The sequence below is a fragment of the Empidonax traillii genome, unplaced genomic scaffold (genome assembly GCF_003031625.1).
Source record: "Empidonax traillii isolate 1590-97213 ecotype Southwest subspecies unplaced genomic scaffold, ASM303162v1 scaffold254:size1037790, whole genome shotgun sequence".
NCBI lineage: Eukaryota > Metazoa > Chordata > Aves > Passeriformes > Tyrannidae > Empidonax > Empidonax traillii.
Genome location: NW_020955447.1, coordinates 916,345 through 986,486, shown reverse-complemented (window position 1 = coordinate 986,486; position 70,142 = coordinate 916,345). Strand labels below are relative to the sequence as shown.

Here is a 70,142-nt window from a genome sequence, read left to right as displayed (position 1 = left end):
AGTTTGAATGTTCTTATTTTATTCCTTGCTTTCATAACTGTGCAAACAGAAGCTCCAAAACATTAACCAGACTGCAGCTCAGAAGTGTGGGGCTCTCAGAGTGTTTTTTTGCTCCACTGGAAATCACAGAGTGCCAGCACAGTCCTCATGAAATATCTCATGTGTCTTTCAGAAACTTTCAAACTTATCCCATTTTAACCCAACTTCTTCAGAAAAAAAAACAAGGGTTTTGGACATCCACGGAAACTTCAGTCTCCTCTTTCTTCCAATAATTAAATTAATGGCTGCCTTGCTTTTTTCTAATTTTCTGGTGTCATCTAAGTTGGAAGTAGGAAAAGATAATCCCTGTGTAGCAGCCTGGATTTGTCTGAGAGTTAGGAGGGTGCAGAGAATAAGTGCATCTGTGAAACTGAACTCAAGAACTGAGGTAAGGAGGAGAATAGCTGAGAGCAGCAATGGGGAGAGAGATGGTGAGTTTTCACGATCAGCCTGGGAAAACACAGATACTATAGAACAAACACCTAAACTGGTGACTGCAGGAAGGAAGAAATGAAACAGGAGCAGGGAAACAACTTCTTAATAAAGATCGTGCTATCATCAAAAATGGCTATGTTGATCTGTGGGAATTATCAATTTGTTAACACTGTTGTATCTGGCAGTCTATGAATAAATGGCCAGAGCTGCCACAAAAGTGCAGGTTTTCCTTCCCTACTGAGTTGGACTCATTAAACTTGAGGCTTTCTCTGTACGGTATAAGTTGCTATTTATTTCAGCTTTAAAAAGCAAAGCACTGGGATTCATTTCAGCTGATGTCCTTATGAATAGCTGCAGCGCAGCCACAGCTCTGTATGTGAATTAGTTCCCCAAGGACTCCATTACAGTCAGTGAAGAGACGTAATCACTGTCAGGGCATCATTCTTCTCATCCTAAACAGAAAACTAAAATGAGTCATGAATTGGCTCCCTGAAGTACCAATGTCTCTTGGCACACTTCTGGAACAGAACAGCCATTACCCACCCAAGAGCATCTCTCCAGCTAAAGAGCTTTCAGCCACCACTACCAGCCTGTCTCAGGGCTGGCAAAGGGGCACAGTTGCTTTCATTTGTGCTCAAGGAGTGCAGAAGTTGCTCTTGCTCTTGGTGGTGTAGCAGATGGGGAGGTTCTGAGAAAGGCAGAATGCTTGTAATAATGTGGGACTTCCCTGAATTTCCCAGTTCAGGATACGAATAATCCATTTTTTCATCATCATATTTAATTTTTCACCTGACACCTCTTTGTTTTTCTATGCATCTGTTGCAGATATGTCCCACAGTATTTGGAAAGTGCAATGAAACAGGTAAGAAATGGCTTTAGAAATACAACACTGAGCAACTGCACCACCTTGTGTTAAACTTTTTAAAGGGCCTCCACAGGGAAAAGAAAAATATCTGTCAATTTTTCTATATAAATGCATTATTAAAAAATTGAGAAAATAGAAACTATGAAAGAAGTATAAAAATGACAGAAAGAAGAATCATCTTGTCTGTTGCTACCTGGAGAGTATAATCCCATCTGTCTCAAAAGTAGCTGCAAAATTTGAAAGATTGATGAATTAGGGGAAAACAATAAAAGAAGGAAAAACAAATGCGGACACCACTGGAACAGATTTTGAGTCTTTGCAATAACGCTTTCATCTGCTTAGAAGAAGCTTCTTCCTGCTGTGCAGAACTGTAAGTAAGTAAGCTCATGAGAGCACTTGCCCTTCTTTGGAATTAATGAACTTCCTATGAGTGAACTTTTCACACTGTACTAAGCACACAGGGAGGCTGAACTTTGCATTATTGACAGTGATGGCTCTGTGTAATAAAGGAGGACGTAACTCTGCAGACGTTTTCAGATATAAGCTGGCTGTTTTGTCAAATGTAGAATGCCTTCAAGGACAATGTCATCCAATAAAGTTTCCAATTTTTGCATTATTATTTCTGTTTAGTGTCCTCCATGTTTCTGAATTTTTTGCACCACTGTGACACAGTGCTCTGGCTAACTTTACATTTCTGTACCTGCTGCTGCTGCCTCCAGTAAAGAACTGTTTCTGGTTTTACCCTCTCAGGACAAGACCTACTTAACCTTGAAGCAGGTTCAGATGCAATGTTTTGAAACTCCTGATGAGCAGGACCTTCAAATGCAAGAAGAATTATTTTCAAAAACAATCAAAGCAAAAATGAACACAGTGACATGTTCACATTCCCCACGGTCTCCATGGAAATTATGGTACAAGCTGTCAAACAGAAAATGCCTTTAAGAGCTATAAGGCTGATTACTACAATTGCATCAATCCCCCACTCCGATCCTTTACATTTTGGAGCTCTCACTGAATTTAAGCCTGGAATACAAAGCTTGGTTTTGTTTTGTTTTGTTTTTTAATTTCACATATGGACACCAGCCAAATATCTGGGGGCTGTTATTTTGATGCTCAGATGTGTATTGTGCTGTTTAGCAGATGGATTTTCTTTATAATCAGCACACACCCAAACATTTCCTCTCCATATGGTAATGCAAAAAATCCTAAACCAACTGTTAATAATTACCTCATTTATTGCTCATTTTGAAAGACACTAGCTATCATGCCAAAAAACATTGCATGAGACCCAAAGAAAAGCCCTTCCCTTGCTGACAACTTAAGTTTTTAGATGTCAAACCCCAAAAGAAAGATTTTTGAAAAGCCCAAAGAAAGAGAGTGAAAAACTCCTGTGAAAAATCCAAGGAATGTGTATCTCCCATTCTATGGAGGATATAATTTTCGCCACTTGTGCAAATGTTGTATAATGAGAGTTGCTTTATATTATTTTTAGTATTGGATTCACCCATTCCTTTCTTAAACCCCTTAGGTGTACAGTTCTTAATCACAGCATAATACTACCTTTCTCTGTGTTTTGTTTTATAACTCATTTTTCTCCCAGTTTTATGTCACACTGGATGATCCGTATTTTGACAATTGTTAACATCTGACATCTTGATTTTGTTTTCTTAAGGAGAAGGAGTATCATTAATGTTTGTGCTGTTACCTAAAAATCTGTGTACATTAATGTTTAATATTTATTTTAATTTACATTGAGCAAGCAGTAATACTTGAAAACTTTCCTTTGTTTCATGAAATCTCAAGGCTTCATTTCTACAAGTATTTCAAGGTGTGAAAAATGCTCTTCAGTCACAAAATTATTTTGAAACCAAATTGATGTCTTCTACACTTGTGTGCTCTTGTCCTAACAACTGCTTTTAAGGGGGAGAATTCTGGCCTCTCACTCATAATTACTACTGGCTTGTATTCAACAAATGAGCAATAACAGTTCTTAATCAACTCCTTTTTCAACCAGCAGCAGTGATCACTGAGGAGAGAAATGCTAGGAAATTCTTCAGGAATACATCTGGAGTAGATCAAGGGGTGCAATGAAGCACAGGGCAGATGACCCCACACCCATGGAGATGAAGGGTTTAAGTCCACAATACTAAATTCAGTAGTGTGGGGGTCCACAAGCAAGAGCACATAGGCAGGATAACTTTGCCACACAGTGAAAATCATCTCCCTGATTGCATTTAGCATTGCCTTGCCCTCAGTTTCATCTCAAACTTTCCACTGCTTTGGGTATGTTTTACTGTCCCTTGTTCCTAGCAAGTCTATTTATTTGTATGAAGACTCCCTGTTACCTACCCATTTTCTGCAGAAAGCATTTCCACAATTAATCTAGTTCCACCAGTACCCAAAATACAGATTTCAAGTTGAAAAGGAACAATTAATTATCTGGTTTGACCACATGTGGAGAATGTGTGACATTTTACCCAGTTTCTTGTGTTAAGACAACTCACTTTGAACAGAACCTCTAGCAGGTTCCGCTGCTTTTAACTTCATTTCACCAAAGTGCAGTTTTCAAGACCTATTTCTGGACTTCACTCTACTGGACTTTAGTTACTCTCCTCTTTTATTAGGCAGTCCTGTAGAAGTGCATGAGAGGCAGCACTAACATTACCTGAGGATGGATGCACTTGTAATTAGAGTGCATATAATTCTGTCTGCTTCTCAGTTTTTAAGTATAGCATACAGAAAACTACTGGTCGCAAACAGCTAAATTATTCACATTTCCTTCTAATTGTTCCAGAAAAAACTAAATGCAAGCTCTATTTAAAACAAAACCACACAATACCAACGAAAAAATTACAACTGAAAGTAAAATCCTTTATTGAAAGAAATGTGCTGAAGAGGCTTCTATATTTCTTATTTGGATCTACATTTGGCAGATAAACTTATTCATTCCAACTGCTAATTAATAATAAAATCTCAGTAAGGATCTCTCACACAAACCATGCCTCAAGCATAGTAATGACATTTCAGTGTCTTCCATTTACAGCCCACAGCAATGTTACTTGACCCAGTCCATCCCTGTTCCAGCTCTCCCTGCCCAGGAATCTGGCAAGATGGAAAGATGAACAGGTTCAGCAGTCAGTGAAAGTTCTTCCTGACATAGCCCTGGCATGTGATGGGTGTAGTGGAAAAGAAGAATTGAACTATTTGATGGTTATGCTTCTTATACCCCTTCCAACCCCAAAGCTCTTCATCTTCACTGGAGGTAGATTTGGGCCATATTAACTTGAAAGAAGAAAAAATTACTGAGTACCACCCATACTATGAAGGTACAGAGGCCAGTCTAAGACTGTTTTGGGCACATTAACTTTTTATTGCTTTTTTTTTAATTTTTTAATCTTAATTATGAATTAAAGAAAATATATTATCCAAACACACATACACAAGTTCAATGCACTTCTAATCAGAGTTCCCTTAGCAGTGGATTAAGATTTTTTTCTAATTTCACTTAATTTCATTTTTATGTCACTCCTTTCCATTCAATTTCATTTAAAATACTTCCTGATCATCTTGTAATACTTTCTCTTGAAGCTGAGAAAAATTATTCACCAGATTTAGGATATTCTGCTAATAACACATCATCATTCCTGACTTCAAAGGATTTAAGAGCTTTAAAAATTTCTGGCTGCTTATCACAGCAGGGTACAAAACTCTCTGGAAGGAGACCATCAGCTTCTCTGGGGACAGATTAGCAGGGGAAGTTATAACCCTAACCACATGTTAGTGGACTTCTTGTTGGCCTTTTTTTCCTCCTATAGCTATGTGAATCTGTGCAAGCAGAGATATAAAGAGGCAGCTAGGTTTTTTCTTTCTCAGCAATTACATAGAACACTTGTATTCCATGCTTATAAACTAATAACCTGTGAATAGTTTTGATGAATTGCAACAAAATAATGTGATTTTGACCTCTGTATCAGGAGTGTTGACAGGGGCACAACTCCTACCTTTGCACTGTTCACATGTGGCCATGCAAGCAGGTGTCAGCAAATGCTGAGGAATACATCTATCTCACTTAATGGGGCAGGGTGCAGTGACTCCACGACCAGTTTTACAATCAGGAGAACCAAACAGTGAATTTATCACCTCAGATATGATCCTGTACAAATGACTTGGGCCACAGTCTGTAGTCTCTGCACAATACCACACTATCAGATGGATGCCCTAGCTTGGGTTAGAACTATTCGCAGTTTCTTTCCACAGACCTCCTTTGCTCCATGTAAATGAGGCTGGAATCAAGACATGGCATATTATGAATATGATAAGAAGCTTAAAAACTCTGGGAACATCTGGATAGCAGAGCTGTCCAACAGCCACAAGTTTTCCTCCAGGTGGGCTAGAAAGAAAGTACCTGCGTTTTACCAGATGCTTGTTGAAACCAACACATTACTAGAATGTTTCCATTGGAAAAGCTGTTGGTTTTTTAAATAAAATTTTTTTCAACAAACATTTTCTGACTGCTTCTGATAGTTACCTGCTCCTGTCAATGTACTGCCCAGACTTCTGCTTCTTCAAGCCCCTCTCCTTCCCATGCCTGTCTGTAGCCCAGGGTATTCAATATCCTTGAAGCTCATTTTCTCACTCCCAGCTAGTTCCTGATGCACAGACAGTGTCTTTGTAATGCCTGGCCTCTCTTTGGTTCTCTCCTTTTAAGGTGCCACCACCTTAAAAGGCAACCACTATTCAGTGTGCAAGCAACATCCCTAGCATGCCTAGTCATCCTTCCATAACTACTGTTAACTGCCAAGATCCCACCTTCCTCTGTAAGAAACCTGTCTTTTTAGTTCTTTACAGCCATATTACTTCTGAGATTCCTACTTTGGCTCAATTTTGAGTGCTCCACAATCTCTACAGTTGCCTTTTCTGGAAGCACTTCTATCTATCCCAGAGGCAGTGCTTACTCACGACTTTCTAAAGTAAGCAACTTGTTTTTCTGTCCTCCTTGTGCCACCAAGCTAGCCTTATATATAGATATGGCTTAGTTCCTGATTTCCACCAGTCACTATCACCACATCTGCCCATTCCTACCTTCCTTCCTGCACCCCAGAAAAGCCCCTTATATAGTACAACTGCTGCTCTCCAGCACTTCACTGGAAGTCTCCTACCTCAGACCTGTTGCCAACCCCTCAAACACAGTAGAGGATGCTAAGTGATTTCAAATAATGAAGAAGGGCTAGGATAACTTTTGGGGGGTGTGTTTTGACCTAGAGCAGAAAATTTTTAATTCTCTTCATCTGAGCTGCTTCCCTCTCCCAGGCCCACAGTGGTGAGAGATCATTTGGGGAATCTGGTGAGTCCTTCAGACTGACATATGTGTAAGTCTGTGAGATGGCAGCAGCTGTCTGCAGATTATAGAGATGCCAGTAATAGCAGGCAAACTCACCAGGTCCATGTACCTGAGACATGAGTAGACTCTGTGTGACTTCTGCTTACTCCAAAGGAGCAGGGCTGGAGTGCTGACTCCTGTGTCCCACAAAAGCAGGGGAATACCACAGTGCTCTGAAAGCTGTAGGGAAGGTTTTGTCAGGAAATGCTGGGTCATCATCACTTTTCATGAGAATTCTCTTCCTCCACCAAAACAGACACATGTAATTTTTGTTGGGCAAAGTTTCCCAGCTTCAGAATGAAACTTTTAATGGGAAGAAAGAGAGTATCCCACCCCAAACAGAATATAACTATCCAAGGTACAGAGTCTAGAATAAGGATATGGGGGAGATCAGAAAGAAAGGAGTTTAACATGCCTGTCCTATAATCCAGGTGTGGGGGGAGCACTGCATAGCAATGTAATAATTATTTTGGAAAGTTCTGAGGGCTTTGTTTTTTCTCAAGGCAGAATGGAAAGGTTCAAATTTGAAGCACACAACAGCTAAAAATAAACACACTGGGAAAAGCTACAAAGGTGTAGGTAGAGGTGTAATGTTTGTAAAACACTGTAATCAAAATATTTTAGCAGTAGCATTTGCAGACAATTCACTTTAAAGCTGCTATATGTGGCACCCATATAGACTGCATTCCTTCCACACTTTCAGATCCTATTCCTCTTGGTATGCTCACCCTAAAACCCTCTGGAATCTGATCCCTAACCCGAACCTGAAAAGCCAGGAGGTTGCCTGACATCTTTGCGCCATCTACTGTCTTCCACGGATCTTAGGAGTCAAATCAGGCTTTTTTTTTTTTTTTTAAATCACACAGAGCACTGATTAGATGTTTTTACAGAAACACTGATTATAATTTTATTGTTTTGTTCCTTGGAGGTAATAGTTGCTCAGAATTCCGGCTCACTTTTTTCCTTTATCTTTTTTTCTCCCTACCATTATCACAGTCAGACTGACCTCCAACAGGTCACAACCTATTCAGGATTTCTCCAAATTATTTCCACCCCTTTATTAAGTCATCTCCTTTTGGTTTTAAAATGTTCTAATACTTAATTACCTCAGCTTCAAGAAAGATGCCCTGTTTCTAATAACTTTTATCCCCAAATAAAGTATGGTTTTTCTTCTGAGATGGAAAGGGGTCTTTTAAGAAGCCAGCACAATGAAAAGATAACATTGTCTTTACACAAAGAGAACCTACAGAGTAGTTCTTTCATTCCCAGGATACTTCCTGGATGTGAAACAATATATAATTAAGCACCTTCCTCAGAGCCAAAGAAAGGACCAGTGTCTAAAAATGTCACCTCCAGCTGCTGGATACCAAATGCTTTGTGAGAGAAAGGTCCTTGCCCGAAGGCTGAAGATGTTCAGCTGAAAGCTTCTTCTGAGCACACTCAATAACCAGAAAAAGGAAGCCTGAGGCTGTCAAAACCATTACTTTTCCAGATATGCCAGCTTAATAATTACCTAAGATACTGGATATTAAGTTGATTTGGCCACAACAGTAACAAATTTACCTTTAAAACTACAGCCTACTTATTAAGATAAGTTTGAATTCATATACTTGATACTACAAAAAAAAAAAATAGCTTATGTTCGGCTTGTTGCTTCTGATGGAAGAGTGAAAAAAAAAAAAAAAAAAAAGAGGGGAAGCTGTTACTGAGGTTTCATGTAACGAAAATCAGCCATTAGTACAGCCATAGGGGAGAGAGCAAAAGTGCAGCTAGCTGAAATACATTTCTGACAGTAACTAATACTGGATGCTAAGGGAAATAATAATGGAGCAGAGTCAGAGAGCATTCATTTCCCCTGTTTATACACCCATTCTTCAACAATCAGCAGCTGCGAGTTCCTGAGCTGATGGATGTACTCCAAATACATTTAACAGCCACCAGTGGACCAATACTTCATGATTTTTCCTAATCTTCTTTTGTCTAGCTATGTGAACTTTAGTCTCCACAGCATCCTGTAGCAATAACTTCCTCAACTGAACTTAGTGTGGTGCAAAAAGGATTTTTCTTGTACTGCTTCTGCTCTATCACAAGTGTGATATTTCCCCCTATAATTATAACATTATGACTCTATAAAGACTTCTAGGCAAAAAGGTAACTAGAAAATCAATTTCTTATTGTAAAACCATAAAGCAAAGAATCCTTTGAAAATACTATATATGGCTTTTAGAAACTGCTTTTTTAAAAGGGAAAAGCTAATTCCATTTTCCCTGATAAATTACATTTATCATGAGTTTGCAAGTCTGAAGGATCACATGAGGAACATGCTATCAGAAGTTCATGACTAAAGAGATAAAATACACCAAAACCCCTTTCTCCCTGGGTTTACCATATGCTGCTCAGCCTCAAGGTGAAAACTAATTTGCATGTCTTAAGTACAAGTAGGTGTGGGTTCACTTGATGAATTCATAGCAGAGATGAAAACCTTACCTTAAAATTATGTGTGCTCTAATGCTTTTTAGACATTAGCACTCTTTAACGTTCTATGCACAACCTACTAACTGCATTTTATCACCAACATACACACATATATGCATACAAATATAATACAATTAGATTTTTCCTTTTAATTTGGAAATTGTGAAACTAATTTAAATGGAAGAACATTCAATGTCCACTACTACAAATGAAAGTCGATCAGCTTAAGGTAAAGAGGGAAAATGCTGTTTTCCTAAAAACTTATCTTGAATATTTCCAAAGTTTTTCTTGCTATTGTTATCCATTATTTGGGATTAAATATTTTAAATGCTGGTCTCTTACACTTGAACACAACACAGAAATTTTAGTAAATTTTTGTACAAAAAACCAACACAGTATTTTTTAGCAACAATAATTAATGGTACAAAATTGTCTTACTGGTGTCTAAAAGGAACTGGACAGATTTCTGATCTACAATTTGCACAGTTCAAAAAAATTATGTCTCAACACACTAGTGGTGAAAAACATTTGATGAAACATATTTTATTAGAATATGATGTTTCTGGCAAAACAATCTTGCAGGATCTTGTAATTTTTTAATAAAAGTAGTTATATATAAAAGATGTACATCACATCAAATTCAAAATAGAGTATTTGGGATTGAATCTTTTTTGGAACATTATTCTGACTTCCTCCTTTACTACCGTTTAAACTTACTGACTAACCTAACATAACCTAACCTATCATGTGAAATATTTTACATTTTAAGAAGAAGCTTAATTCTACCACTTCCTACCTTTAGACTGTTTAATTTTCCAGCTTTATTCAGGTAATATATATCAAATTATGGCTACAAATGGTGTTTTAGTATAGTTTAATACAGTCTATTTGGTTTTTCACTCCTGACAGAATTTACTTTGCCCTGTCACTTGATAAAGGTTGGCAACTCCAGCTTTTTGGCCACTTAGCATTCCCCAGACGTGGTGCAGTCTGGTGCTGTGCCATTAGATGTCACTCTGGACCATACAAAAGAAGATCAAAGCATGAACTAGCATCTTCCCATCTGCAAACAATAACCCCAGTTTCAAAACACGGAGATACTTCTTCCAAGACTGCATCTTACCCACCTGCCCTCTCCAGTATGTGCACCCTGGCCTCCACCACTACATTCCTCTGTGGCTGCTGGCTGTGCTGACAAAACAGCACACACTGGAAAGCAGGTCAGGTACCACACAGTAAAAACTCAGTCCTGTCCTCCTCTTGTTTCAGGAAGGAACAATTTCCAAGGTCTGCAGCACCACGAAGAAACACAGCTGTGGGGTGTCTCTGGGAGGGCCAGTGTATGGTATCTGAGCTTAGTGCAAATAAGGCAGCAAATGAGATGTCTGGTGAGTTGGATCTGAAGTCAACTGACTAAACACTATTGATGCACTGTTTCTTATGGGCTCTACTTCCCTTGGTCTTTTTGGTTGCTTGATCGGTTGGTTGGTTGGTTAGTCTGCAGTTTTCCCTTGACTGAGTTGTTCTCAGTGAAGCATTTCATCAGTTTGTTGCAGCTCCCCCAGGGGTGACTGATGGTAACTTTGATCTCTGGGGAAGCAACAGCAGTGGCAAGGTGAGGCACTCCTACATTTGTCAGGTGGATTCTGTTGATGCTGAACTCCTGAGGGGAAAAAAACCCTACATATTGACATCTTGCGGCAGCGGGATCACAGTCTAACTGCACTTATGGTATTTGTTACATTCCCAACCTCCCAGGCTACGGCATCATAGCATTTTATACATAAAACTGCAAGGAGCAGAGCTGCCATGTCAAAACAGGACAAATTTTAAAAGTCCCCAGAGTTCCTGTTGACATGACTGTATTGCACACAACAGCTGCGGAGTTTTGGGTGCATCCTCGAATTTCAGCCAAAGGGAAAAGCACTGCTTGGAATAAAACTTTTGCCCATTGCCACATCATTCCACTAATTCTAAGCAGCTCATAAACAGCCAAAAGTGGGGCGTCTTTGAAGTACCTTGTAATCTAATCATATTTATGTCATTTTAGGCAGAGCACCTCATATGTCGCAGCAAGACAGGTACGGATTACTTTAAAAGGAAATTTTAAAAAGGATTGTAAAACTCCACCAGTTATTAAATGTTCTATTAAAGGTTCTGCTTTCCAATGGCAGAGGCATTATACTGTCCTAGAAACCATGATGCATACTCACACACGAGTGGAAAGCCAAAAGAACAGGGGTTGTGGATATAAGCTCTGATAGCCATGTATGCAAAATTCACTTTGAATAGAGTGAGAGGCACAGCACTGTCCGACTGAGAGCTCATGTACCAGAAATTACAGCCTTCATTGGAGAACTTAGCCCAGAAACCAGTTACACAGAGAAGAAACTCTTATTCCTCCTCCAGAGACGAGGATCCAGAGCTTCTGGAGTCATATCACATGGCTGTGCTGTTTTAGGGGGTTCCCAGTACAAGTAAGACAGACAAAGTGACAAGCCTGAACACAAACACCAAGGATGCATGAGTGCTGCAAAAATTACCAAAGTGTTCCAAGTCCAGCCTGGTGTGTAAATATTGACCTGATATCAGCATGAGGTGAGGAATGTTCTTTGGGTAAGAGTAAAGCATTTCAAACTGAGGTGGCAGGAAACCAATACCTTTCAACTTTTGAAGGCCACCATCACCTTCCCCATTACCAGGGGCAAGCTGCTGCTCTGAAAGCTGGAAAAAGGAATTGCTGATTTTGCAACGCAATTGTTCTCCTGAAAACCTCCTATAGGATTCACATGGTGTTCTTGAAGGCTCTGACGGTTATTCTGAGATGGCTTCTTCTCAGCCTGCAAGACAGTAAAGCGTGTCTTTTTGTCCCACCTTCATTTTCTTCAGCATTGTGAGAAAAGGAAATAAGCATTTTCTCCCTCACTACACTCTCCTGAGTCTCAACTTCTTTTCTCATTTTCCCACTCTCATCAAGGGACAAACAGAAACATATCCTGAATCTCCATCATAGGAGAGTAAAGCAGTAGATAGTAAATCCTGCCATCTCCACTGTGTTTCACCTTACGTGGTGGAGAGACAATGCCTCCTTCAACCTCCAGAGGACTAAAAAGACAAAGACTTCCTTTTGATACCTTAATTTGATGTCCTGAGAGGGTTGGATTACTGTCTTCTACCCAGGACAGAACTGCAACAGAATATGCCAATTAGCAAATAGAAAAAGCAAATCTTTCTTTCTGAATTTTCTCTACAAAGAGCTTTACAGTATTTTCACAAGAATTCACTTGCTGGAAAGGAGATTTGAGCATCTAATTTAAAACATCCTGTTCCATGAAGATGAAATATTTCTTTGGGTTTCCACATGTGTTTGTCCTTAAACTGTACTCCAGCTGGTGCATCAGTGTTATTTTACAGGTATTAAAAACATTCAGTCTGGTAGCTGTTAGCTAAGGTTTCACACTCTTGATAACAGAGAGCAGATGTTCTTCATGGTAGCAATGAGGATAGCAGCTGCCTCTGTTTTGGAAGAGAGAATGAAGAACTTGATCCACACTAGTGTTTTGAGAGAGTTGATCTTAGGGCTTCTGGCATACCTAGCAAGGTTTAAAGAAAACACTAAAATCTCACTTAAGGTCAGAAGACGACAGGAAAAAAAGTATATACCTTGCTGCTAACGTGGGTCTGGACACTAATTTTGCCTTTGCAAAACAAATTCTGGGTAAGGATTTATGCCATGCATCTACTCTTTTGATAAACAGCTAATGAAAAACTATATACAGAAGGAAAGAGGAATCTGGGAAGCAGGAATCGAAACAATCTCATGGATAATTTCAGCTCAAAGAAAAGAGTCCGTTCTACTGATTCTACTTTACTCAAGCCACTGCAGAAGGCAGGCATGGATGTGAGAGAGCTATGGTGTCTCTCAGGCAGGGTTGCACAATGCTCTCAGAGGACGCTCAAAGCATGGCATGGGGCCATGAGCTAGCACTGCAATTACAAACTAGCTGTGCCAGAGCAGTGCTAGGGCACAAAGGAGCTCAGTGACTCCAACACAAAGAAAACTCACACAGTCCTGCTAGGACCTGAAAAAGTATCTGTGGGCACATACTGCACTAATGTAGCAGCTGGCTCCAGATCTCCAAAACAGCAGTGCCCCCATCTTTAGTAGGAACAGAAATACAGCAGCCTTTTCTGAGAGTGAAGAATCTCAGACCTGAGAAGCGAAGAATGAATGTGCAGATAGAAGAAGGACAAGTCACCAAATCCAAACTTAAGCTGAATAATTTTCGGAGGCTCGCTTAATCTCTTAAGTGACTTCAGATTTCCTCTGTTTCTCTCCATGTCATTCAGGATTTCTGATAGCATTACTGATAATTTTTTTTCTACAACTGTTCTTAAATATCTACCTATGGAAAAACTTCCAAAGAGATACTGCAACTTTATACTCCTTCTCCCAGCTCCAGGTTAAATTAATACAGTGGGGCAGGCAATCAGGCAAAGCTTTGACTGAGATCTAGAAAAGCCTGCCCCTCGCTGACCTAAAAGTCATGATTGTGGTAGTGTCAGTGCTATATTTTTCTGGTTCTCACGCCAATACATTTGGCAATAACTGTGTACCAGTACATCATGGCCTACAGAGTTTTACAAATGTAACAATTACAAAAGCCCCCATGTGAGGAGTAAATGCTCCTCTGAAATTCATTTGCCAACTCTTTGGCACTGGTATTTGAGAGAACACATGCCCATAACACCAAAGCACAATTACCACAGCCAGCAGCAGCAATTCCCACGGTTGTGCTGCACCCACTCCCAAGGGCAGCATGTTTGTTGTCCAAAAACCCTACTATCAGGTGTATTGGGTTTATGTGCCAAGCTTTTGGAGTTTGAGGGGACTATATAAGTGGCTTCTCTGAGAAGCTTGAAGCTCCCAGCCAACCAGCAGTAGGACAAGAGGGCACAGTCTTAAAACTCTTGCCAGGGGAAGTTTAGGTTGGATTTTAGGAAGAAATTTTTTACAAAGAGAGTAATCCAACATTGGAATGGGCTGCCCAGGGAGGTGGTGGATTCACCATCCTTGGAGGTTTTAGTTGAGACTGCATGTGGCACTTAGTGCCATGGTCTAGTAACCATGGCATTGTTGGATCAAGGGTTGGACTTGAAGATCTCGGAGGTCTTTTCCAAGCTGGTTGATTCTACAATTCCCCTATATCCGACACAGCCAATGCCAACCTCCAAGACAGACACACCACTGGTGAAGTCTGAGTAAATCAGAGACTGTAGTTAACACCCCTGTAACAACATATTTAAGAAGGTGAAAAAAAGCACTGTGCAGGCGTAATTGCAGACAGAAAAGTGAGGAATGAAAATATGTGACGCAAACAACTGTGCAGACACCAAGGTCAGTGCAGAAGGAGGGAGAGGAGGTGATCCAGGCACCAGAGCAGAGATTTTCATGCATCCCATGGTCCAGACCACGATGAGGCAGGCTGCTCCTCTGAAGCCCATGGAGGTCCATGGTGGAGCACAGACCCATCTACAGCTAGTGAAGGAGCCCGAAAGAAGGCTGTGACCCTATCAGAAGCCCATGCTGATGCAGGCTCCTACCAGGAGCCGTGGCATCATGGGGCACCCACAGCCTGTCCCTGAAGGACCATAGAAAGGGACCAATGCTGGAGCAGTTAATAAAGAACTGCAGCAAATGGGAAGGACACACTTTGGAGAAGTTCACAGAACTGTCTCCTGTGGAAGGGACTCCACGCTGGAGCAGAGGAAAGACTTCTCTTCCTGAGGAGGAAGCAGTGGCAGAAACACCTCATGAACTGACCATTAACCACCATTCCCCATCTCCCTGAGCTGCTGGGGGGAGAGCAGGAGAATCAGGACTAAGAGAATCACCTCTTACTCTGTTCACCTGGGACAGAGTGAGGGACAAGGGAAACATAGTTTTTAAGATTTATTTTACTTCTCATTATCCTAATATGATTTTGACTGGTAATAAATTAATTTCCTCAATTTGAGCCTGTTTCAATCATAACAGTAAGTGGTGAGTGATCTCTCCCTGTCCTTATCCCAACTCATGAGCGTTTCATTATATCTTTTTCTCCCCTGTCCAGATAAGGAGGTGAGTGATGGAGAGGCTTTGGTGGGCACTGGCACCCAGACAGGGTAAAACCAGCACATCAGGAGACTGTTTTACATCCAGTAGGTCAAGCTCAGACCAAACTTAATTTTTCAAGCTGGATTTTGGTATGCTCAAAGTGGACCTGTCTCAAAAACGTTAGTAGATAGATAATTTCTATGTAGGGAGTAAAGAGGCATTACCACACGAAATTTTCTAGCAGTGCCATGACTGAAATACACTCTAGTATAACTTGTTCTTCTCCAGAAATTAGAGAATTTCTCTACTGTCTCAATCTTGATGCCAGTTTAACCCAGCACACTCTTGACATAGGCCTCTGTCAATTCCATAAGCTCCTCTGCTCCTGTCTATCAAGGAAATTCGCTCCATCTGAGGTTGAGTACAAGAACATTCAGCAAGAAGTGAGACTCAAGGTGCTTATTTTATAGGGAGAGTACCTTGTATCACTGTAGCCAAAAGAACAGTATTACAAGTAAGAAAGGCCTTGAGTGCTCATGTTCTTGCATTAGAAAGATGTGGAAAGAGAATGAGACCATGTGAGCTTCCTATGGTGAAGGATGAGATATTACATATGGCAGTATATACAGAACATAGTTATGTATTTCACATAATACCAAAACATCTCATGTCCAATTAACTGTATGGTTTTTTTTGCAGTCAAATTAGGATTAAGGGTTACTTGGACATGGGTTGCTTATATAAACTTATAACACTTTAAGTGATTTTAAGAACCCAGTATTTTATTAATAAATTAAAAAATTCTAGTTACAATTTCCTGTTCCCTATGTTTCCCAGGTATAGCAACGTACTTTGCAATCAGACTAGTCTAATAAAAACTACAATTAAGAATGTAACCAAGGAATCTTCATAGGCACTTGACAAATTTGCTGAAGAGGAAGAAGTTTTAGAGAAGGTGACATGGCAAAGTCAGGCCATATACAATATATACGTGTGTTTACATGTGTCTGTTCACAGCCTATTGTGAAAAAATTGTGAACAGAAACATTAAACAAAGCACAAACTCTCCAGCCCCAGTGTCAGAGGAATGAGAGATCAGATATGCATCTCCCACTCATCTGCCCCATCCTGGAATGTGCAATATATGCTTTAGCCCATCCCATGGCTGAGCATGCAGTCAGTGTCTCAGCGTGCTTCTAAGTTTTCCATTTGTTTTTCCATAGCTCACTAATGACCTACAACTGCCTGATCATCACCTTGCTACAAAGAAGATGATGAATTCAGCAGACTCAACATGCAAATGGAAAAGCATACAAAACACTAAATGTTGGTACCAATATGTAACTGGAGTTTTGCAAACCTGCTGGTGTTGCATAACATGCTGAAAATATAGTGTTAGAAAATAAGCACCATCTTCCTGCCAGCACAGATCTTCTTCTGCAATACGCCTAAGAGCAAAGAAATCATTGTCTGTAAAGTAATTCAATTTTATTCAGTAGCTAGTGTAATTAACCTTTACAGGAAAGAAAGAAGTGAAAAAGAAACAACTTTTAGTTTGACACTGCTCTTTTTAGACAGGACAATATGAAGCAAAGGCTTTACTGATGAGAAAACTTTGCCATCATATTGCTCCACAGATGCATTTAGCAATACTGCAGCGGTGTAACGTACAACAGTAAATTTTGTCAGTTTATAATACTAAAGCAATCTGTACTATGGTTTTCTCACTGACCTAGCTATGGGGCCCAGACAGGTCCCAGTTTTAGGAAACGGAGACACAATTGAAGCTCTGTGATTAATTCTTTCAGGGTAGACTCAGCAGGAAAGCACACTCCCTGAGGCATGTTTTGTGTGTATCTGCTCCTTCTTATACACAGAAGCAAAGCAATGACTGAAACACAGGATACAGTGTATGGGTTTTCATACACATCCGCTGTAGTAAATGAAAAAGGATTTAACATTATCAGAAAAAAGGAATTTGATAAGGCTTCTCCCATCTCAGATGTTGCTGACACTGATGTGCTTCTGCGGGGATACACACATCAAAACTTTCTGTGACAGGTCATTTAAGCGAAAACATTTCCCAGTCACCCCAGATTTCTTATACACCGTCATATAAACCTTCTTAGCTCACAAAACTCACAAAAATATTCTCACTAACCATTCAGATCAGTGGTCAAAACTGGATCCGTCCCACTCTATCCTTCCTAGAAAAAAGAATGCATTTTAAAGCATGCCAAATAAAATCACAGTCCTCACAAGCCAGCAAGTTTTTTATTTGATTTTCTTCTTCGAGTGAAAGAATCCAAAAGGAGCAGGCCTATGAGCATCCAGAAAGTTAAGGGTACATTATCTGAATGCATTCAATGCCTGTTAGTCAATAAAAGTACATTACCATGCCATCCTCTGCATTGCAGTCTAACCTCCACTACCTGCACAGATCTCCAATGCAAATAAATACGAACACCAGCTAAATCCGCATGCTGTGAAACTGTAAGAGGAATTCCTCTTTCCTTCCTAAGCTAACTACTTTTAACAAAAGATGTTTAGTTCTGAATGCTCCGCAGCCGCAGAATTTGCAGATGTATTTTCAAGATTAAATGTAAAGGGTCTTTAGGCTTCACTTTAGCAAGGTATTAAAGCCTATGTGGAACTTTGAGAATAGAATTAGTGTTTTTGACTTTAGTGGGACCACTCACCTATTTAGAGTTAGGTGAGTGTTTACATATCTTACTGAATAGGTGCCCTGGGGCTTTCTAACCTTATGTCCTGAAAACTTTTGCCATCCTTAACTAAGCGAGTTGATACAGCGCTATGAAAGGACCCTTTTTCTCCCTCTTTTTTCTGGCATTGTGTTTTGTTCTCATTGGAAAAAAACTACTTGAGGGCTGGTTTTTTTTTTTTTTTTTTTTTCCACTAACTAAACTCTAAGTCACATCTGTCCAGAAAAAAAGATAGTGCGCTTCCTTTATAAGGCCTCAGAGTTAATCAGTGGAATCCTGCATTAGGGTAGGAGGAATAGCTTATACTCTGGAACTGCACACTGGCATGTAGCTGTTTCTGTTGAAAACAAAGTCCTTTTTTGAGGAAGTAGGCTCAGACCTCACACATACCAGGAATTGCTTTGTTTTTCAGAGAAGTGTAGAACTTCGAAAACTGAAATATCACAGTGTTACACACACAAACACACAAAGAATGGTGAAAAGACAAATCCACATGTAAATGTTGGGTAAGAATAGGATGTGAAATGTACAATGTGAAACAAAGCAATGGAACAAAAATTCTTCAATTAGTGTAACTTAGGCTCTGATGGATTAATTCCTTATTAATGCTGGACAAGTGAAAGAAGAAAATTATGATCTTTTGGACTACAAGGAAAATAAAAATGATAAATTATTAAATTAACCAAATAACAGAGATTGTCATTCAAAATATTTTTAGAGGATAGCTGTGAAATCCAAAAAATATTTCCAATATTAGCAGAAAAGTACACAAGTATAAACAACTGCCTGTGTAAGAATGAGAGCAGACCTTGGAATGAGGGATTACAAGTCACCCGGTGTAATCTGGCATACAAACACAAAAAGGTGGCTGCTTGGATATGCAAAAATGATCACCGATATTGAAAAGCTGTTGAAGGGAACAAAGTAAAAGGAAAGCAATAATGAAGACCAAGAACCAAACTGAGAGAGAGTGTCTCCAACTGTATTGTAATGTTGATGGAATTCACATTTAATATTAATGATCAAGAAGAAAATTTTAAACAAGATTATAATGAAATCTCCATATGATGTGAACTTGCTAAACATTACGAATTATGAGGGCAGAAAAATATTGTTGCAGAGCCAACATGAATAAGGAGGACTGGAAGAAAGTGAAGTTTTCTGGGAAAAAAATACAAGCTACAATTGGTGGGAGGAAATATGAATTTTCATCAGGATGACAATGAGTATGACCAATAGGTGTAAAAGAAGGTATCTCCTGACGTGGAGAAATAACCATTATTCTCCTTGGCTTCTGATGTAACAGCATGAGGCAGAATGCGTCCTGGGTTTGTGGGCCTGATTTCAGGCAGGCATTTACCTGCAAACTGTTCTTAGCTGAGGCAGAAAAGGGCAATCAGCACCGAGTGAGCACAATCCAGTGCAAGGCTACAAGCCACATTAGAGGAGAGCTGGACAAAGTAAGCCAAGCCCACCGGGGCAGAATGGCCATGCCTCCATTTCCTCTTTGCCCAGCCCAAGCAGCCAGCCTGGTTCCTTCCATCAGAACAGAGAAGTTTTGAAGTGATGGGATAGAACTGTTGCCCCTCTTGGCAATAAGTTAGTGATAGCTCCTCTTCAAAAACTGCCTTACTTTTATCATTGTGGGACAGCCTTCTGGTCCAGCTCCTCCCTTTCCTTTAGAACTCTTTGCATCACATGGCAGAAACACATAGCATCAACATTTGGCATCTTATTCTTAGGGATGCCAAAACTGAATGTTTCCTTTATTTCCAAAGGGCCTTACACTAACTCTGTGTCCCTGAACACGTGCAGCAACTCTCTAAGTGCTGGCTCCAGCGCACACACCCGTGTGCTCCCTGGACACCTTTAGTTACATTTCAAGTGATTTCCTTGTGCTTCAACTTCTTCCCTGCTAATTAGGAGGCAAGCTTTTATAGCCATATCAAATTGTGTCATTTTTTTCCTGTTTTCTATTAGGCTCCCACATCTGCCTTTTTTTCCGAATACTGATACCCTTGACTGTTTTCCGGCTTAAGTCTTGGACCTTGGTCCCCAGACTCATCCTGGCTACTGTGTGCCACCCCTTCTGCCTACCTGGATTTCTGGTCCCCTCCATTCCTGCATATTCTGTGCTTCTTGAGGTCCCCATCTGTGCAACACTTGCCTGTCTATGCACAGATTTATGTATAGACACATATTTTTACATGATTCAAAATATGGACTTTGAATTACAAAGATTTCAGTTGGAGGGTATAAACTGGAGAGAGACAAGAATAAGCACTTTCATACTAGGCTTGTGACAGTCCTCAGCAAAGTGTCCTCCCTCCTCCCTCCCCTGCAACGCCCATCACTGATTCTCCTGTGACACTCCCAGGACAATCTGCAACCCTGTGAAAAATAAACAGAAATAAGCACAAAAACAGATGGACATCTCTTAATCCCTCACAGCTGAAGACAGGATTTTATTCATGTTTTTAGAAGATTTCTCCTTCTAAAAGACTCCCATCACCTCAAATCTGGGTTTGTAGAAGAGGCTGTATTTGTGAGAGCTGTGCTCTCTCTTCCTTTTCCCTATCCATTACCATGTAAGCTATAGTTCAAAATGTCATTTTTTTAAATTCAAAAGATATTCTCTGAACTCTACAAAGACTCATTCCCACCAGTGATTTGCTTCTTTCTAATTAAATAATCCTCAAGACATCAGATCTTAAGAAGAATATTTTCAAAGGCAGCTGTTCTGCTAATTAGACAAAATGCCTGGATGATGGCAATTTACTTAGAGTCACCTCACAGAGGGACACACACACACACTACTATGCATTCTCTGGCAAACAGCGCTAGCACAGAATCAACACTATTCTGTGCAGGCAATATAAGGGCTTAGTACATTTTCAGTATATTCTTAATGGTTGAACTTAACATTTTCAAGAACTGTCAGGCTTGTGTTAGACTTGACTCAGTCCACAGATGACTACATCCACATGTTCTGCATCCTCCAGCTAACCTTCTGAGCTCAGAAGACCCTCTCAGGCAGTGTCTCTGCATGAGACTCTCAGCAGGATTGATGGTAATAAGCTTGTAGAGTAGAACAACAGGTCAACACAGAGGACAGGGAGGCTGGTTGGCAAAGTAAGGATGCTGGTGCATGCACTACATTTCTGTCATATCAAGAGATCCTTTCTCACCTACTGCCACACATGCCAATGTCAATACAGTCTAAAGACACAACTAAAATAAAGGCTGAAGCCTGTGCAGGGAGACCTTATATCCCAACACAAGTTAATGTTACCAAAAACACCCCGTGAATTATTTTTCACAACAAAACATAAGCAAATGTGGGAAATAAACTGCAATTTAGCTCTTGAAGTTGTCCGGTATACCAAAGTATTTTGTGTACTCTGGACTTCATCCAAAGCAAACATTCAACTACTTTTCTTTTAACATATCTGGAGGTCAATAAATATTGTCCTTCTCCTAACAGTAGTCTCACACAAACTGGCTAATATGCATCCAAAAAATATGGGTAAAGTAATTTCTGTGGTCACATGAATGATCTGGCTTCACTTTCAAGTCCTACCACAGATTTCCTCTTTGACTCTGTGCAAAAGAGTTAACCTCTTTTTACATCTCCATCTGCCAAAGAGGGTAAATAACACCTGCCTCCTTTCTGCTAGTTTATGAGGCTCTGAGGGCATGTCTCTACCACAGGTGCAGGCACACCCAAGCTGGCTCCATATGAGAAGGATTAATTGTGTTCCTCATTTTTCTAGAGATTCAAATTAGAATACCGAGTATTCAATTTACCAAAGTGCTGAGTGCTCAGAACTACAACTGAAGTTAAAGAGAACTCTGTTTGGAACAATAATTTGGATATATATTAACTGTATAATAGTAAGTACACAGAAAAATCAGGCCAAAGGCATCTCCAGTGGAGACTCAAAATGAACAAGCCCTTCTGAAAGGAAATTCAATGCCTCAGGTCCTCCCTTATTAAATAAAATCAGCTTTATATTTTTTGGGATGTTGTAATGACATCATTCACTCATACTGTAAGGTACTTAATAGCTAGAATGCTAAGTATAGTTTTAAAAAGCAAAAAAATTCTATCTGCAATGCACAATTTAAGTGATCTGCAGTAAATAAGACATGGATTGGAGAGTGAGGACAGAGGGCATTGAGTAGTATCTTTCATTCTATATGCTTATAGAATCATAAAATGGAATCATAGAATCAACTGGGTTGGAAAAGACGTCCAAGATCATCAAGTCCCACCCTTGATCCAACACTGCTGTGGTTATTAGGCCACGGCACTCAGTGTCACATCCAGTTTCATCTTAAAAACCTCCAGGGACAGTGAATACATCCCCTCGCTGGGCAGCGCATTCCAATGACTGATTACTCTCTCTGTAAAAAATTTCTTCCTAATATCCAACCCAAACTTCCCCTGGTGTGCTCTCTTGTCCTACTCTTAGTTGCCTGGGAGAAGAGACCGACCCCCACCTGGCTACAACCTCCTCTCAGGTAGTTGTAGAATGATGAGGTCTCCCCTGAGCCTCTTCTTCTCCAGGCTAAACAACTCCAGCTTCCTCACCCTGTCCTCACAGGACTTGTGCTGGAGTCCCTTTACCTCGTTGCTCTTCTCTGGACCTGCTCCAGCACCTTGAAATCGTTCCTGAACCGAGGGGCACAGAACTGGACACAGTACACCAGGTGTGGCCTCACCAGTGCTGAGTACAGGGGAAGAACCACTTCCCTGCTCCTGCTGGCCACACTGTTCCTGTATTGAGGAACAGACCCACGACACAACACTGTGCAATTATATACCACAAATCAGAACATAAAATAAGGTTATGTAAACAAATTGGTTTATTTTCTACTGTTTTGTTTTCTGATTTTGCAACCATTTTGTTCCTTCAATACAGCTTTTTTGTAAAATTTCGTTTACCTCAGGATCTGCAGGAGGAAAACAGAAATCTTATTCCAATTCTTGCATAAACCCAGAGCAATGTTTTAGAAATTAATGGAAAAAGGGTAACGTAAATGAAAAGTCAAACCTTTTAGCTCCTGAAAAGTGCAAGCAATGTTTAGGCATTTGAATGTAGTGTGCTAAAGCCAGGCAGGAAAATAAGGTGCTACCTATAGACTGCTCACTTTTTTTAAGTAATTCTTAAAGTCTAGTGAAACTTTACAGAGTATCAATATTGAACATTCTTATCTATAAGTCATTAAGAACAGCAATTTCCTAAATCCCTACCATGCAACTTTCACTTTTACTACCACCCCTCCCCCACATAATCTCATGGTTTTAAATCTGGGGGCGACTCACACCTTTTATTATTTTCCCCAGAAATCAGATAACACAGGTTATTTGTTGAGTTATCTGAAAAGATTAAGTGACATCATAACAGTTCTACGGAAGTAAGGAGTACAACAGAGGGGACAATAAGGAAGCTGATTAGAATAATGATACTGCTGTGATACAGCCCATTTGGGATTTAATGTATGAAAAGATAAAATGATGAAAGAAGAGGAAGAACAAAGAGCAATGGATAATAGTTCCCTGAAAGTGAAAGAGAGGGAAAAAAGAAAAATATATGACCTTATAATATCTATCTCCTACCAAGTATATACTAAATGGTAGTTGTGTTAGTGACTCTTATTTGGTTGTGTTAGAACATGGTTTGAATAAAACAAGGAACTGCGCTGTATGTCTGTTTTAACAAGTGCCAAGCCAAGCGATTTACAAAAACGCTTCACTCCTCATACCTGCAGTGGCATTTTGCAAGATTCTTACCACATGCCATACAGTGACGGTTGTTTGGTTCTTCATCACCCTCCATCTGAGAGGTGGTAGAATTTCATGCTGGTTTTTGTCAGCACCTTCAAGAGCATCTTGGTGTTGAACTCAGTTTTTCTTTCCATCTTGTAAATGAATAGTTCAGTTGTCCTGACACTGAGGCATTGCTCTGCACAGAAAGTTCCATGAGATGAATGGGAAGGAAGAAGAGTAGACATATATTCATTAAAGAAAACAAACAAACAAACAGAACAAACAAACAAAAACCCATGTCTTAGGTGATGTCATACAGGTCATACCTCACCATACCTCACACACTTTAACTAAGCACTGTATGACCATCAGTCATTCCTGGTCCATCTGCAGATGGAGACAACCATGAATAGTTGTACACAACATGTCAGAACAAGGCCTCTCTAGACCCCCTCTGACATAGCTCAACTTTGCAAAGTAAACATCATTCTCAAATCTTCAAGCTACACGAAAACTGTTGAAAGTGACATTATGAAAGCAAGGCTCCGACTGAGATTACCAAATAAAGCACAGGACCTGGTGAACAAACACAGGAATAATTTGCCTCTCTGTCCCCCTCCAAGAGCTGGATTTGACATGACTATAGTGCTTTTAACGTTCCTAAAGCTAGAGACTACTATAGGGAAGGTTAGCCTAGCTGCAGTGCTCAGTGGTGGCCACAGCCACCCACACGTGGTGTTCAGAAGAGGCTCCTTGAAGAACAGATGACAGAGCAGTTGGTTCCCGCTCACCCAACTCATGTATCCCAGCACAAAGTCAAGTACATTCAACTCAAGTATGGTAGCTTTTAAAGAAATGCCACAGAGTGAACAGAACATAACCACAGACAGGTGGGCTGTGCATGTGCTTATTGCCTCACGGAGAATCATACACCTTTCCTGAAATTATGTAAATCAGGAGTGTGGTTCACAGTTATCCTGGGATCTGTAGGATCCAAATGATTCCTATTTCAGTGCAGGCAGCAGAAAAATTAAGTCTCCTGTAGCATGATCACCATTAGGCTCTTGGTATCAGGGCTTCTTCTCTCCCACTGCATCACTACAGGCTACACATTCTGGTTTTGCTGCCTGCTAACCAACTACCTCTGAAGAAGCTGCAGCTGCCTGTCTTGGGAGCTTTAAATGCTGACATTTCTTGGAAGCAACAGCACTGTGTCCTTGAATTTCTATGGTTGTGTTTTCACGTCCCATTTAAAACAAATCCTAAGCCCTTCATATTACCTTGGTGCAGGGGAGGGGGCTGAGCCATACCTTGACCTCAAGACAGGACTCTGCCTTGCTTCCAAAGTGGAAATCAACAATTCAGCACATGACAGCGAACTTGTGCAGTGAGATCCCAGTTGGATCGTTTCCTGGAGAGCAAGGTAAGGAGTGCCAGTGCTGTGCCTGCGCCTAGCCAGGAGCACCACCAGCCAGGAGGGGAAGCGGTGGAGTTACAAACGCCACGTTTTTGTGAGGAAAGCCTTGTTATACCTGAGAGTTCACAGCACCATACGCTCGCGTCATTTCCATTTGCACAAGGCTGCAGCACGACTCTGGGCTCAGCTCCGATCTCCGCAGCATCCCCGGGGCTTGCTGCTGGCCGGGACCGGAGCTCTCGCTCCAGCACTGAGTGCTAGCCCCCCAGGACCTGACTCTGCCCGGAGAGGCCGGCCACTCCCCCCCGCTTCGCCCCCGGGGAGGGGGAAGAGGCGAGAGCAGTCCCCCAGCCAGGGGCAGGACCGAGGCAGGCGGGAGCCGCCCCCTGCTCGGGGCGGGGGCATCGCTGGGCACTCTCCCGCATATACACCCGAGAGGTGGACCCGGCATTGCCTGGAGCTGCAGCCTCTACTCTTCGCTCCCGCCCTCCCTCTCTCCCTCCCCTGTCCCCACCTCTTCTCCAAAACCGCAGGAGCCGCTGCAGCACCGGTTCACTCGCTCGGGTGCCGGCAGCGGGGCGCTCAGACCCCGCCGCAGGCACGGCCCGGGGCGGGAGCAGCCCCGCCGCCTCCCCGCTGCCCCACTGCCATGGCCGGAGCCGCGGCCCAACGCTGACGATGCTGCTGGGCGCCCCGCGGCCGGGCGGCTGGGATCGCGGCCGGGTGGGCGAGAGGCTGCAGGCGGCCCTGGCCGGCCTCCAGGAGCTCCAGGTGCTGCGGGAGAAGCAGCGGGAGCTGGTGCGGGCCGCCCTGGCCATGCCGCAGCGGCCGGCGGCGGGCGGAGAAGAGCAGCCCCTGTCCACCCACAGCAAGGAGCACCGTCTGGAGGCCACCCTCTCCGCCCTGAAGGAGCAGCTGGTAAGGGACAGTGCAGCACAGGACGCGCCGCTGCCCCGCTACGCGGCTCCGTGAGTGCAGCCGCGGTGCTGCGGGCGAGCGGAGGGGAGCGCTGCCGGACACCCGGCCCCGCCTCGGGAGCCGCCGGCGCCGTGACGGGACCGGGAGCGGGCGGACGCTGCAGTCGCGGACCCTGCGCTGCCCCCGCCCGCCGCGGCTCCCCCTGCGGGCAGGTGCGAGTCGCGGTAGCAGCCCCGCTGTAGCAGGCGGGGCTCACCTGGGCGGCCCGAAACGGGCAGCGCTGGTAGCGGGCTCCGTGCCGGGAGGAGCGCCGGGGAGAAGTTGTTAACCCGGCACTGCTCGTTCGCCGGAGCCGAGGAGTGGGCGATGATTAACTTCAGCAGCGCAGCGCTCGGCTCTCAGTGGCAGGAGCCGTTTGCATAGGAGATCAAAAGGCTGACGGAGGGAGATACACATGCACGGGCTCAGCGCCCAGGGGTTCGGGTGGGCGTGTGCCCGAACACCTATGTGTGCCCGAACACCTATGTGTGCCCGCGCGGGTGTGCGCCCGTGGGAGTCGATCTGCCAGGAAAGGCTTCATGAGCCAGGAGCACTTTGTTCTTTCCACGCGTTGCGTGATCAAAAGGGAAGAATAACTGAATGCCAGGCCTTGTATTTAAAGTGTTACACTGGCAGCTTGCGCAGCTTTTTTTGTGAAACTGAAAAAAAACCCTCAATTGAAGCTGAAACGAGTTTCATAGGTGAGCCAACAATCAAAGGGTAAAAGGGCGTTAATCTCTAGTGTGGGCAATTACACACTTCAGTAAACTCAGACTTAATTCAGAATTTTTTCCTTCCCTATACCGGTGCAAGACTCGGCCATCAGTTATCAATCAGGTGTGAAAACAGCATGGTTATTCGCTCCCCATAGGCAGCTTTATCAGGAAGCATCTCAGAATAAAACTGGCTTTAACCTTCAGGGAACTCTAGCCACCACTCTGTGAAAACAGCAGCAGGCATATCTTGATTAAGAAGACACAGTACAAGTGGACGGTCAGCCACTGGAGTACCTGTCATTGATAGATAATTTTAAGTAATAGCTCTACATTTTTTTTTTTTTTTTTGACTAAACAAAAGAATTCAAGGCATTTATTGCCTGTCTGGGGCTACTGGGGTAACAGAATCAGCCAATGACCTCTGACTGTAGTGATTGTATTTTTTTCATTTCAGCTGTTGTGCTTTCATTACTCATTTGTTTATATATTTTTCAAATAAAATATTAAAACAGAAGGTTGGCTTTTCAAGACCTTACTGCCACCTCACAAAGCTTTCCAAGCATATGGGAGAAACTAGCCGTTAATATAGAAGGAAAAAACAGCCTTTAATTGCTTCTCTTAGAAGGGAGCCGGGTGGACAAGAGTAACTCTGTATGCCTCTGGAGAGGGATGGATTTCACCAGTAGGTGCCAGTGCAATTATGGGAAACGTGTCTCTTGGGGTGTGTAGAAGGGAAGTGTTCATAAAGCTTGAGAGGGATGACTACATAAATTCAGAGATAGGTTCTTCAGCAAAAATGCAATTGTGTGAATGCTTAAAGTAGTGATACAAAGCTCTTCTGATTGACCTATAGCTCTGGAAGCTTTTCAGACTTACTGTTCAGGAGTACCTGTTACCTTTATTGGTTTTTCCCCCTGCAAACTTCAGATACATATTTGAGTAGAGGTGCATACCTCAAAGTTGCCTAATAAGAAAGTACACCCAGTTGAAAACAGGCCCATTAGAAGTAGTTCACAGGTCCTAGGATCTCAGTGGCCACAGGCTCAAAACTTTCTTGGTGACTCATAAGCAGTGTATTGCACTCAAAACCCATGAAAATTCCATTCATGATCGCAGGAAATTGGATTATAACTAAAAACAACAGAAAATGCAAAGCACAGCATTGCTCAAGGGGCGGTATGTCTTCATTGTTGTTGATGGCCCATGGATGATAGTATATGATTGCTCCTCTGTAAGCTTTCAGACTGAGAAACTCATTAACAATGTAAATGTAGCTTTGCCAGTGCAGTGTATCTTGATCCAAATTTCAAGGAGGGCTGTAGCTCTGGGCTTTAGCATGATCATGGTTTAATTCATTAAAAGTTTGGTCCTTGCAACATAAAATGGGGAAGCTGTGTTAGGTGGAGCCGGCTCAGGGCATCTCAGTGATGGAAAGAAGGCAGATAAAAAGTCAAGCCAGGCTTCTCCTATAATGGTAGGGTAAGAAACAGAAGAGCAGAGTCAGTACCCTCTAGGACTCAAGTCCCAGTAGTGGAAATGAGTGGAACAAAGCCATCAAGTGCCATGAGGACCAGGTGTAGATGCAATTCTAGAGTCCCAATCTTTTCCTCAGCAGCATTTTCCAGAGACAGGCAGCAGCTGCCCTACATTCTAACGGCCTACACTCTGATGTAGGCAGTCTGCTGCCCCTAATAGTCACGTCCTTTGTTGCCCCAGCAAGTGGCTCTTTTTGGTGGCCAGGGTCTCTTCTGGCAGCTGCAAATTACTACAGTGCCAGCAGGGTCAACTCTGTAGTAGAAGAGGAGCAGAGTTAAGTGATGCTGTTCACTATCAGAGATCCCAAAGCTATTAAACTTCTCTTAGTCAAACAGTATCATGGTGATACAGAGGAAAAAAAAGAGATTCAAATTCAGACTAATGCAAAGAAATAAATCTATGACCACTGTCCAAGTAGGTGGATATCAAAGACTACAATAGCCAGTATTTTCTCAACTCTTTTCTCAGAGGACATGTTTATAAACCTTTTATTATTTGATTGGAATCTGATGATTTTGTTTTTGCAAGCTCTCAGATGATTTATGGTGTTGTAAAAATGTGAGAAGGGACACATTATACTGAAGAGAAAAAAACAAACACTTCGTACCCTGCATTTTACACTGATTTTTTTTCCCCTCTAGATAATTTTAAATAGAGAAGACATCTTTTAAACAAGAGATTTCATCTTTTTTTTTTTAATAAACTAACTTCAAGTTTTGTCAGCTTGAGAGAAAGAGGTGCTTCCAGAAGGAATTCATCTCACTCTAGAATAAGGGTCTAGGATAGGCGATACTAATTTTCCTCTGAAACTGGCTGTTTTGCACCATCAGTTACAAAAAGACCCAAAGGTCTTTTAGATGGGCAAAACTAAGAATGCTATCTTTTGTGCATTCCAAAATACAGTCAGATTAATAGAATTACTGGGTGCTAATCTACAGCCAATAAATGTCAACCTCCCCCCCTGTAAGTGAACAAATTAATAGTTGAGAATAGTCAAGTATGACCAGTGGGTTTTGGTGCCTAAATTTGGGGTGTCAGCTTGTGTTGCTGTAAAGGAACCTGCTCTTCAGAAAGTGTTCTTTCTTCTGAAAAATGAGTGGTATGGTGATATGCCAGATTTGGCTCCGCAAAACTGTAGTCCATTCAGAGTACAAGTTGATTTGGAAACTTTGGTCCCATGCTGTGCAGTGCACAAAAGTCTTCACAGCTGCATTGCCCTAAGCAAACAGATGGTTTTACCTGCAAGGTTTTGTCACTTGTAAAATTCATGTTGTGAGTTGAGAAAGAGTGTGGTTTTGAGTGCTGCTTAGTGTGGGTATTGGAGCAATAACAGCCTCAAACAAACACACCGGAAAAGTCATTCTTATCCAAATGGTTAGAGGAATGCTTCTCCTCCCTGAGTGCAGAAGTAGTTAACTGAAAGATCAAAGCTATGGAGTCTGCTGGAAACCCAGTGGTGTGAGACACCATAAAGGGGTTAAAAACGATGATGTAAATCATGTGTGTTGGTTAAAATGCTGTGAAAGCGCAGACAGAACCTGGAGGTATAATAAATAATGTTTGAATACCTGAGAGCCTTGTGGCCTCTCTGTCATTAATCAGAAACCACAGACTGAGGGATTGGCTGGCAAAACATTAATCATTAAGCAATTAATTCCAGCCATGAAAACAAAACTTTGTGATTTCCTGAGTAGGTGGGATTGAAGAAGGCCTGGCATGGTTTTGCTTTTTTGCCAGGAAATAAAGAAGTACTGACAAGGTCATACATTCATCATTCAGATGGGATAGAAAATCTGCTTTATTATCCAGTTCTTCTCTTCCTTTTTGGTTATATGAAACAGGAAAAGGAAAAATCACCATGGGTTTTCCTAGGAAGCAGTGATGAGCCACTTGAGCTTAACCTTTCTAGAAGTGTGACACTAACAAAATGGGGCTTTATTTCTTACGTCTTATATGTTCCTTCAATTCCCTGTAAAAACATGCTAGAATACTTTTTTTTTCTTTCTTCTTTTTTTTTTTTTTTTTTTTTCTTCTCAGGAGCATCACCAGCCCTGACAGTTGTTTTGTGAAATTTGGGACATCTGTCTTCTGTCCATTTTTTCTGTTTTACTTCCATCACAGTTTCTAATAATTTACTGATCACTTTAGGATCTTAGGAGCTTCCTTTTCTTTTAGTATTTATAGCTATGGAGAAACCTAAAAATGCAAATATTAAAAGCTGTATAATCCATACAAAAGGAAAGTGAAGAGTGAAGTAGAAAATGTGTACGTACTGATTTTGATTTTCTGCACATCATTTAATTTTGCAGGTACTTTATTGGTTCAAGAGACCTAGATTTTTTGTTTTTCATATTTGAGGTTGGAAATGCTGCTAGAACTGCGACTTGTATTTTTTAAATGTGAACTGTACACATAAAAAATAAGCTTAATCATGTTTTTCTTACAATTACTGAGTGGAAACCCATACCCTCAAGGGCTTTAAGCACAACTTTTCAACCAGCTTCAAGAGACCACTTTTCTGTAAAGTATTGTAGGATGCGTGGTGAGGTGAGATATAATTAGAAGCTGCCTAAATAGTGACTGGGCTTTAGATAATTTGCCAAGTGCTATATGAGAAGTTTGTTACAGAAACCAACTGTAGGTCTTTGACTGGTACCTAACGCCTGGCCATCTGCCTCCCCAAGCTGAAGGCATAAATACTGGGGGAGCAACTGCGGGAGCTGTTACCTCAGATCAGCCTGGTCAGAGCTTGCAGTACACAACAGACATTGTTGCTGGCTTCTGAAAGATTGTTGACAAACTTGAGACAACTTTTATTTTATATACAGTAATTTTTTCATCAGTACTCAAATGCTAGCTGTTTCTTTCATAATATGGGTGGAAATATCTAGCCACAAGACATGCAAGGAAAACTTGCAGCAGAATAGATGTCACAATTCTTGCAGTGTATCCTTTCAACTATAAACATGCCATCAAAGCCAAGGGTTTTATTGCATTGAGTATGCTGCCTTAACTTTGTGTGGCAATAAGGTACCTCTACATAAAGCAGTTTCCTTTCATCAGGCAGACAATCCATAACGTTTATCTCTCCTCTGCTCAGAGGCAGAGTGCAGTACATACAAGAAAACGTTAATTAGTTAAAAGATTGCATTCTCTTTAGAGATACAGTTCCTGCTACAGGTGTAACAATAAACCTAAAGGTTAAAATTTGAGAACATGTTCAGCTGGGCAGAAGACAATATATACTGAGAAACAAAATGTTTTGTCCTTGTCCTATGTCAGTGTCATTACAGAGAGCCAATTGCAACAGTCCCTAACTAAGATAAACACTTAATGAGAGCAGAATCTGGCTGGCACAGGTGGCCTGAATTCATGCATTGTTGCTGAGATTCTAACTGTGATTATTCTTCATTTCCTCCTTCTTCCCTCGACTTGTGATTTAGTCTCGTTTGAGGAGACAGGATGTTGGCTTGAAAAGCCACCTGGATCAGCTAGACCAGCGAATAAGTGAGCTGAAATTGGATGTCAGTAAGACCTCCAGTGAATACTTGGATAGTGACAGCCGGCCCAGCTCAGGTAATGTGCACTTGGCTATTTATTTTACGGGGGTGGTGCTGGGAGAACTGAAGAGTGTCAACTGCTGAGCAAAACTCCCTGTATTGTTTGGTCAGAAACAGTGCCCCATGGCTGAGGTGGAGAGTAGTCATCTGGCATAGAGCGGACTCACAGAGCTGATAGAAATTCTGCTGAGAAGCTGATTTAGTTGGAAAGAATTCATTCCCTCAAACAGTATTTTTTCTGGATGTTTTAAATTTTATTTTAAAATGGACCTTGTAGCCACACATGGAAGGAGGGGGAGACATGTACTTATTAGTTACCTTAATTATTTATTACCTTATATTATATACCTTAGTTATTAATCACCTAAATTAACTCTCCAATGTATGATGACCATTGGCAAAGTGGCTAGAGTACTTAAAAGAAGTGAAGGAGACCAGCATCCATATCAATGGTCTGCTTGAGTCCAGGAAGATTCTGAGCCTCACTAAGGCTTTGAAGATCACTAGTACTGGAGTGCTCCAGCCCAAGGAATGTTTGATCATATCTGTAGAAACAAAACAGCTCTATTAAAGGACACTGAGAAAAATCACCCCAAAAGTTTGCTGAGTAAAGATCTCATGGACAGAAAAATACTAGGTATCAGGTTACTGGTGTGGTTCACAGAGTTGTACTGCAGACTTTTATAGCTAGGGTGTCTGTTAAAACCAGTTTCTGTTACCTAGTCTGAGACAATGAAAGTAGTTCTTTATAAACAGAATTTTGCAAATCCTCAGGTCTTCAGTGAGACAAGGAAAGATTTATTTTCTTTTTATACAGTATACGCATTTGCAGCCTAGTACTTAGAGGAGGCATAAAAAGTGCAAGTTTCTGTTGAGCATTTAAGTTCAGGAGTTGTGCACTTAGGCACATGCACATAGTTCAAAAGGAACTGTTCTGTTTCTGCTATAGAGAGGAATAATAAAAATCTCTGTCTTGAATTTATACAGAGCCTTTTTTAATACTTCCATAATTACTTGGCAATGATCTCAAGACCTGGAGGGGGAAGATAGCCTCCATTCTCTGCTCTTAGACATTCCAGCTATCATAGGCTTGGCAGCTGTGATCACAGGCTAGTTTTACTCTACTTTCCCATCCAGTCTGTGTTTCTATTCACCCAGCACAAGTTACAACAGTGGAAGAAGGCCCTGTTTTACACCAGTTGCATAATAGTCCCCAAAGACATTCTCCAATGAAGAACTGGGCGTGATGTTGCTGTACTTCACCCCATCCCACCCTCAGAACTAAGCAGGCGTGTGTGTGCCAAGCTGGCTCAGGGCCTAAGTAAATGTGCAGAAGCCCAGTAAAGTTTGGTTGAATTAGAGTATACCTGTGCTAATGTTACCTAAATAAATTATCATAAATTTAGGCTTGTGGCACATAGCAAATGAAGATTTATTGTATTCTCTGCATTTTTCTTGTACAGAGCATGTTTAGTTGCTGGAAGTATGAAATATCCTATTTATTTTAACTCTGCAGGATTCTATGACCTGAGCGACGGTGGTTCTTGCTCACTATCCAATTCTTGTACCTCTGTGTACAGTGAATCCATCTCTTCCTCCCACACCAGTCTCTTGCCCAGCTCTCAACACCCTAAGGCGAGGCTCAGTGTGTTTGATTACCGACCCAAGTCTGCAGATGAAACCACTGTGCACACCACCAGCTTCCAACAGCAGGGAACCTATGTCAGCGATGGATGTCGGATTACAGCTAGCAGAGATGTTTCTGCAGCTCCTGCCAGGTCCAGACCAAGGCCAGTTTCTACAGGTAATTGATGTCAGAACTGGATATTTCATTCAAGGGAAGAGCATATTCCTGGTTATTACTTTTAGGACCTTGAATACCAATGTTTAATCAATATATAGCTCTCCTTTTCAACACACAAAGAGAGAACTGATGAAAAACATGGCCAAAATGTTTACTGTCCAAGTTTCACTTGTCTCCATACTCAGATATTTTTAAACGATATCAAATACAAGGATGAAACAGTAACAAATATGTGGATGAAACAATAACAAATGTGAGGTCTCTGCATTTAGAAATGGAAAAATACTTTAGTGTATGAGATAAAATGGTAATGAATGTTGAGATACTTTTTTTAATTGAGCTGCACGTGAAATCAGAAAATTTTCAATATTTGAAGTATCTTGTGTGAAGGTAGAGGAATGTATGAAAGATGTAAAGTGAACTCAAAATTCCCTATTTATTCAAATTAATGTCGACTCAAACAATAACTCTTTCTCATAATTTGTTATGTACAGTTAGGGACAACAGAGGCCAAAAGTTAATTGACTATCTAGAAACCAGTCATGGCCTTATAGTGGATCAACCATGAGTTTGCATTATACCTTTAGACAAAATGTGCAAGTCCACTGACATTCCAAATCTCTTGTTTACTATCTGCAAAGTGACATCATATCCCTTCTTATTATGGATTCTTCCATGGCCTCTAAGCAATCTTTTGTTAGTACAGTTCTAATAGTGATCCAGTGAGATGTGTGTCAGTTCCATTATAGAAACAGAGAAGCAGTAGGGAACATCATTCCAAGTACCATGTCACTCTGGAATCATTCCCACAACTATTTGACGTGAGCTAACTCACCTCTAGCTTGCTTGGAACAGAAACAAAGACCTGTTCGATACCTATGTGTGCAGACACACCTGAAGAGATGGCGGTAAATTATAGCATAAAAGTAAAGTCTTTTCAAGGCTTGTCAAAGGCTGGGGATGAAGCTGAGCTTAATGATCCATGACTTCCTTGTTCAGATTACAGATCTTTTGCTCAATCAGAAACTTTCCTGCTTTGCAACATTTTGCTGAGACCCCGGAGGCTTTATGGTTTTTTGGATCTAGAGATAGACCAGCAAAAAAAGGAACAGCTGATATTGAGGGCTGTGGGAGAGAGGCTACCAACCTCCTTCAGACCTCCGTTCTTTTTCCAGCAGCATCTCCCTTCTTCCTGGCTACAAACTCTTACTTCCTTCTGTATGAGAAACATAAGTAGTGGGGTAGTAGTGGGTGTAGTCTTGAAGAAACAATTCTTATGAAGTTGACCACACTGCAAGAAATTAAGCAAGATGTTACTTCAGTAAAGCATCAGTTGGAGAGGGAAAGAAATTTCTCTTTCCCACTCCTTAGCTTTTACCCAGAGGTAACTGCAGGCACAAACCAACTGCCATTTCTTTCAGTGGCAAGTAGAAGGCTTGCTGAGACACCACAAGCACAGCTTTCTTTTGACAGCTTCCTTGTTTGTTTGCATGAGAGAGCATTATTATATGCTGCCATCAATTTCCTAAAGAATTTTCATTATGCAGTTGTTTGAGAAACCATCTTCCTAATCTTTGCTGTAGCAGGCCTGTGAGTGCCTTAGGTAGGACACTGCAGGCAGCCCCAAATTTTGGAGTCTTTCAGAAGCTTCCTGTCATGGTACAGAAATAGCCACTGTTTGGGAATTATATTGGGTTTTGTGTTAGCTTGAAGCAGCCAGAAAGGTTGTTAGGTGAGGATTTGTTGGCACTTGACAGAAAAATCCAAGCTAACTGATTCTAGTATTCTTAGTCCCAGAGGTAACACAGCATCATAATGCTCTATTGGATGACGTGTCTGGATGGAATAACCTTTCTTCACACAAGAACACATCCTTTCCTCTCTGTGCATAGGGGATGCTTCTGAGAGAAAGGTGCAGCAGTCAAGACTAACTTACAGCAATCTTGACAGTACTGCAAAATTGAAGAGATCTGAATTGGTGGCCATACATGTCATCTTTAGGGACTGCTCTTACCACCTGCCTGAGTAGTTACCCTTGGATTTTTTTTCCTCTGTCAAAGTAAAGGTTCTTTAGTTCATTCTTCTATGGCTTCTCTGCTAAGAAATAAATGTAATCCCTTATTTTTGTTTAGTTGGGTTCCCATTAGTGTGTGACATTTTAGAACATTTTTATATATGCACAGATTTACTTTCATCCAAGTAGCACAATTTAAATTTCTTGCAAAGGTGAGAATTTTATTATTGGCATGAAAAGACATTCTAATCTCTGTTATGCTTAGGTGAATAAAAGCTTTAAAGTAATTCAGTGACCTTGGAAGGCTGAAATTACTTTCTTTATTCATGTTACTGATTTTAATGAAAGCCATCACATCCCTCTGAGATAGCACTTTTAGCATGAGCCAGTTTGAATGTAATTGTCTGTGATTTAATTAGGTTGTTTATTTTCATCCACTGTGTAGGTGACTTGGAAAGACTCACTCCAGCAGACGCTAGATTTCAGAAAGAGACTTATCCCAAATCCGTCTTGCCTCTGTGCCATAACGGAGACATGCACTTGCTCAGCATGGACCCCAAATTCCAGAATGACTTGGTCTCCAAGAATGGCATTGATGTGTATCCTTACCCAAGCCCCCTTCATGCGGTGGCTTTACAAAGTCCTCTTTTCTCCCTGGTGGGCACATCCCCAGAATCGGACTTCCAGGCTCCTCCCAGCAAACCTCTGCCTAGTGTGACAGGTCCCAGCTTGATTAGGACTAGGCCAACCACTGAGGCCAAGCCAGGGGGTTACATCAATAAATTACTGCAGCTGACGAGATGCAAAGGGAACAGTCGGGCTGATGCCAGTGAGTGGGTTCCAACAAAGAGCCAGCCAGCCGCAATGCACCAGAGACTCATTATAACCCCCAGCGCCGGTGGAGTGAAAATTAACAGCAGCAGTAGCCAGCTGGAAAAACAGGCAAGTTCTCTGGAAAGTAACAAAGCTGAAGGGAAGCTGTCAAGAGAGGTGTCAGAGGGGGAATGTGCCAAGCAGCAGGAGACCATGCACTGTGTGAATGAAGAACAGCCATCCACTTGGCCTGACACAGAGCCATCAGCTGTGAATAGTTGTTATGCTGCCAAATCAGCAGCAAGGGGTTCTCCCCTGGCAGAAGCAATGGATAGCAGCACAGAGCACAGTTCATCCTACTCACAGCTGTGCCAGGAGGACTCCAGCCCAGACGCCTGGAATGCTAAAGCTGTCCCACCCAGAAAGCTGCCCCTCAAAAGATGTGGCAGTGCCAAATCAACTAGCACTGGGGGTCATGAGCGAGTGGCAGGAACTGAGTTTGTTCATGCTCAGTTTGTCCCTGCAGAATCCCACCAAGTCCGAGTAAAGTTTGCCAGCTCCAAAACAAAGGCAGTGAAGATAAAGAGGAGGAACAGTGAAAAGGTACAACGGCCTGGGAAGCAAACCTCATGCTTGGAGAAAGCAAGAGGGTCCCATGGAGCCACTAGGCTTCCTGCTGAGTGGAATCAGCCCCAAAGGTCACAAGGAGTGAAGAATCTCTTGCAGAGACCTTCGTATTCTTGTGACGTGACTGGCAGGTCGTGCTCGGAGTCCAGTCTGTTCCCTGTGCAAGTCAGGCTCCCCACCGTGTCATCCAGGCCAGAGCTCTACGGAGCCTCTGCCAATGCACTGCATTCCCTGGAAGCAGCTTGTGTAGACACAGCCAACAAGAAGAAGCAGCGCAAGTGGCAGTCCACAGTGGAGATCTCTGCCAAGGCCAACCTGGCCAGCCTGTCTCATAGCTTTGGCCTGGGAGCGTCAAGGCAGCCAGCAAGGAGAGCCGGTGTCCTGCGCACTGTCAGTGTGAGGGCTCACTCCAAGAATCAGCGCCACGGAGATTATGCCAAAAGCGAGTCAGACCACTCCGAGTACTCTGCAGACTGTGCTTCCCTCTTTCACTCCACAATCGCAGAGACCAGCGAAGGGGAGGTCAGCGATTTCACGACTAACCGTTTTGGGGACAGTGAGTCCAGTGAAAGTGATTCGGATGGCAGCAGTAACAGTAGCAGTCTTGCCCTTGACTACGATGAGGGGGATGAAAGTGAACTGATTTGGCCCGAAGGTTCAGTCAGACAATCGGGGACTGTCCAGGCATCTTCCAAGCCTCTTCCCCCTGTGCCCAAAATCTGTCGTATCAAAGCTTCAAAGGCATTAAAGAAGAAGATAAGGAGATTCCAACCTGCGTCTCTGAAAGTCATGACCATGGTTTAAGGCAGAGCAAGCATCTGTTTCTTAGGGTGAGATATCCTCCTGGGTCTCATTTGCAAAACAAGAGAACCCATGTGCAAAGAAAAGGACTTGCTTAAAGGAACTATGAACAATCCCTGAATCTACATGAGGGATTTCATTAATGACTAGACATTAATGTCACTGTATCCAGTTCCCTCTTTAGCCATTTATTCTGTAAATATGAATCTCTGTGTATATTATGTGATACCTTTTTTTACTATCCAGAAGGGTCACCATGGTGAAAATAAAAACATCATCTGCCATAAGATTTTATAGGCAAACCTTGGTGATTTGTTAACCATATGCACCCACTGAATCGGTCCCAGACACAAAGGCTTCTTAAGGGGAAAGTGTACTTACCTCTTCTGAGGAATTCTTTGCAGTCTGAAGTTTGCATTAACCATCTAGCTGTCGTGGTCTTATGGAAAAGCTCTGTATTCGACATAGTTCTGCTTTCTTTCAGATCAACCATCCCATACCTTCTCCCAAACATGAGGAGGATGAGTCTGTTCTTCCATAAAAAGATAGTATGTTTAATCAAGAAGACAAGTGTATTTGTGAATGAGAATAGGATTTCAGTTTGTTTCCTTTTTTTCAAAACTGAGAGTATAGGGTTGTTTTTTTCAACCCCCCTCTTTATGTTCCATGTTATTGTTCATTTGTTGAATGGATGAAAGAACATGAGTGCTCCATGTCACAGTATGTGAATAGCTGGGACTGAAATTACAGCTTTTCCTCTGACATTGCAAACTTAATAAATACTATTTAATGTACTTCTGAAGGTTGTGCTTGTCTGACTTTGATATCTAAAGAAGATTATTCTGATCTCTAATGTCATGTCAGGAATGCAGAAGAGCTTTTTTTGGTGAAACAGATCTGTGTTTTTATAATCACTGTGCAGAAGCGTTCATTTATGTTTACAGAGGATCTCTGTAGCTCAGTCAGAACCAGGATCTATTCACATTCTTCCTCAGGAAACCTGAGGTTAAAACACCTGCTTCTAAATGAGAGAATTTGAAAGCAGCATTTTTAGTGAAGACACAGTAGTGTTTAAGTGACTCACTTAAATTGATGCAATTTTTTCACAAGACACTCAATTTAAAACATGTGTTTATGTATATGTAATGTGTTTTGAATGCATTTGAAGGCACTGATGTGAAGCTTTGTGTCAATATCTAAGAAGTTAATTTTTTGTGTTCAGATAAGCAGTCCTAGTTCTTTCCTCTGAGCACAGCAATCTGGAAGCTGAGCTGAAGTTCACCCTGCATTTACAAAATAGCAGGTATTATCCTTCTATCCTATTTCAGTGCCCAATCTGAATACATTCCTGGCCTAGGAGATATAGGCATTACCTCATTCAGCTGCCTGTACTGGGTCTGAAACAAAAGGCAAGTGCTTTGTAGAAACTGGGTAAAAGAGTGCTTGTTTACTCCAAGGATTCATTAGCAAATAGAAATACTGAAAGACTAAACTTTTACCCAATGTCTTCTATTCTTTGAAAGCTGTGTTATGTTTTTAAACCACTCCAATTTCAAATAACTTTTGGAAAATAAGAACAGTAAAAGTTATGTAAAGTGATTTAAGTCAAGTATTCTAGCTAGCGCTTACTGTAACTAGGAAAATACTATGCTTTAGTCAGAGAAATATGTTTAAACATTTTTTCGTGTTTCCAAGAGTATTGGACATAATCACCCCAGTAGGATTAATGGAAGAATTTCACAGGTCTGGCGGTGGTTTCTTGTTCAGCATGTCTAGCAACAGAACAAACAAAATAGTGATTTATGCTTTGTTGACTTTTTATACCACAAAAGGATTCTTTTTTCCATTAACACAAAAGGTTTCATTTGGAGCAGTGTGTCAAAAGTTACATATGATCCTTTAATCCGTGGATTTTTCTGTGTTGGGGTGGGGCTTATTAGTTACATAGGAATTTTGAGGGTGTTTTCATAAAGGAGGAAGTTGTTCCTAAGTAGAAAACTGCTCTGGGTAGGAGCGTTCTGAAACCTGGTAAAAACTGCCGCCCAGTAGCTCTCTGCCTTTTTATCAGAGTAAGCTCAAACAATAAGTTTGTGGTCCCACAACTCAGTAAATCCTGCTTTAGGGTTCTTAATACTCTGTCAGAAATGTTGCCAGACACATGATGAAAGTGCTGATCCAGAATGAACTCACACTGCCAATTCAAATAAAGAAAAGTGATGACTTAATTTTGTACTGACAGGTTTTATGCCAGGTGAGGTATCAGTGCTTGTACAACTCACACTTTTTGCCAGGTCAGATACCGTCACTCCTCCCAGTGCCAGCATAAAGCCAACATAAGAGCATAAATCTGACACAAACATCATCCTGTGCCTTGGCTAATTTGATAGTAACATGATTATGTGCCCACATTTGATCCAGGGGAAACCTGTGGTGCTGGAGAACCCCAGCAATGCAGAGAACCTGCTCTTAGCTGCTGAGGCATTACCATGTGCAATGATGCTACTGAGCTGTGACTTTTTGGCAAGGGCAGAACTGGTGGTGTTACCTCTCTGTACTCTAGGGCATTGGACCTTCTCCCTGGCACTGCGCTTTGGAAACACTGCTTTCCTCTGCTGGAGCAGAAAGTACACTGGGACCAGAGCTCTGGAGGGAAGAAGTAGAACAATGCAAAGCAGGGCAGGAGACTTGGGTGGCTGATACTCCAGATATCCTAGAACCAAAAGTATGATAATAGTTCAGTACACTGTAGTACCTTTTGTTGGCAAGTACACTTAGAATTTTGATAACCATTGGGTACGAGTGTGATGCCTCTGTCTATCAGAGATAAGGATTGCCTAGCCTTGCTGGTGATCATAGCCATGCAAGACAGACATATTCACTGTCTCTTTTCCCTTCCAGAAGGAATCCGCAAAGTCTTTTTACCTCGCAGTATCTTAGAGTGTCCCTGGTGGTGCAGTGGCTAAACCACAGCGTTATCAACGCTGAGATCTGGGTTCGAATCCCGGTTAGGACACTCCCCGGGCAGATGGAGCTCGCTAGCCCTGTAAGGCAATCCATCTACGTCCTGAGGACCTCGCTGCCAGGGTCCAAGCGTGCTTGGCCCCGGCAGATGAACCTCAGGATTAAAGGGTGGGCTCAGTTCCGCGCACACTGTGTCTCACCTAAAAAATCCAATGCGCAGGCTGGAAGGTGGAAAGACCTTCCCCGGTTCTTCGTTCGCGAAGAGACTGGCCATTATTTATTATTATTATCTTAAAGGCCCAAGAGAATGCAAAAAATGTCAGTTGGCGATTCAATTAGAAGTCTAGCACCAAACCTGATACACTTCGGGGGTGAGAAGTTTAGCACTTTCACTGTGACTTGATTAGCAAGTGTATGGCCGCTTCAGAGCAGTTTTATGCAGTGTCTCTGTTGCAGTAGCTAACATCTGTCATCATTGCTCCAAGCTCTAGTGAATCAAAATCATCCACTGCTGAAATCTATGTGCCAGATCAGCAGTTTCCCTCTGTCATAGGCAGACATTTACACTTCAGTGTAGGAGCAAATTGCTCCTAAACCACAAAGGAAAGAAAAGAAAGTTAAAAAGAGAGAACAGAAAGGGAATTAAGGAAGCTTTAAGAGCAATTTGCAGAATAGATCATAATTATGATTTTAAAAACTTTGTTAATCCTTTTATAGCTCAAACAGTTTTGGAACTGGATAATTGCTAGCCTTCTTGGCCATGACACAATCTTAAATTTTCAAGTCCACATCCATTACCCAAACCACAGGATAGAGTCAGAGAATTGATGTTTTGTGGGAGGCACCATCCTTCAGACTAGACCTTTTTTTGGAGTGACTTCTGCTCTAGCAGGGCACTGGTTTAAAGAAAGGCAGTTATCACGTGGTACATTCCAAAACCACCTACAAATGATTCTCATGCTGGTGAACTTGATCCCAATGGACCTTTAGGGCTGTGCTGGAATCTGTTTTGTGTTTTCTTCCCCATCCTAGTCTAAAGCTCTGAAAGGGTAGGAGCTGAAGGTGAGGGGTGCTGCAGGAGCTACTGAAAGGCAGGTGATAGTAATGGCTCTTTGGAGTGTGAGTTGTTGCCAGCAGAACAAGGCTGGCTGAGGATTGCACCAAAGGGCTCTGGTAGTTCCAGCCCCACCAGCCTTTGCTAGCTTTTTCACAGTCCTGATAGGACTGTAACCCAGCCCCACACTGTGGTGCTGGAATTTGGATGTTACACTTGAAATACAGACCACCACAAACCAATCCCTCCTGAACTACAGGGTTCCCAACCCAGAGTCCCTTCAGACTATCAAGTGCAAAATCCCCAGTTAGGCCAAGATTGCTAAAAAGAAGTATGCAGTGAAATAAGGCACGTTTGACTGCTGTCTCTGACAGGGAATTAAGAAGAACAGCATGCCATAGAAGGACCATCTTATAGCTGCAATTCTGAAGCAATAACAGTGGCTTTCATTTGCCAGTTCCTTTTGAGACCTCCTCAACCCTACTGAGGCTGAAGGGAAGCTGTACCGAGTGGAAAAGAGTAGCTCTGCTTTCAGCTACAGCAGCCCCCTCTGCCTTGCACACCAAAGCAAACCCTTTGACTCCTGTGGAGAACTGTAGTACCTATTGCTCCTTAATCATGAACTCAGTCCTCCTCACTGAACATCCACCTCAGGGAGCTGCCCTGAGATGAGCAGCTGGAATGTCCATGCAAAGGGAAGAACATATGTTAATCTGGAATAAAAGGAGTCCTATGTCTGAAATTTGCCTTTGAGGAATACAAATACACAATTACACCAGCATTTAAACAGTGTCCCATATCTTATATGGATGTTAAGGAGACCTATAATTCCAAAACTAGCTACTACTCTGCATGGAAAGCTATTGCAATACTTCAGTTATTGATGAAGAGTGACCAACAGGAAAATGCTCAGCTAAGATCAGTTTTTTGGTGTTTATACTTCTCAGGTTTGAAGCCATCACAGTATGCCTAGTTATACTCCAATGTAGAACATTAGCAGAATAACAGCTAAAAAGAGCAGAAGTCCACTCCTCGTCAATTCTAGTAATTCCACGTGTTATCACTGTAATCACTGTAATCAAGCCTGGAGACTATTTTTAGCTAATACTGATTTTTTTTTTTTTTCAAGCATTCCAGGTTTTTTCCTGTCTCAGCATTTGTAACTAGGGATGGAAGGCATCAAATTTACCCATGACACAATTCCTGGTATGTCACTGGAGCTACCCCACATTTATTCCCTCTCATGCTGTTTTCAAGATGTCAGCAAGTGGGTTGATTGGCATGACAGTTGGAAAAGTAGGAGGATTTCAGACCTCACTTTCATCTTGATTGGGCTGCAGGCTGTGGAAATAGCTGTGTTTATGGCTAATTTGTCTGGGGAAAATGCTGCTGCCATGGCACATCTGTGTTAGTGATGGATCAGGGGGGATGCTTAGGGCTTTGTACAATGATGGCATTTCATGTTTATTCTGGTTTTCAAAACACAAACTGAAGGAGTATCAGCAGTCTGCTGGTTCCGTAAAGCTGCAAATCTAAAGGAGAAAGGCCACAGATCACACTGACCAGGCAGCACTGATCAGGAAATGCTGAACCTAAACTGTAGACTTCCAAGCCCCAAATGAAGAATCTAAGTTTCAGCAGACTTGAAAAACTGGATGTGCTCAAAAGCTCTGTTAGGTCATTCTGGATGCCTAGTCTTCAGCACAGGATTGAGATGTCAGTCTAGCAAGTAGCTCTGAGAAATATGCCTTACTTCAAACCTTCATTACATTTATAATTATAATTTACATGTAATATTTTCTCTCCTAGCATCTCAAAAGTGACTTTAAAAAAGCTAAAGGTTCTGACTCATGCAGTACATCGTTATGGTTAAGACTCTGCCAAACTCTTCTACAATTTACAAGACGGAATGATATGGACATTGACATTTTAGACAACAAGTATGCTTCAGCAGTAATCGAGAATTGAAACTTGCACCCGCAAGACAAGTTGTAGCATCAACAAGATCTTTGCTATTTAACATATAAAACCAAGACTTTGTCTGGACCACTGCAATGCTGAAACACAAATAAAATCTTATATCTTCTAAGATTATTAGCTCATTCATTCATGAAAGCCAAGAAGTTCAATTATGAAGAGAGTTTAACCACTGTCTGGGTATTCTGGTATCTCAGAAAATGCCAATAGTATGGCTTTTTTTCCCTTTTTTTCCTGTTTTCTACTTAATCTTCCCTAAAGAATACAATGAAAAGAAGGGAAGCAAAGTTCATTTTCATGTTCTGTATTAGGAGGGTCATCTGACTTAACACAAAAAAAGAGCAAGACCAAAAACAGATGTGGTCAGGATGAAAATTGGTTGTATCTTAAGAATACAGTGCAGAAAACCACTTTTTAACCTATCCAATGACAAGAAAGTGGAAGAAGTTAATGGCTAGGGCATACCCAAGTTTTCCTATGCTTAGATCATTGGAGTTAAACCAATACTTTATCTCAGATGCAAATTATGGCATAGGGCTACATGAAGATAAATTATTCCCCAAGGGAATGAGATTTTCCTGATTCTGTGCTGAGTGTGCTCACTTAACTGTATGGCTCACTATCCCTCTGTGCATAACCAAATCAGTATCTCTTGTCTTGTCAGTATTTCTATTCCACTGCGGCACTGGGGGAAAGAACAGGGTGCTTATCAGCCACATTGTGGCCTCTGACTGCTGAGAATTTCACCTTGGCATAGAACTTTCTATGCTTCATAAGGACTAAGATTTATGAAGTTACTGCCTGGAGTGGAAATTTGCCGTATACCTTCTTAGCATTAGATGTATATATGGATATTTATGGAGAAGAAGTGCTGTGGATGGGTGGATGTGATTATGTCCGCAGATGTAATGGAATTGGAATTCTGCATTGGAATCAAAGCAGAAAGGGTTTTGGACTACTTTATCTTGTCACTGACTCTGACTCTATTTTCCAAAAAAACAAGGTCTCAGAACTGAAAAGGTAGTGAGAATGAGATGTTGCTGATTAAAATTAGTACTGTGAACATTTCCCTATTTTGTTTTCATCACATCTGTTAAAGCTAATGAATTTGGGGATGGTTCTGATAAGTATGACTTTAGAGTGGGCTAAATTTCTTGAAAATAATTTGGGGGGAGGGGGGGTCCTGTTGTTTTTTTGTTGTTGTTGTTGTTAAATCAATATGTTCAGGAAAGCTTCCTGTGTGCTTACCTGATTTATACCTGAACTCTGAGTCATCAGAAATATACTCATAGCTATCTATTAGAGATTTCTGACCCTTTTACTCCTGCTATCAAAAAAGTGGGCTTATGTTGCACATGTACAAATTACCTCTAATAAAATTAATATGATAGTGTAATGGCTTTTCTAGCTCTTCACACTACATTTAGATTCTCTGATTCTGATTATGTTTCATCCTGGTTCTCCTTTGTTGTCACTGGGGCACTGAAATTGATACAGTACTGCTATGCCTACAACCACAGCTTTATAACCAGTATTTATAGTGCATAGACTGCATCTAGGAGGTCAGGGAAAAGTAACTATGAACAGCAAGCCTAATGCCAGCAGGCTTAAGTACGCTCTACCACAGTATGAACTTTTACTCCAAATTTTTAGGAGCTCACAAATCAAAAAAAAGCTGAAAGCCCACATGTTGTCTCCTAGGTGCCCAAGATGAAGAGGACTTCAGAATGAATCTATAAAACCAAAAATAGGAAGAATTCCAGGAGAGCTGAGGTGAGAGGAAAAGAATTTCACAGGCTGATAATATGTTAATACAAATCAAGGGGAAAAGCTCTCCACAGATGGTTTTAAATAAGTATAGAGGACTGACACAGGCTGCAAGACAGGCAGGCAGAGTGATAAAAAGGGACATTAAAGCTCTCTTATTATAGGAGGGTTAATAATTTTCTAGCACTGTGGTTGATATATAATCAGAGCAGCCTCCCACATTAAGTGACGGAACCTCATCAGGGTTAGGAGCCAAGTATCCCAAATGCATTTGCATCATCTGCAGCCAAAGGCACCCTCCCAAGCCCAGCCTGGGCGTCAACTGTTTATGGGTCACCTTCCCTCCAGGCTTCTCCTGCACCCCATCCCCTCCACCCAACCCACCCAACCTCTGTCACTTCCCTGGCTGCTGTGTCCTGTGCCTGTAGCCAAGGACCTTCTTCCAGAGGAATTCCTGTCTTTTTTTTTTTTTTTTTTTTTTCATGAAGAATCATCAAGTTATAAAAATTAGCCTCAGAGCATGCAGGGAACTTTTAAAAAAGAGAATGTTTGGCCATCTCACCGCAACCAGCCTTCAGAAACAAACTCTTATGGCTCATATTGATTTGTATGGATGACTCTGGAGCAGGTAATTTGGCACACCGGATGTTAGCTGCCCTAGATGGCAAGGGAATCTACTGCAGAGAAGAATGCAGCTCAGGCTAGAAATTAAAACCAAAAAGGCAACAACCAGAACCTCCACTGTCGTTTTTTGAGGTACAACTACATATTTCACCCAAAGCAACCACCACGCATCTTAGGTTGCAGGTTGGGACCATGTTATGCAGGGGAGAATGACCCCACTCAACACACCACCCCTCGGTGTCCTCACTCACCACATCAGTTCAGCTCCTTGACACATTTTTGGAGGAAGATCAAGCTCATTGTTGGTGTGTGCTGTGAGCTCCACGGGCAGCCATGAGAATGAATAGAAACAAAATACATCTGTTTTATACAAAGTGTTCTCTATACCATCATCTATGATTGCATACTATAATTACAGAGCTAATTTCTCCCATTTTCCCCCTTACACAATGCTTTCACTGACTTTTCTGAGATGGCCACCCCAACCTGCTGAGGTAAGAGCATAACCTGTGGAAGACAGGCTCCACACCTTTTGCTGTCTCTGTCCCAACTTGTGCTGAGAAGCAAAGACATGACCTGCAGTTTCCTTTGTGACAGCAGACTTGGCTTCCTGAGATGCCTCTCTCTAAACTCATTGAAGTTGATGCTGCCTGATTCTCTGATGGAGAGCACTATTTTTTGCGTATTCCAAGACCAACTTGAGTCCAAATTGCCCTGAACAAAATCACCTTTTAAAATAAAACTCAGTGTGATAATGTGGCTTGCAATAAAGGGCCACTGTTTATATTTCCTTATGGATTTACATCACATCAGCTTTTCAAGTATAAGAAAGCCAAGTCTGTACGCAGACTATAAAGAGTATACTATACACATATATATATGTATAAGTATTTACTGTGTATACTGAAAGTATACAGAGTTATACAAGACTGTAAGCAATTATCCTTTAGGATAATTACTGTCTTCACTAGACATGTATTGCTAAGAGAAATCCACAGCAGGAATACAACAAATAAAGTGTCTATTGTAATATATAATAAAGTCATTGTATGTTTGGCCTGAGTATCTGCACAATGCCACGTCAGATTTAATTGCTCTCACTTTTTCACATGCCTCTAGGAAAAGCATGTTGTTCCTGTAAATCTAAAGGTCTGTCTTTGAGATAAGAAGTCTCCTATCTGTGATTTACTTGGCTTCCTTTAATAAAAAGCTCTGGATAATAATTGCAGTTTTCTTTGAATATTCATCTGAGAAGTTATAAAACTATGTTTAAAGAAACAAACAGATAATTAAATCTTTCCTGAAACAAACTTGATTTTTAAAAAGGTTCAGAGCCAAAATTTTTTCTGTTTTTTAAACTCACCTCTAGCATTTCACTAAGCAGTTGTGAACTCAAGATAGATTAAACCAAATCTCTAGAAGAATATGCTGCTTCTTCCAGCTAAACATTAGGAAGAAGATTATAAAGTGAAGTTGTATGTTGCCAGGAATTTGCCTTCAATGGAAATTATTCCATTATTTCATTAAAGAACCTTTTTTCTCTAAAAGTAACACTTGCCATGTTGTCATTCTGAAAAAGAAATATTTTTCTCTATTGTCTCATCTGTAGTCTGTGGCTTGTAATGTGCAGGAGGTCAGACTAAATCCTCTATAATCCTTTTTAGCCTTAGTCTACGAACTTTTATTCTGTTTCCCATAAAGTATTTCTGTTTTTAGGGTAGAGCAATGCTTAGATCACAAAGCAGTTCTGAAACTTTCCCAGCAAGTTTGGGGGAAAAGTCTCTTCCAATGCCTTAAAGGCAAATATCAATGGATTTAGGAAGGAATTTGTTACGTCTGTCTTAAGGCATCTAAAATTTAGGAATCTGGGCTAAACCAGTCTCTTAGTCACCTTGCATTGCCAGCAGAGAGTGAGTAGCACAAACACCAGCAAGGAAATTACCTCATTCCAAACAAGGTCTCGCAGATAGGTGGGCTGTATTGTTTTCGGGAAGGACTGACTGTAAGAAGCCAAAATTACTCAGTTCAGCAATACCTGGCTTTTGAATCAGTAACATCACACTAGACACATGTGATTTCCGAGGGTGTGGGTAGCTGCTTTTGGCTGTATATGGCTGTCACTGAGCTATCTAAGGAATTGTTAAAAGAAATGGAAGAGGATTAATATGTTTGGGGGTTTTATGAAGGAGCTATTTTAGAGAGTGCTGGCAATGCTGGTAGTTTCACGGTAGGCAAGACACATAAATGTACAGATGATACAAGTAAGAGCAAGCCATAGCACGTAGACAGCACAGAGTTGTAATGTTGTAAATTGTGTCCAAATCCTAGATTAATCTAAGAATAAAGAAATTAAACAGGGATCTGCCAATCAGAAATTGTTACATTAAAAATCCCTTGGACCCATGCTTTTCTTTCCTCTTCTATTTCTGCAAAGGTGATGAATTATTTTTTACTCCAGAGGATACTAAAGCTTGAACAAAAACTCAGTATTACCTAAAAATGTCTGGAAAGTCACAGCGTCTACCCTTTTAGACTTTAGCATGTAGTGCTGTGTGCCTCTTTCTTTGGGACTTCAGTTACTGTTCTGCTCAATAATCTGTTTAAGAATCAAATAGGCCAGATTACCATTCCTGTGCACCTTATGTAGTCACTTAAATCAAATCAAAGGGAATTTGCACGTAATTGGCTTTCGTAGGCTTTGGAAAGCTCAGCTGATTTTTAAAATGGATATTTTTTTCGTATGACTTTATGCTGTTACAAAAGCAAAGGAATGAAAACTTACATTCTTTCCATAAGAAAAAAAAAAAGAAAAAGGTAAAACAGACTTTCTCTCTGAATGACAGTTAAATGACCAAACATCCTTCAATTCTGGGTAAAACAAATTTAAAAAAAAAAAATTTCAAAAAAGTTTCTCTGTATTTGTCATTGTCCAAAATCCAAGGCATGATCAAAGCTCCATGATAGACTTACATAAAACTGTTCAGTGGAAGCAAAAGAGAATGTCTTTGGTTGCCTGGATGCCTACTAGTCCTGTATATCCTCTATCAACAGGAAGTGTGCCTGTTTCACAAGGACCTTCCCACAGCTATAGCCATTCCAATTCCTTCATATATCTGACCTGTTTTCATACAGTTTGCAGTAGTCTGAATTCCCATCAAACCTTTGTAGGTTTACCCAAACATGCAGTTTCATGTAATGAACTCAGATTTCCTATTACAAATATCCATGCAAAAAGAGGACTCTAAGCACAAAGTACTGCATCTCATTCCATTTGCTGATACTAAATGTGTAAGTAAATAAATTTACAGTAAAATCTACTCAAACATGCACTTATACTCAGTTTGTGAAGCCCTGGGATGTAATTTACAGTAAAAACAGAAAAGCAAACTTTGAAGAAGTTTAAAAGGCTTATGAGCCCAGAGACAGGGATTTTACCGGCAGGATACTCCATCGGGTAGACTGAATTAAAGTAATAGGCATTCTTTTCTCTTTAGTAAGAGGTGCACTTTCGTAACTCAATAAGGGAAACTGCTGAATAGTTTTGAGAGTTCCACTGCTGTGTTTGTTTCAGCTCTGGAATGTAATTTGTATATTGTCTGAGAGTTAAAAAAAAAATTACAACAAACTTCAGAGCAAGTTCCTGCAAGCTCCATGAGCTCCTAGTGTACATATGAATGGGAAGGGACAATTTTCCTGCATGCCAGAGGAGAAGGGCAGCTTTTGATGGCAGGTCATTCAGCTATAGGGTGCCACAGGAATTAACTGTATCTTATGCAAGAGATAGCTTCCTCTGGTCTTAACTGAAAGCTCCAACCCAGGGGGTCTGACAGGAATCCCAGTAGCATTTCCATTTTGTTCAGCACCATTTGGTTGACCAGTTCAAATGCACCTGTTTTCATAGAAACTGCTCTCTTTGTTCAGTGTACATTCCAGCACAGTGTTAAAAACGACCAAACATGGTCAAAGGGTCACTGCTTGTGTCTCAGTTCCACTCTAAGAAGTGTTCAAAAACTGCAGTTTCTCTCAAGTATCCTGCAGAGCATCTAAAACATGACAAAGAAGCTGCATGCACTTGCATGGGAATATTGGAGAGGAGCAGTTTTCTAGTCAGATTTACCATTGCACCAGATGAAGAGTGCCTGGCATAACCAAAACTCAGCCCAGTCAGTAAATTGTTGTCACATTATAATTATTCCTCAAGTGGCTTTTTTTGGCTATCTGTTGGTAAAGCCCCTGTTCTTCTTCAGAAATTTCTCCACTTGTGTGATTCTGTGCTGAGGGTTTGACTGTTTTGTTTCCCCACACACCCCCTTTCCCATGTCTGGAGAAATCTACTTTTGGTTTAATTACAAGCTGTTGAATATGCCAGCCTCCATCCTAGTGCTCCATAAGGCACTAGCAGACTATATGTGGCTTTAATTGCATGGTCAGCAGGTGTGGGAGCAATTCTTTCCTGTAACCAGTCAGAACTTACATGTGCCTTATCCCTTGCTTCCTCTTCCCATGCTCTGTAGCCACGAATAATTCGACAAGGCAAAAGTCTTCACACTGAGCCCAGTGCTCACTGAGACAACAGAATTTGGAAAGGCTGGAGTGAAATTAAAAGCAAAAGACCTAATAAGACAAATGACAGCAGCCAAACTGCTGTGCACAGAGACCCTGCATTTTCAGAGTTGCCTGGATAGCTCTGCCCTACCCAGAATTTCTCACACACTGTGAATGAGCCAGCTCCTGCTCTAAAAGACCTGTAGATCTCAGCCTCCATCAGATGTTTGCTAAATTTTTGGCATCCTCAACTTTTCTCATACATTTCCCTGGCATCTGCCCAAGGCATCCTGTCACACGTAGTAGGTGCTGTGGGGCAGAGACCTCCTCTGCCTCTTTGCCTGCATTTACCTCAGTGTGGTCTTGCCTGTGGCTGGCACGGTCATGCCATCCCAGTGAGCATCCACGTAACAACAGCAACAACAACAGGGATCTGATGAAGGGTGAAAAGGGGCTGTTAACAGAGTAAGCAAACATAACAAACTTAGATCAGCCTTGCTGCTTCAGGAAAATGTGCCCTTTGCTGTATTTCATACTCACACTCCTGCACTGCATTTCCTGTGAGATTTAAACTCAAAGGAAAAAGAATGCAGCCACAGCCTGTTTGTAATAAGCTACCGGAAAGTTTCAGAAACTCCATCAATCATTGGACCTTTGTTCCATGTCCCCAGCGTCCTGATGGTTCATGACTCACCTATGAAGTCCTCCTTGCTGCCACCGTCCTGCTACAGTGAGGTAAAGAACCGAAATCCCTAACTGTCCCATTTTGACAAACTGAGGGATAGAAAATCTCTTAAAACAAGTCTAAATCTCCAAGTGAACACAGTCTACCCTTACACTGTTGCCAAGACCTGCTGAGTAAACACTAGACAGCCCCACCCGAGCTGGGAAAGGAAGGTTCGGGGCTTTTAATGAGTGTCATGGCCATTCCTTCACAGGCAAACCCAACGCTTTCCCTACATTGCAGCAAGCTCATTGTATGTGTGCGTGGCACAGAGTCTTTTCCAGTGCATAATGGTATCCCTAAGTGGATGCCTGGTTGTTGTTCGTAAATTAAGTGTCTTTTGTTTTTCCACCGGGAATCTTGGAGTGTCGCACTGATTGTCTGTTATCTGTCAAGGCATCAGTCAGCAACCCAGCAACTCTCTGCTGGAGACTGCCCTGCTTTTACAATTAGCAATAAAAAGCTTTTGTCGCTGCACAATGATGCTTCTGAGGTCTGGTGCAGGGTTTTAGGAGGGTTTTCTTAATCAACAATAAGATCAAAACCATACATATTCTGTTTGCTTTAACAGTGGACTGGAAAAGAAAATATTTAGCTCAAAGAGAAAGAAACACTTCTACATGCTGGAGTAATTATACTGATGAATATAAGTAAGGTTTCAGAACATAATTTCCTACTTTTTCGTGCATTGCCTCCTTGTCTCTATTAATTTTAATGTGACGTGTTTTGAAGTACAATACTACAAAACACACTAAAAACTGAAATTGTAATTTACACCATGTTTGAAAGAAACTTAATCAGAACAAGATCCGCTTCCCTTCATTGTGTTATTTATATAAACAACTCTTTCAGAAAAAAATCAAGCACTTAAATAGACAAGCTGGATACAATTAGGGTCATTTGATCCTTCTCCTAAGCAATATTAAAGCCCACACATACTAATCATGAATCAGTCAGGGGATAGAAATGTTAATCCTAATTATGTATAGCTTATTTGAGTACATTAAAAATGCAGTTTAATGCTACATCTGTCAGGGCAGTTCTAGGTACATTACTAGTTCCTGTGTGTCATTAAGGCTGCTTATTTCTATCAGCTGTGGTCACAGGACCTATTAGATCTTGTGTATGGCAAAATATAGATTATACAGGCTGTAATTCTATCTTTAAAGAGCCTCTTATTTTGTGAAAGCTTAAATTTGTATTGGATGTCTGGGTCTGGGGATTTGGCAAAGAGTAGAAGGCTTCATTTTCTTGTCCAAACAATGTATTATATTTGTACCATGAAAAAAGTGTGAGTAGAGTGTGTGTCCTGGGGGTGTAAATAACAGGAAAAGTTATAACAACATGACTGAGGAGAAGTAATGGGAAAATTTCATGAAGATATCAATTAATACATTACACCTGGTAAAAAGGATATATGGTAAGAAGGTGGGAAAGAACAGTGTAGAAGGGGAAAGACATAGTTTAATTTAGAAAATGTTATAAAGTAGAACTTGTCAAAACAAAAACAGTCACGCCATTATTTTTCTTTCATAATGACCTACAAAAGGAATAGCTACAAAAAATTAAGTTACATAAAACAACCCTTGCAAATCTGGTTCAGGTTTACACATCGTCTAGGAGACTGATGGACTCATCTAAAGCTCTACCAACTGAGATCATTAAAAAAATCTGGCTCTTGTGGGAATATTGCACAGAATTATAGTTTATTAAGGATTTCTATAAATGTTCTACATACCTGCAAGTTCTTTGAGACATCTGATCCTTTTCATGAGTTCCAAATTCTAGCAAAAATCTGTTTTATTCTGTGTAATGTAAACTCAAGTAAGCAAAAGGTGTTAGAATGTGCTGCTGTTGTTCAAATATAAAGCATGCTGTTGGTATTATAATGGGTTCTCAAGAAATGCAGCAGCTGCAGTTTTTAAGTCAACTTGACAGAAAAAAAGCTTTTATTAAACACCAAAACTCTCCTCTAGATAATATACTGCCCATCCTGGGCCAGAGCTATCACTCATTTTTATCTTAGAACAGTTATATGCACATATATATACACACATACAAGGGTTCTGCATTTTAATACTTAGTATTCAATGACTCCCACAAAATTTGTATAAGACTATTTATATTTTCAGAGTATTTGGATATATAAGGTAAGTTTATAGACACAAACTGAATTTTGTTTATTTACACAACATTTGTTATCCCCATGTAGTGGACATAGGGGAAGAAGCATGTGACGTAACTATGAAGAAAAATAGAATGTTTAGAGCATTCAAACTGTATATTTCATACAAAAATCTTTGTCTCAGTAAAGTTGCATGTGAATTTGGTTTCATTTATTAAGTTTTACCTCTATATTTGAATACGTAAGTCACATCAACAAGATTTTTTCTACCTAATTTCTAGTAACTGGCCTTTCTGTGATGCATTGTATGTGATGTTAATAGTCAGGCTTCCTATAAAATGTACTCCCTGAAGAACATCCTTTGTAATTATGCTTCAGTAAAGTGTGCCCAATCTAATAATTCTATCATTAAATAATTTCCAGTTTGAAAAGAAAACACTTGATCTGCCTCAGGAAAAGGCATGGAGAAAAACCTCCTAACTAAATAAGTATCACTATGCCAATTTTAGGGAGCAAAGGACTTGGCCTTCAAAAGAGTTGATGCTTAAATATAAGTAGCAAACCCTCAGCTCCCACATGAAAATAGCCCTGACATATGCAGTCCATATCTATGACCACCCTGACCCATTTCCTTACCAGTCCTTACCTATTTCTTTTCAGTTCTCCAAGTTTCACATTCCTTCTCCTTGGCCCATCACTGACACACAAATTTATATAAGAAACCATTCTCATGTGTTCCAAATGAGATTTAAGCACCTTGGGGTACACCAATACTGCCAGCTAAGTGTGACTGGAAACCTGCTCTGCAAAATTGGCCTCTTTTACTCTCCACACTGAAGACCCTCCAAGACCTTGCTCAGCAGGATGGCTCACCTGGGCTTCAACCCTTCTCTTTCATAAGGTATGTGATATAACAGTACAGTCCCACCTCTCACTCACACGGCCTGGCAAGGGCACATCCACTTGTGTTCCCACGTGCTTTGACAGTAAGTACACCAAGGTCTACTTTTTCTACAAATAGTGTGGATCCTCTGAGCAGAAGCTGCAAAAGCAGAGAGACTGTCAGCCATTTTAGACCTGCTTTTCCTGTCCCAGTCCAGAAGTTAGATGAGTGTTTCAGGCACCTTAGGATGCCTGCAAATAGAGGCAGATGATTTTAATATCAAGTGCTGATGAAGCAGGGATGCAGCAGCCAGGCTCTTTATCTCATATTGAGCAGCTGTAAAGTGATTTAATGATGATGTGGATGTGTAACAGTGCCAGGGCTGACTTTGCAGCTGGGATTGCCCATGCATTTTTTACAAAGAAGAACTACCTGAGACTCCTAGGAAATTATTAACTCATAAACAAAAGGCGATTTTTGAAATAGAAAGGGATGATGTTGTCACACCTTTCAAGAGGAAGCCATTAGGCTGTTGAAAGAAAATATGTAAGAACCAGAAAGGGAGATTATGGGGTTTGACTTGGCCTAATAAGAGATCACTTTTTTTTTTTTTTTTTTAAATCTAATGTAGGAAAACATCTGTGATAGGCTGTCCTGAAGGTCACAAGAGACTAGTGCCTATGTCTCATTTTTCAGAAATTCTTTTTCCAGATCAATCAGATGCTTTTCCCCGTAAACAAATAACCTCACTTATTTTGCATTCCTTGACTGTAGTTCTCCTGAAATTCTACTGTCTAAGGTTGCCCCTGGAGCCAAAGTTTTGGAGAAAACTACACAAGGCTGCTCTCCTTCGCTAGTGAAATACTGACTGTGGAGAAGTGGTGTCTGAGAAAGTTATAGAGCAGGTGTGGTGCTGCTGCTGGGTCTCAGCCCTTCCCTGCAGCCTGGAACCTACCTATGACATGGTCTACCCATATTTCAATCCAGTCCTGAAATAAATTAATCTCTTCAGTTTGCTTAATTAAGCATACACTGTGGTGGTTATGTGTTGCCTCTCCTCCTCTCCAGCCATATTCTGCTCCAAAGGGTACTCAACCCTAGGCCAGGGATCAATAATTATTTGTTTTGATTAATTTAATTCACTGAAGCACTCTGCTCTCAGCCAAGTTGAACACTGTCACTCCCAGGTGCTTGGCCCTTCTGGAGTGTTTCTCCTCCCTTCTCTGTTTGAGCTGGAAGAAGGTTCCTGTGATCAAGGTCCTGAAGAAATTTAGCTAACATGGATGCATTACCACAGAAATTCTGTTTTGTTAAGCTGGCATTTTCCAATGAAAAAAAAAAAAAGTGCTATTGTCATTTATGGTGAGAAGAGAACCTGGTAAATGCAAGTATGGGCCAAACTATTGAGGTAGTGCACAAGGTAACCTCTTTTCTCTGTTCTTCCTTGGCATTTGTAGTGTCCCTTGATCCTTACTACAGAGGCTGTGCTGGGATCTATACAAATTCTTTTCTCTGGATTGAACAGAAAAAGTGCCTTGCCTAAGGCGCTAACTGTCTTTGGAAAATAATTCTTTTGACTGTACCTTTATTTTCAAATAGGTTGGTCACTCAGAGGGAGTGTGCAGAAATTTCACAGCAGTACTGTGCTTCCTTTGCATATCTCATTAATGGAGTTGCCTGTGTGATTTTGAAAGGCTTTTACCCTTAGGAACACCTACAATTCAAATGTATGATTTTGTGCTTATTTTTAGTAATGCTTTCTAAGATGACCCACATAGATGCAAATACTTTGGCCATCGCTGACCGTGGATAGCTCTCATCTTCCTCTTTGGGAGTAATTAGGTGCTTAGGGCACAAGAAAACAGTGATACAATTCCTGCAATTTATAGCAGAAGATAATGTCCCTAGCATATCTTATGAGACTGTAGCCTGTTATTAAGATGTTGTAAAGATGAGAAATGTTCTTGATATATTCAGGCTATCTTCAGTAATGGTCTCAGACCTTGAAAAGTCTGTCAACTGCTCCCAGAGAGCTCACTGGGAGGGAACACAGTAGCTATGGCCTATGGTGACACTTCCTCCATTCTTCTGGGGAATTTATATGTTTAATATTTTTTTACCTTCCTGTTTTTTTTCTTTCGACTACAAATGTTTACTGAGCAGAAATTGCAATTTCCTGCTTCTACCCTGAATTTAAACAACTGTGATATTATTCTTCTATATCTCAAATAAACCTACAAGACTGAATATGTAAACTGGGTAACTTATATTTCCTATAAAAACACTACAGTTCTTAAAGAAAAAATGCTGTTTCTTATTTCTTTCTCTCTCTGTACAGAGAAGAGGCAGAGGAGCAAAGACTGGGTGGTCTAACACCTCAGGACAAAAAAACTTGCATGTGGAATTTGGAGTTATTTACAGAATGATCTCACAGGAGCGGGATAATATTCCCTGGAGATTCAAAGTCCAGTCCCTGGCTATTGCAACCATATCACCATATCATCCCCTAGTGCCATGCAGTGTTTTGCCCCTGCTACTTCCACACAAAGCTGTTCCACCCTGGGTACCCCCTTATCACTGCTTACCTGGTTTGTACATACATGTCCTTGTGTCAATATTGCCCTTTTGTTTAAAGGCTTGCAGGGATTATTTCTAAGATTGGGTCAGTCTCTCAGCCTTCTTTGAAGAAAAGAAATGACTGTGAAAGTCTTATTAAAAATAGCCTGGATCAATAGTATGATTATCTTTTAAAACACACACAGAAGGAAACTATCATGCGTCAATGATAAACTCTTAAATGGCCAATTAAGTGTTTCTAATATCACATTTAGGTCAGGTCAGACTATACCCTACATACTAAGTTAAGATTGTGTATAAACCTTGCAAGGTCAGTATTTCAGCTGCTACATGATGCCTTTTTTTATTCTTTCTCCCTTTCAAAGCAAGTCAATATCAAGGAAAGGAGAAAAGGCTTTAAGACATTATATGTCTTATATGCCCTATATGCCCCATTCTGCTCTATAATATTTTACAAGACAGGCTCTGGTTTCCTGACACCACTGAATGTATGCCTCGTGTTGCTGGAGCCGTGTGATGCAGCCATGATTTCCTGGTGCATCATCCCTTGTCACCAGTGTCTGCATTTCCACCAGTGAGCCAAACGGGACCAGGGCGCTGGCTCAGGCAGTGGCATGTGTGCATATCAGGCTTCCCAGTTAGGCTTGGTGTCATGGTGATCAGCCTCTCCCAAAACAGGGATGGACATATCTTGGGGAGACAGAATATGTCATAAGCTTGTTCCAAACAGAAAATTAGATCTGAACAACCTTTTAAGGATAGAAGAGTTTAGCCATATGGCCCCAAGCCCTGTGCCCCTTTCCTGGTCCGTTTAATTCACCTTTGAAGTACAGCTACTACATTCAACTAAGTCACCACTTGTTGCATCAGCTAAGAAAGTCATTCTTTTCTCATTTATGACCAAAGTTTTGAAAACAGCTGCCTGATTCCACAGCTGCAACTGCTTGTGAACGCCAGAAATGCATTTCTCGCTTAGACACATCACTTTTGCAACCGTGTGAGTTTTGTAAAGTATGAAACTGCCCTGAAAGGTTAATTTGTGGTTACCAGTGTCTAATTTCAGGCAGAGATGTGGAACCTGAATTTACAAAGCTATTTTCAAAGGTCACTCTGCAGTGTGCTGCCTTTTTGTGCTATGTAAACCTGCAAAAAAACAAAGCAGGTCATGTTACAGTGCTAAGGGTGCAACAATTAACAGATAGGTCAGAGGCAAACTTAAAACAACAGTGATTTGTTAACATCCTCAGCTGAAATAATTCTTCACATCACTGTAGACAGCATAAAGTCACTCTTCATTCTTCTCTTTCTATATAATAACACTCATGCTCTTTTAAAGTACATACATATATTAAGATAAACCAATCTGAAATACGACTGCAATTTGTTGACTCTGCTCTCCGTTCACCTTTATTTAGAACTACTCAAAGCTTATCAAGTTATGGATTAAATCCTCAGTTGGGTGTTCATTGTATCACATAATTCATGTGCGTGTATTTGCAGTACACAGCCCTAGAGATATAGATTTTATCTACTTTATATTCTCGTCTTCTCCCATTGATCCCTTTGCACTGCTGAATTTTGCTGCTAGCTTGTGCTTGTGTTTGTTCTAGTGAAATCAGTCATTCTAACATTTCTAATGTTTTTTTCCCTTTGCTGTAACAAGATAGATCTTCATTTGAGACATGAATGTTTCTGCAAACTTTCAATAGCAAAGTTCTCTAATACTTTACATATACAGATTAGTCAAGGTAAGCTAGAGGTTCACGAACTCAGTCATCACCTTGTAATCTACTTGTCTGAAATTTTATTGCTGATCTGCTCCCAATCAGAACTGCATCTGAAAGCCTTGCAAATGTTGCTGTGCAACATCCCAGTTTTTGGGGAGGGATTATCCTTTCTGTTTGAGAAATAAAATGCCCTGAGGCTTGTTCACAGTGTTTGGATGGCAGAAGTTTCTCTGTGTCCACACTACAAAACAGACCGATGCAGCTCGATTGCATTAATATAGCTCCAGGTCCAGGTTTAATAACCTGCAATTCAGCAGGGATGTGAATTATTTGGGGTGTCCTCAGCAGCATACTATAGGCAGCTCCACAGCTTTGTGTTTAGGGAGGCTTCCATCTCCCAGAAAAGACCCTTTAGAAATACACTTCTCGTGTTTTTTTTTAAGCTCAGGGTTGTTGTTATGGACTGAGACTGTAGCACAGACATGCAGAGGGATGCAAGGGTCAGCTCAGGCTGTGGCAGTAGGCAGCTACTCCATTTGTGCATAACTAGGGATAATGTTGGCTGTAGATAGCCAGAATATCAAAGCAGAGCTTGGTGTATTCAGTCATCCACAAATTTATGTTTCCTATATGACAACAAAGTAGAAAGCATGTGAGTATCATGGGAGCAGATTTGGGAGTTAAAATGACAACAGATTATTGCTGACTGAAATAAAAAACCACCCAGGAATGAAGTTATGACGTTGCTCAGCTCAGAAACGCATGGCGATCACTCAGCTTGCTGGGAACAGAGCACAACTCAGAGCCTGGGAAACACCTGAAGGTCCTCTTCTTCACTATCTCTTCACCTCAGATCCTCATCCTTGCTGCAGCAAAACTCACCCTGGCCTGGGCGAAGGCTTGAGCCAGTGCCCTGTGGAGCACAGAGCAAAGCACACCTGCACAGAGGGCTGGTGCAGAAAAGCCAGGCTCTCTGTTCTGCTTTCTTTGCCAGTAAGATGCCAGGAAGCCTGAGCCCTTAGTGACCATTTAAAAGTCAATCAGTAAAATGAGGATTGTTTATTTAACTGTATCTTTCAGGCAGACATATATTAATATAGATTTTATACTCAAGACTACTCACTGTTGATTTTCCATATGGAGAAATTCTCACTGTGAATTGCCTGCGTGATTACTCATTTAATTTCCACTCAACCACTCTGTGCTATTCAGAGCCAACAGCACAGCTATAGGAATGACTGCCACTGACTGCTGGGAAAACTTCTACAGATGCAATACATTCACAGACTACCAGTGAGAAAACCAGATTAAAACCTCATCACTTCTGGTGAAGCAGAATGTGTTTTACAGCAGTTTAAAAGAGCCCTAGTTAGTGCTGCTGTTGAAAAAGGCAGCAAGATTATTGACTCTGTAGTGCTTAGCATTGTATTGCATGGGCTCAGGATCCTATGCATGCTCTCCCCACCTTAATGTCAAAAAAAAAACATGTTAGAAGCGATGAGTATTCCTGCTAATCCTATTCTGCAAAGAGGTTTGTAGGCTTCAGTCAGTGGTGCAGATAACAGCAGGGACTGGAATTTCAAAGGGCAATGAAAGGTGAGAAGGCACCTTCTAGACATCTCTTTCTCATTCCAGGAATCAGCCCCTGAGCTCTGGCTGAAGAAGTAGCAGTCTTCTTCATATTGATTCTCTGACTATTAGAATAGTCAAAATATGTTTCATTTTTCTTTTAAAAGAGATGAAAAAGCTGATACAAAGGGAAAACTCTAACAGGATAATTTTAAACATGAAGTTTTATTACCACTAAAATTAAAGTCTCAGGTTATAAACAAAACTATTCGTGTTCTCTGTGAGGTATATTCCCCCAGCAAGAGAATCTAAACCAATCCAGCGAAAATCTGAAAATCGCATCCATGAGAAAATAGAGGGGTGCTGGTGGCACTGCTACTGTGTGGTACTAATAGTAACTATAAACAGAGTCTTAGATAAAAGACAGTAAACATTCTAAAGACCTCAATTTCAGAAAGTACTCAAATATTTCAATAGGAGGCATGTCTCCCTCCCGCTTTCACTCAAGTGATGTTTACTTCAGCTAATGGAAATAGTCTAGCTATGCAACCTTTTCGTATGCAGGGTGGCGAGTGTGCAGAGCAACTGGGTCAGGGTGTGCCTCATGCCTTTTCCATGAAGTGTGCTTTTGTTTATATTCTATTGCCAAATTATATCAGAGAAACTGTGTGTATGTGTGACATATCAAGACAGCCTACTCCCAGTAGGGTCCTCTGAGATTAAAAGAATTCTCTTGAAGTTCAGGATTATGACCACAGGGAAGCCTGGAGGGTCAGGGACAGCCCCAGAGATGGATGCTCTCATCATTCAATACTACCTGAACCATGCTGATTTGAGAATATGTGTATAAATATGTTAATGTCACTGCTAGCAAGTGGAGTGCAGGGAGTTGCCTCACCTCTTGGGAGACTGAGAGAGTTGTTTTCACTGAGGGTTCATGATGAGGTTTTGGGTGGGAGTGGAGAAGAAGGAATTTCTTATCTGCGCCTAAAGAGATAACTTAGATGAAGAAATCTCTTCGTACATCTGTAGTGTGTTACTTCCAAGGTAGTTTGTCATTTATTTTTACAAATTCTTCATCCAGCAGATACAGTGGTGGCCTCAACATTTGAAGGAGTAATGCAAGCTCCATTCAGATTGAAATTGTAGTATTTTCTATAAAATAGAAATAAATAACTCAGAATAATAACTCTTTCCTGTACATCCCTGTAGGATGCTCTTCCTGCTGTGTAGATCTTCATCAGCTTCCTCCCTTGAATTGCAAGGCTATGAGAGGATGCTCCAGCCTCACCCAGACTCTTGACTCAGAGCATGACTTGGAGGCCTTGGGCCAATTTTCTCAAATGCAGAAACCCCAGGCATGCAGGCTACAATGAGTTAAAACACACTCCAGTCATACCAAGATATAGATAAAAGACTAAGACAGACATGCAGACTAGGTATGGTCAGAAAAAAGTTCATGCATATCTCCATATCACCTGCACTGAAAAAGAGAGCTGTGGAGCTTCATTATCAGTATGCAGGAGAGAACTTTCCCACCCAGTTCCAGGACTTATATTAATGTGAGATAAAATGCTAGATCCTTTAAGGAAAAAAAATAATTGAAGGGATAACTTCATCAGCAAAGATAGTTGGTAAGCATAGGCGTGTGTACATTCAACTCTGCAAAGAAATGTTGCCTACAAAATGGCTGTGCAGCTCTCTAGCACATTATGTTGAACACTTTCTGAATTTATTTGCTAGTTGGTGACAAATAAGCTTAAAAATATATTTAGTTAAGTCTCAGCAAGTCCTCACATTTGGCCATGCTTGTACATGGATTCTTACTTTTAAGATCAGATAAAACCCTGCTTGCTATCAGATTGACTATATCACTTCTAGGCCTCTGTTGTGTCATATGTAGGGCACAGCTAAGAGGCAATCCCTTATTCTACAGATGGAGGAGAAATGAGACACCAGGGCATGTCCCAAAGGAGTCTGATAACTATGGGTTAAATTTCTAGCTCTAAATTCTAAATACATTTCTTGCTGAACTATCTCCTAATTATTTCTTGATTAAACAAATTTGCATTCAAATATTATTTTTCCTGGAAACTGAATCCATTTCAAGTAGCACATGTGTTTAAACTCTGCCAGTCTTAGCAAACTCTCACAGTGTATGGTATAAGACTAATCTTTACTGTGCAAATGTGATTTTTAATGTTGAGTCTCTTGATAATCCATCCAGCATTGACATACAAGAATATTTCACAATGAGAGAAAACAGAACTAAGCATATGTTTCTAACAGAAAACCACACCTGGTCGCAGGTGTGACAGAGGAGATCCACAAAAAGGTCATTCTAGTGCCTTAAATCAACATTTCTCTTGGATCTGGCTTTAGACATTTGCTCAGATTCTTTGTGATCAGTTGACTCCTGAATGTTCCTAAACTCCCAATACTTTCTCCATTGACATGGACAAGTTGCCTTCTGACACTACTTTACGGAGACCAGACAAATACCTAAAGACTGGAAGGATTCTCAAACTTTGCTTTGCCCTGTCAGTTGCTTGAAAGACACTCTCCACTTCATCTGCTCAGATCATCTTCCTGATAACAAAACAACTGTTGACACTTTTTTCCTGAGTAACTTAAAGCACTCTCCTGCAGCCTAGGATACCACATTTTACCTTGTTCAGAAAAGGGCCAAAAGCCAGATCTGGTGGAATATGTAACATTTAGGGATATGTAGGGATGTGTAGCATTTAGGCCATGGGAATCAGAGGAGAGGTCTTCCTTTGAAGTAAGTCCACTATTCAAGAAAAATAAACGTTAATCAGATTAGTGTTAAAAGCACTTGGTAGAAATGCAACAGGACAAGCCAAGTATCTTCCCTGAATCTTGAGTTACACAAACTGGAAACAAGCTCAACCAAGAGGACAGAATATCCAGCATGTGGAAGTGAGGGTATTCTCTGTCAACATATGGAATCTGGTATCAAGGTCCTAGTTCAAAGTGGATGGAATAGGGAATTCTTGCATAGCTCAGGTCTTTGTGAAGTAGAGCCCTCCCTCTGTAGCAGTGATGTCTTTTTTCCTTTTGAACCCTTCACTGGAGCTGGGTTGAAGAATCGCTGTTGAAAGCAGGTGCCTCCCACATATAGTCTGTGCCCATACCTAGGCACCAGCTACCTTCTTGACAAATATTCCTGCCAAGTCTTGCAGGTTCTTGCCCCTGTTGCTCAGAATAGGGTCCCAGAGTAGGACTTGCTGCTCTGGTACAGAAGTCTCTGGAAAACCAGGGAGAGCAATAGCAGTCAAGCTACTGCTCTCAGCAGACAATGAAACCCGGCAAAATAGTCTTTATTTAGGCAAGATGTCTATTCAGTTTGCATAAAGCAGACCTGCTCGGCAGTCAGGTTGAAGCCAGCTCATGTAAGTGCGTGCATGTGTAGCACTGTCAGGAGCAGTGCAGATAGTCGATCTCCCTCTCTACAGCATGCAGGAAGGTACAGGGCTAGGGATTTCCCGGCATGTCAGGCATGAGGAATCACAGTGTCACACAGGGCTGTGTGAACCGGCTGCAAATGCAGATCTCTCGAGGTCCAGCTGGTCTACCAGCCTTCTCCTCTACGTGGCTATTTGCCTGTGTCAGCACTGCTTTTTGTTGCCCTCACGGCTTCCATTCATCCCTAACAGAGATGTGGATGTGCTCCTGCTGCATCTGCACAGCTCTGGACAGTGGGTGCTGCTTGTCACAGGCTGCTGCCCCACCTTTCAGCACATTTCTGTTTATGCACTGGGGATCAGAGGAGCAGGCTGGTATCTAACTTGACAGACAGAGGTGTTAGGCAGAAGAGATTTTGAAAATGAAGTGCTTTACAAGAGTTAATCTTCTTCTAGCTTCTATGCAAACAGGAATGTAAAGAAAAGCTGGAACAATTGTTGCCCGGACTGGGACAATAAATCTTCCTGGTCCTGTTAGCAAGCATCGGTCCCTTTGTGCCAGGACATGAGCGGCTGCAATGCTTGGCTTCGCAGCAGCTCTGACACTGCCTAACAAGGGCTTGGGAGTGCCTTCAAGCCTGGAACACAAATTGTAAATAAAGTGACTTTAGAGAGATTTCAATCAACTTTCATATACTGACAACCTGGAGACAAGGTGGGAGGGTTTGTCTACCTTTGCCAGCGATTACAGCCTGGAGTCAATCACTTTTGTAAGCCTTTTTCTGAAGGAGGAGACAACAGCCACAGGCCATAGTTTTAAAGTGTCTTGTTTCAGTGATGACTTTGCCTCAGGCCGCCTTTCCCACCACCACCACCACCACCACCCTCTCCCACTCCCTGTGTTCCCCTTCTGCACATAGGACATAAAAATTTGCTTTCAGTTCAAAGTTTAGCTCAGAAACTCAGCTTTGGTGAATGAGTGTTTAGTGATTACTTTTTGTAGTCCATTTTTTTTAATTCAAAGTGCTGTGATGATGTATGGGAACCTTCCCATCTGGCCTCAGCCTCAGACACCCATGTGGAGTGCTCAGGTGGGCATCTAGCGTGTTTCTGTCCTTCTGACCCAGGTTAGCTTTCTTCAAGCCTGTTCTTGAGTTAGTCCTCAGAGACAAACGTGAGGAATAAAAGAAAAGGGAAAAAAAAAAAAAAAGCCTCTCAAGATTTAATCATCCCCAAGAGTAAAGCAGTGTGCAATTGGTAAGAAAGGTCACCGAGGGTCAAGAGGACTCGGGGAGGAAAGTGCCTTTCATGAGGAATTGCAAATGTTTACTTTAAACAAGTATTTTAAAAGTCAAGATCCTGAAAGAAGCCATATGTTTCGTTTTTGAGACCAATTAGTCTGCCTCATCTGCAGTTTATTCTGTGGACTTTTGGCCTTTCACTTCTTCTGAAGGCAAGGGGGCTAATGTGCCAGCACAACTCCTGATAGGCAAAGGAAAGCTGGAGCAGCTGCCTGAAACGATTTTTGAGAGATGCACTTGAGAATGCTTTTCAGAAATGATACAAAAATTGACTGGACAAAGAAAAGAGGAATTTGACTATGCCTCTTTGGTAGAGGAGAGCTCTGGCAGTCGGCACACCACAACGCTGATCCCTTTGTGTTTTTTAATGCACTTTGATAATGAGAGTCCTTAGGAAGCCGTTAGGGCTTTGTTTGCCTATATAATCATTCTTCTTTCTCTATTGCCTTTCCACGAGGATTATTTGACTTTTTTTTTTAACTTCAGGAAAGTGTATTTCAGCACGCAGAATGTCAGGAGAAAGTAAAATCATGTCATGAATAAGTGATGTCACTCCATGAAGCCCACTAGCAGCATTATATTTGACATGTGACCCCTGTCAGAACAAGCAGCCTCTAAAAACAAGACAATCTGAAACAATTGCCCTCTTTAACAATTGCCCTGATTCTATTACAGTCTTCACCTGGGTTCACTGTTCACATATACCACAGTCCATGCTAAATGCCCTGAGAGCAGGGACCAGGGCCAAATGCTGTGCTTTCTATTGCTCTTCACCAGTACAACAATATAGATATACTGTATAAATCAGATGATTTGTACAGCAGGAGAGAAAAATTCCACATCACCAAGCACTTAAGCACACTGCACCATCACCATTTTTGCAGCAAAACTGTTCTAGGATTGAGTAGCAATTTTGGCTATAAGTCTCTTGACTCCAGGTATCTGAATTCACCCTCAGCCATGTTAATTCCTCAGAACTCTTTCCACAAATTCTGATGAAACTTAGGGTTCAGAACAGAGGTGAAGTCCTGGTCCCACTCAAATCTACAACAAAACAGGGTAGAGAGTGATCGTGACCAGGACTTCACTCAGCATCCCACTTTCCTGACGTCCAGTCCTGTATCATATATCAGGTTGCACTTTACCACTCAGCAATCATCTGAGCAGGGATAAAATTCATAGCAGAATCTGAAAGCTCAGTATTTAACAGGTTTGAGGATATTAGAGGAAATAAATATGAATCATGCATTTAGGGGAGAAAATGTGAAATGTCTGGCTTTCCTATTGTCTGGAATTGAGTATTTGAAACCTTACCAAAATTCATATTAAAAATTGGAATGTGTTTTATAGCAGAATAAGGGGTGGTGATTGTCTGAAATATTAAAATTCTCATGAAACAGGAATCCACATAAACTGTGAGAAAAATCTGTTTCTTTTCATCATACTAAAACTGAGAAAAAATCCTTGATTTTTTAGTGCCCAGCAAATATATGACCTACCAGCTTCTCCATTGAGAATTATTCTGTTTTTTCATCTGAAGAATCTTAAAACTACCAAAGCTTAAAATTCCATATGTCTATAAAGTATATGAAAGAACTCTTCCTGTAAAACTGATATTTATTATCTGTATAGAGACAGAAAAATGGAACTGAATTAAAGGAACAGCTCAGTCTAACATTAAAAAATATAGGATTTCTAGCTGCAGTTCAACTTAATATTTTACAGAGTCTAACAATATTGAGGATTAAAATGAAATGGAACAAGGTATGTATTTATTAAAATTCCAGAGAAATGGATGGAACAGTATAGTATCACCTAGACATAAATGATCTGTTATAATAAGGACAGATAGTCTGGAAAGGCAAGGAATTCTCCAAGATCCTCTGGCAATGACACACACTTTTCATTGCAGTATCTATTTCATCCCAGATTCTCCATTTTATACCTCTGAGAGCAATAGCATGCCTGAAAGGAAAATAGCCACCATCTCTTTTAGCAAAAATATCTCAGTCTGAAATATTTTTTTTTAAATGGATGCTAACTTGAGGTTTTCATTCATTAAAGGAAATTTGGATGAATGATTTCCAGCTTAATTAAAAAATTAAAACAACTCTTTGCAGAAAGAGAACAGTTTTATTAGTAATTCACTCATTTAATGAATCAAGTATGAGAGATTATTTTTCTTCCCAAGTCACTTTAAAATATATTCCAGAGTTTGCACGGTTCATGAAATCATATCATAAATCCAACAACTTTTATTTCCACTTCAAGGAAATGCTGTTGCACAAGCATTAAATATGATGGCATTTTCCAAAAACAAAATAGCTTAAGGGCTCATCCATTTGCCTTGGACACTGCAGAGACCTGGTGAAGTTCCTGAATGGGAGAAGGTATTTTGGACCACTTTTGTTAAACCAGATGTTTCATGTCTTGGTTAGAGGCATTTGGAAGATGTTTCCAAATGTCTGGACTTACTATGTTTCACTATATTTGCAGTCATCAGAGGTTCAATCTTGCAGGTTGTCCAGAGCAGATTTCAGTAGCCCTTCCACAGTCAGAAGAGGTTTTCCCATGCTAAAGTCCTGTTCTGTAAAGCTTCCAAATGGACCAACAGTCCTCACAGGAGGGTGTTAATTGGGCAATTATAACTGTGAGCTCATTTTATACAAAAAAATAGCTACAGGAGAAGAAAATGGGAAGTATTGGCTAGGTTGACAAAATAACCCTATATAAATGAATATAAAATAATATCAGTTACAGTGAGTACAAATATCTTGGGACTTGAACTGTGACCACAGTTCAAGGCTAAATTCCTGTTAAAGACCGAGATTGTAAACTGAAGTGTTTTCCTCTCTTACCCTGAGCCTTTTTGTTCAATGGCAAGAGGACACACAAGAAGAGATCAGCCAAGTGGACTTTTATGCCTGCAACAACTTTTCTCTCTCCTTTTCATAACCATCAGCATCAGCAAGTTCAGGAGAAATTTATATGCATCCCGGGTCAGCTGAGTGGGACATACCCAACTAGTACAGCCTGGACCACGCATACAGAGCAACACATCACAGAGACTTTGTTCGTCAGTCCAGGCTGTTGAATGTCCATCAGCCATGATAGCACAATATCAGGGAATCTGGGAGATCATCAAACTGGAAAAGGGTTTTCACTAAGTGCAAGTGGTAGCCGCCAGACCTGGGCAGATAATACGGTTAGGAGCAACACCAAGCTCCCTCAGTTGCCAAAGCCAGTTGCCCAAGGTGAACAGTGGTGATTCCAAGTGTCAAGTGCTTGCTGCCTCCCACCCAGTCTATAAGCATCTGCAGTTAAAAAGTAGTCCAGGTCATCAAGATCTTTCTGGTCACTGTGACAGCACAGGTTGGAGCATGTCAGGTGCTATAGCGCAGTGGGTACTTCTGCGGCTCATCTACCCTGAAGTACTCCTGCTCATGCACTGATTTGCACTGAAGTTAATCATACTGTCAACTAATAAAGCACTCTTCTGACGTGTAGCTCAAACTGCTTTATAGATCCAGCAATGTTATCCTATTTTACTGAATGAGGTGTGTAAGGGAAGGAAATCATCCCTTCTTCTGAGCTGTAAGCCCTTTGCCTTCTCTGAAAGACACCACTTCCCAAACTGTACTTCTCATGGCACCACAGCGCTCAGATTCTATCTGTGAAGCAGTAAAAACACTAGAATGCATGAAAGTTAACACGAATACTTCACAAATGACTGTTGAAACTGCTGATGAATTATAGACCCTCTCTGCAAGTTCTAGAGGAAGAGACAAGCTTTCAGCACACACTACTGTTGTCTTGGCACATGTCTGACATGCAGTGAGTTGGATTTGCCTGCTGCTTTTCTTCGAATTCTAGTAGCGTCTTGTCCACGAAAAGAAGTTATACTCAGATAATCTTTGGAGAACATAAATGTCTTGATGTTTGTTTTGAATCTGTCCCAATTCTTAGATACATTACTATGGTGGCTATCTTCTTTCATATTTTGCTCGCTTTTCTACTTGCCACTACAACCCTCATCTGCTTCTTCTCTTGCATAACTCTGAGTACCATCACTTCTTTCGCTAGTGAGTATGAGAAGATGCAGGGGTCACTCTTGCTTCTCCACCCATTGGCATGGACTTCCTCATCATGGTCATATTTCTAACTCCAGCCTCTCTTTTCTTCCCCAGTCACTTCTGGATTACAGACCTCCTTTCCTTGCTTTCCCCAGCTGAAGAAAGATCAACTACTTGTACTGGTAAATCTGTTTCACTGCTTCTACTTACAACCCCCCCCCAGGCACTGAGACATACCAGACACTTCATTTTTTTCCCCTACTCTTCGTTAGTCACATCTTCCGCACCCCAGTGTTATTTATACAATAAACTTGCAGCCAGGGGTTTCCTTGGCAACACACACGACTTCCTGCTATCTATTTTACAACAGGCTTGAGTTGTTCCGCAGTAGCTTAAAGGCAGCAATTTAACACAGCTGGTGGCACAATACTTCTATTCTGAGAACACGTTTCCTCACCAGAGGTAACTCCTGTGCTGATAACTGAGCTTTCATTCATCCGTAACAGCAAGTAAAAGGAACTTACTATAGTGAAAATAGAAGTAAAGTGAAAGCATGATGGGGGCAGTCAGAACAAAGCATCCCAGGAGCTGCATTTATTTTATATTGCAAACTAATCAGTTACTGAACAGCAATAACTGAGGTACCTAAGTTTATTTCTTTTCATGAATGAAATAAGACTTTGTGCTAATTCAGCTTGCATAAGGCCATGATAGGTCTCTACTGGGTACTTATACTATGGCATTCTCAGCAGTTATATTTCTTGTAATTCTCACAATA

At 41.1% G+C, this 70,142-nt stretch overlaps 1 protein-coding gene across 3 annotated transcripts; it reads left to right on the top strand.

Moving 5' to 3' along the window:
• The first annotated feature begins 25,860 nt into the window (after positions 1 to 25,860).
• Positions 25,861 to 38,874, top strand: DACT2 (dishevelled binding antagonist of beta catenin 2). 3 transcript variants are annotated; one of them, XM_027889139.1, is made up of 5 exons: positions 25,861 to 26,122; positions 31,857 to 31,989; positions 33,490 to 33,777; positions 36,237 to 38,066; positions 38,517 to 38,874. In XM_027889139.1, exons 1-4 carry the CDS (start codon positions 25,883 to 25,885, stop codon positions 38,033 to 38,035), a joined length of 2,460 nt encoding a protein of 819 aa, XP_027744940.1. In that variant the 5' UTR covers positions 25,861 to 25,882; the 3' UTR covers positions 38,036 to 38,066; positions 38,517 to 38,874. The 3 variants fall into 3 exon arrangements, with proteins under 3 accessions (XP_027744940.1, XP_027744937.1, XP_027744938.1); XM_027889137.1 differs by having other exon boundaries at positions 25,862 to 26,122; positions 36,237 to 38,072; positions 38,290 to 38,874; XM_027889136.1 differs by lacking the exon at positions 38,517 to 38,874 and having other exon boundaries at positions 36,237 to 38,319.
• Positions 38,875 to 70,142: the final 31,268 nt, after the last annotated feature.

Coding starts and splice junctions, on each gene's coding strand:
- DACT2 (XM_027889139.1), top strand. CDS start 25,883: ATGCTGCTGGGCGCCCCGCGGCCGGGCGGCTGGGATCGCGGCCGGGTG. Junction 31,990..33,489: donor TGACAGCCGGCCCAGCTCAG/GTAATGTGCACT, acceptor TTAACTCTGCAG/GATTCTATGACCTGAGCGAC. Junction 33,778..36,236: donor ACCAAGGCCAGTTTCTACAG/GTAATTGATGTC, acceptor TCCACTGTGTAG/GTGACTTGGAAAGACTCACT.